This window comes from Mya arenaria, chromosome 10 (genome assembly GCF_026914265.1).
Source record: "Mya arenaria isolate MELC-2E11 chromosome 10, ASM2691426v1".
Taxonomy (NCBI): Eukaryota; Metazoa; Mollusca; class Bivalvia; order Myida; family Myidae; genus Mya; species Mya arenaria.
Genome location: NC_069131.1, coordinates 5870000 through 5942088, shown reverse-complemented (window position 1 = coordinate 5942088; position 72089 = coordinate 5870000). Strand labels below are relative to the sequence as shown.

The 72089-nt window shown below is 34.0% G+C and overlaps 3 protein-coding genes and 1 pseudogene across 9 annotated transcripts in view; 3 read left to right on the top strand and 1 right to left on the bottom strand.

Annotated features, from left to right (window-relative positions):
- Positions 1 to 6945, top strand: part of LOC128206329 (receptor-type tyrosine-protein phosphatase alpha-like) — a 14994-nt gene extending 8049 nt beyond the window's left edge. For 3 of the 4 annotated variants that reach the window (XM_052908712.1, XM_052908714.1, XM_052908711.1), the window contains 10 exons: positions 942 to 1090; positions 1897 to 2032; positions 3400 to 3528; positions 3834 to 3936; positions 4167 to 4243; positions 4512 to 4643; positions 4872 to 5009; positions 5277 to 5425; positions 5601 to 5736; positions 6126 to 6945. In XM_052908712.1, the coding sequence (XP_052764672.1) occupies positions 942 to 1090; positions 1897 to 2032; positions 3400 to 3528; positions 3834 to 3936; positions 4167 to 4243; positions 4512 to 4643; positions 4872 to 5009; positions 5277 to 5425; positions 5601 to 5736; positions 6126 to 6233 (1257 nt within the window). In that variant the 3' untranslated portion in view covers positions 6234 to 6945. The remainder of the gene's footprint in view (positions 1 to 941; positions 1091 to 1896; positions 2033 to 3399; positions 3529 to 3833; positions 3937 to 4166; positions 4244 to 4511; positions 4644 to 4871; positions 5010 to 5276; positions 5426 to 5600; positions 5737 to 6125) is intronic. The other variant, XM_052908713.1, reaches the window with a different exon arrangement.
- Positions 6946 to 10313: 3368 nt separating this feature from the next.
- LOC128206328 (multiple epidermal growth factor-like domains protein 11) lies at positions 10314 to 18761 on the top strand. Its single transcript, XM_052908710.1, has 5 exons — positions 10314 to 10462; positions 13230 to 14567; positions 16213 to 16348; positions 16926 to 17011; positions 17527 to 18761. Exons 1-5 carry the CDS (start codon positions 10396 to 10398, stop codon positions 17652 to 17654), a joined length of 1755 nt encoding a protein of 584 aa, XP_052764670.1. The 5' UTR covers positions 10314 to 10395; the 3' UTR covers positions 17655 to 18761.
- A 3609-nt stretch (positions 18762 to 22370) lies between these two features.
- Positions 22371 to 37198, top strand: LOC128206016 (uncharacterized; annotated as a pseudogene).
- A 12643-nt stretch (positions 37199 to 49841) lies between these two features.
- Positions 49842 to 64659, bottom strand: LOC128206327 (uncharacterized). 4 transcript variants are annotated; one of them, XM_052908708.1, is made up of 12 exons: positions 64631 to 64659; positions 64432 to 64479; positions 63993 to 64050; positions 62118 to 62286; positions 61759 to 61882; positions 58135 to 58590; positions 57684 to 57824; positions 54992 to 55487; positions 54692 to 54748; positions 53970 to 54029; positions 52686 to 53627; positions 49842 to 52567 (listed from the first exon to the last, which is right to left on the bottom strand). In XM_052908708.1, exons 6-12 carry the CDS (start codon positions 58567 to 58569, stop codon positions 51972 to 51974), a joined length of 2727 nt encoding a protein of 908 aa, XP_052764668.1. In that variant the 5' UTR covers positions 58570 to 58590; positions 61759 to 61882; positions 62118 to 62286; positions 63993 to 64050; positions 64432 to 64479; positions 64631 to 64659; the 3' UTR covers positions 49842 to 51971. The 4 variants fall into 4 exon arrangements, with proteins under 4 accessions (XP_052764668.1, XP_052764666.1, XP_052764665.1 ...); XM_052908706.1 differs by lacking the exon at positions 64631 to 64659 and adding an exon at positions 62474 to 62936 and having other exon boundaries at positions 64432 to 64613; XM_052908705.1 differs by lacking the exon at positions 64631 to 64659 and having other exon boundaries at positions 64432 to 64613.
- Positions 64660 to 72089: the final 7430 nt, after the last annotated feature.

The window sequence follows — 72089 nt, the reverse complement described above, 5'->3', positions numbered from 1 at the left end:
TTCATCGATATTGAAGTTATTTTGGCGCGTAAAATATTTAAGCCATCGTGTACTTTATTTCTTTTCTATATTAAACAGTGTGCTTATACGACCAATTTAAAGCTTAACGTACCACATCGCAGTCATCAAATAAATCAATGATTCGGATATGTTTACTAGTTAAACCCTTGAACGTCTCAATCGTTCATTATATAGTTTAACAAGGCTTAAAGAAAATATAGGCAAAATACACGGAAGTTTAAAAAACCACCGGAATAAACACAAATATTTACGGAGCGATAGACACTGTATTGAAGATTGCTTTTAACATCTTACGATAAGTTAAGTGAAGCGTTAAAATGCGTATTTCCATACTATTTACGAATTATATGACATTTCTTAATGATTATGCTTAAAGTGCATTGTTGAATTAGAAGAAATATTAATATCAATATAAACATTACATGGAAAGATAACCATGTTTTACCCGTTATATGCTTCCTTATGAGTTACCTCTTAAAATATTAAACAATTAATTCAAACTTTAATTGTAATTAATTTAAAAAAAAGTGTATTAGTTAAGCATTTGATAAAAAATATAGAACTAAACACCAGCCCACATAAACGTGTTTTTTTGTGCAAGGATCGAGACTGTTAAGAATGAAGTTGAGTTATATGTTTCTACCTGTAGTACACTTAAAGGTAAAGATTGTTAAAATCCACTTCTTTAATGGAGTATATATAAAACAAAAAAAGAGTAAGATAAGTTGGTCGGTCAGGATGTATGTTATGTATAAAATTGTAAGCACATTAAAGTATTATGACACTATTGAGTCCACAAAAAGCAGGTTATTTCACAAATAGGAATATATGACCTGATTCAAAGTACAACATGCAAATATGTTTTATTAATAATTTGAGCATAGGCAATCAGCCAGAAAACATAATAAAAACTATTTCAGGGTGAATCTGAGAGGCAGCTGCACCACCTCCACTTCACGGCCTGGCCTGATAGGGGAATCCCAGAGGACGTAACAGCGCTGATTGAGTTCCGACAAAGAGTGCTCAATTCTACTGTTCATCTCGACGGTCCAACGCTGGTTCATTGCAGGTGTAGATTATTTATTGTCATTTTTAAACGTTTGCACCTGATATAATAGTAATATTTGAGAGCAATATAGAGCATTCCAAGCATATATAAATGTTTTTATTTAGTACCAGTTCGTGCCAACGAGGAATTTGAACCAGGCCAATTTAAGCTAACGGGGTTCGACTGTTTTTGCAATTGCGAGATGTTTTTATTGCATATTAAAGAGCCCTTACCATGTTATGAACGTCAAAGATCAGAGTGTCACGGTGCTGATTAAATTTAAAAAGATGGTTCTCATTATTGATTGTCCATGTACATGTTTATTTCCCAATGCTGCATATAAGCAAAGAAGACCATTATTTTAATAAATATGTCTTGAAAGGAATGTTTTACAACACTGGTAAGGCTTTATTGAACGATTTTAAAGAAAAACAGAAGAACGAACTAGGGGAACTGAAATCGCTCTCAGACAGATATCAACAATACAGTGTACTTGTAGTAAAGTGTTGAAACAGGATCAGCAATAAACACACTTGACGCTATGTTGTATCTCCCTCAAAAAGCTCATGTAAAGGCTAGTGGTAAAGGTGTCATTCTCTCATTTAAGAGGTCCAGTTTTCGATCGCAACCAGAACCTTAACTTGGCCTGTAAAATTATGACACAGTATTGGTTTCCGAACGGACTCGAGAGTGATTTATATCAGCTTTCAGCACTCTTTATAATGGAGTTGAAGATACATTTGTATAAATTAATTAATAGTGCATAGCCTTAAACCATTTGTTGCGATCGATAAATCCCAAATTCCATATATGTGTGTTCCTTTTAGTGCGGGAATCGGTCGAACAGGGACATATATTGCGTTAGATATTCTAACAAAGGAAGGCAATTCGAACAAGGCCGTGGAGATTCCAGGATGCATCATCAATATGAGACAGAACAGACCAAACATGGTCCAGACAGCGGTAGGTTAACGTTTGAATCCTTGAGCCATAAAGAACGTTACGTGAGTTACAAAGTAATAGAGAAGTGCAGAAATATAGGAAGGTACAGAAAATATCGATGAACCTGCATTTTTAGAAAGGCTTTATTTTTGTAACTCAGTTATGCACGTCTTTAAGATATGCTTAATGTAAAAAGGCTGGAAATATACTGTCTCAGCTGGAAATAAACAGTCTCTCTTTGCAGCCTCATAGAGAATACTAGGTTAGTGTCGTGGATGGAGGAAGTTTATCTGGCAAGGCGGAGGAATTTATTGGGTGAGCCAAAGGCGAACCTGATAAATTCCGCAGCCGAGCCAGATAAACTTTCTCCATCCACGGCACTAACCTAGTATTCTATTTATCCTGTAACTTTGTTATTTAAACACTATAAATTGCCTTAAAATTATTAAGTATTTTTAAAAATAAGGGGGACAACTGTTTTTTCACTGGTGACGTCAGCATTATAGGTATCCATGTTCAAATCGCCCCCGAAATAGTTTTTAAAATTGTTCAATTTCATTTAATAAAGTCAGTCATTGCATTTTATGAAAAATTAAATTCTAAACATGAAAAAGCTTTGAAAAGTGCACAAACACGGATCAGTCACCAAACATTATCTGATATTGTAACAATTATTCCGCAAGTCACAGAGTACAGTACACAGGTCACGGTTCAAGATCACAAGTGTTTACAAACAACGCCACATGTTAAATGGATTTAATTCATGTTGATAGTGTTGGATGTTCAGAACTGCACCGGCAAAGAGATCATTCATATCTGTTGTAAGTGAGATTTAGTCATACACCACAGAAATGGAATAAACTATCGACGAGTACCGTTGAATGCTGTTTCACAAATTCCAGCATTTGCGGGTGGGGAAAGATTTTCACATCACATGTAGAGTTTCAGGTTGATTATTTTGCCAGTGTCATTATTATGCAGATTGGTGGGAGTGTATGGGCGAGTGATTGTTGTGTTCGATTGGTGGCGGTCTATTAATAAGATACTGAAACAGTATTTGTGCTTTACCTCTGACATTGCAGAGTACAGAAAAGAAGTTCGTTTTCGCGGTCACATGACCACCTGACTGTAGATAAACATCACGTGATATACTATCCTAATAAACTTATGTTTTCACGGCACCTTGTTATTGGACCGATTTGTATGCAAGTGACAGGATACAATGGCTTACCAGTTGTATAGCTTCTCTTGCAATTTTGTTTGTCTACGTTTGCATGCCATATTTGAACTACACACGGTTTATGCTTGATTTCTGATAGGTCATTCCATAGAACCAATAAACACGGAAATGAATCATGAGTATATCAGTGTTTATTTCCCGATTTCAGGAACAGTACGAGTTTCTACACCTTGCATTGGTTCACACCCTGACATTTAACTGTGAGCAGATACCAGGAAAACAGTTTCAGGACAACATGATCGAAACCAGCAAGGGCGCTCTTATCAGGCAGTTTAAGGTAACGGAATGTTATATTTGCTCAACGTGTGTATGCTTATCAATCTTCAGTTCTGGCAATAAGTACTGTTAAACCGAAAATAACACAGCGAAGTTTACTTGGTATCTTAACTCTATTTATCCTAGTTACAAACAGTCAAACGAAAGTAATTTTCCCACCGATTAGGCTCTAATTGATAGTTATATTCAAAATGTATCAGTACTATGTTTCTTTGAAACAGATGTAAATGCATATATGCCCAGAACGCATATGTATATACTCAGAACGCAAATGAAATGGCAGTGTAAAGTATTTCTCCTTTGTAGAAAATAACGGACATCCCCCACGTTCACAATGACGACGAAATCGTTGCTATAGAACGAAACAAGTCTGAGAAAGGAAGGAACAGAAGTGGAGCAGATATCCCAGGTATAAGTTGGTAAAGAATATCGCGTACACATTACCCACTTTATGAAATACCCAACATATATCTACAAGTCATACGTATCGTTAAGTACGCTTCAGTTCTGTTGACCTAATATCATAGACAAGATAACTGTGCGATGTTGAAATGACGTCCGGCAATAAAATAGTGCGCTATTAAAATGTAACATTATGTTAACCAAAAAGGTATATAATTAAAGGGTTATTACTTTCAGGCGATGAATACCGCCCTCGACTTTATCTGGGAATAAGACATGGAGATTCAGACTATGTCAACGCTGTCTTTGTTCATGTAAGGGTTTATAAATATTATTATTAAACATTTTCAAAGAACATAATTAAGTTCAAAAAGGCTCTGCTTTATTATTTGCTCTATTAAACGGTAGTTTTTCCAAACATATACAGCCAGTTAAAGCTGCTTAATATTTACGTAATTAGAACCTTCGTTTAAAATCCTATTCTGATTGCTTAGATCAATACATTCATACCGATACCTTTAACTGCAGTAATATGTTCGTACATCGTGTTCGCCCTCGCCGTACATTCAATTTGTTTTGCAGGCGTTTCAGGCGAAACGGAAATACATTGTCGCCCAGTCACCGATGCCAAATACTGTACAGGACTTCCTGACTATGGCATACCAAGAAAATTGCTCATGCATTGTCAGCTTTGAGCAAAGTGATGGCAAAAAGGTACAATTAAGATGATCAATATATTCCTGTCATTTTGTCAAAAGTCTGTAATGTGTCGACTCGACGAAATAACATGATATGCAAAGTTCTCTGTTACTGCGGTTTTATTCCAAGACGGAAAAACATGATACATTTTATTTATCTCCTACTTTAGAAGATGTATAAGTCGTAATCAAATTCATATTAATGGAATTTCATTAGAAACGAACTTAACATTATTTCCACAAGGATATAGGTGAATATTATCCAGCGGACAATCAAGAACTCAAGAAAGGTCAACTGTCTATTTCATGTGGGAGGGATAAGGTCAAAAACGAGTACAGTATCCAGAAATGGCTAACTATTGAGTTCAAGGGAAGCACACAGGTTAGTTTAATATCAATCTTATATATGTAACTGAATTTAATTCATTTGAAAGAAGATGAACTTTTTTTAAAAACAAGAATGTAATTTCGACGTAAAAATGTATAGGGATGTCATCAAGAACAAAGCGTAATTTTGAAACTTGCTTTGCTTTCTTTGAACAGTGTATATAATGTATTTTATTGATTTTGAGTTTTAAACCAGGGGATTTATATGACATAAATGGAAATATACGTTTATATATCAGTGTAGTTTAAAATTATGTTACAGAGTAAAGGTGGCAAAAGCACATTGCGACACTTTGAGTTTACAGACTGGAGCCAGACTGGAAATGTTCCACGCAACCCTGCTTATTATGTTGCATTTCTGAGAGATGTCAAAATGGCATCGTCCAATGGGCCTGTGCTTGTCCACTGCAGGTAGTACAAATTCAAACTTTTTTATCCATGCATTGTCATTGGATTTTATTCCCGAACTTATTTTTCATTATCTCGATTGCGGAACTTCGGACCAAATATGGTTTTATTGGGACAACATATGGTTTCATTTGAACTTACAATCGCTTTAATCAATCTAATATGCTATATTTTTCAGGGATGGGGGTAGTAAGAGCGGGCTGTTCTGTGTTATGGCATTACTCGCGGAGAAGATGGAAGTAGAGCACGAGGTCAGCGTGCTTAACGCCGTCAGGAAGGTCAAGGCCAGGAGACCCAACGCCGTGCCCAATCAGGTTCGCTAGCCATTTTAATTGGTTTAGATTTTGAAATCACATTTATCTGTGCTTGAAACAATTGCACATTATACCTGTTTACGAAATATCAAAATAAATAAGTCCAATGTGTGTACACTCCTTAAAAGGATTGGCATACACGCAAAATTTGTATTAAACAGGATAATATAATGTTTGGTCTTGTTAAAACGCCTTTTTCCTGTGGCAAACAGTAAGCGTAATGTTAGCTAATTAATTGCAAGTAATAACGATGATAACCCCCATACCTCCAAGTAATGTACGATATAATATATTCAACTTAATATCCATTAGAAACAATGCAAAGGACGTTGACTCAGAACTTAGTCTATCGCGTGTAACCTGGGTATTTTGATATTCTCTCTTTGTAGGCACAGTTCGACTTCTGCCATGATTGTGTTCTGGAGTTCGTTCGTTCGTTTAAAACATACTACAGTTTCGGAGAAGATATACAGTGTGCCATTGAAAGCAATACTTAACTATCTTGACTTCTTTTCTTGTCGTCACTTATATATGTTTTTGTTTATTCTAAATTGCATACCATTGTTTAAAGTACGGGGCACTTTAAGTTACATATTAGCCCTTGTTACAAAAGCCAACATTCCTGAACTAAAATGATTTTAAACAAAATGGGGACTGCTAAAATGGTATCAACTCGAAATACTTATGTAAAAATATTTGTTTGAATATAAAGTTACATCTATACGTAAACTCGCTACTACTATGATGTACTTATATAAGATCAAACAAATTGCTCCGTTTGTTCTTCATATGAACATTTCGTATTTGGAATTTCTAAAGCTGTAGTTATACTTCTACCAGTACGGCTTGTTCTGTTATTATGTTCAAAAATGTGTTATATTCAAACACACGTTCCTGCATTCATTTGATTCATGCTAATTCTAAACATCTGAGCGTCTTTTCTTTCTGTGTAAACTTGAATGAATGTTAAAGAACATCTGCAACATGTTGGTCAGTTTATTCGTTAATTGGAGTATGAACAAATGTACCTATATTGAAGAGATGAGATACATTTTCTGTCTTGCTCATAACTACCCAGGACGTACACAGTTTCGACTACGCCAAGGATTGATTCCGCTCAAGGGATAGGCTCTAGCATTGTAAAAACCTATGTAAAACCGCCTTTTAACTGCCGCCTTGTTTCGCTATTTTAGATTAAAGACATTTGGCTTTGTCATGCAATTAATTTGAATGAGTGTTATACTAAATAAAAAGCTAAACATGTGTTGTGTAAGATACTTTTTCATACATCAACATGCGTTTAAAGTACCACCCTTTGTACTGTTGCATGAATAACATTGCCATCGTATGTAAACGTCATATACACTTACAAATGAGCCGCGTCCCACGCACGATATGGGTAAATGTCTCAGACGATATACCCGTATTTTGGGGCTAACAGCAATATACATTGGTTTTCCAAAACCTATAGGAATCATTGTTAGAATGGTGTAAAATGCTTATTATTTTGGCGCATATTTAATCTCGGGGGAAAATGCTGAGTATTTGAGATCGAAAAAAATAGAGGTATAATATCGGACCGATATATTTCAAACACAAGATCGATATCGAAAGCGATATAGGATCGATATCCTTATTGGTGGTGAAAATCTTTCTTCTTTAACATATTTATTACCGCACTTGAGTAAAATTAATTTGATTTTATGTTCATTTGTTTTAAACTACCATTTCTAATATCTCGAATATGATCAAATCGATTAATTTATGAAAACAAATACTAAAACTATTTATAAGTTTATTTTTTTTAAATCAATCAGGTAATATAAGTATAATCGGATCCTTGGTCCAGTGGTAGCAACTTGACTGTCACTCCATGGGTCACGGGCTCTATTTTCAACGCACAACGTAATAAAATATACTAATCGTCTTCCTGGAAGGATGTTAAATGGGGGTCCTGTGATAGTGCTATACACTGTGGAATGTTAAAAACAGGGTAGCTTTACTTAGGGCTACATTCTGTCGGTGCACTCACCGAATGGGCCTTACCCGAGTGCGAGTATAAATAAGCTTATATATATAATCAATTGCTTTGAGCTTTAACTTGAATTTGACACACATCTGTGCTTTTGACACAGTGCGTCAAGTCCGCTGTAGTAACAGTTGAGAGAAATGTGAAGTCGCCTTTGACTTCAAACCACGTTTTAAAACCAATAAAACCGACGTCAGAGTCCGACATCACTCTGACGTCGAGGCGACGTCAAATCTTTACTTGGTTTGCCCCATTAGTTTTATTTGCAATATATGTAACACAAATACTTTTTATTGACGCAAGAACAAAATAAAAAAATCCGTTAAATTAGAGAAGACGAGTATGATAAACTAGTGTAATTTATAAAAATTATGATGGAGCAGCAGTTAATATGGTATACTTTTGAAAATAAAATGTTTGACTCAGTTGCACTAAAATATCATTCTGGCCGCTGCTGTTTTTTAAATACAGCAAAATTGTACAGATTTTATTCGAAATATTTTTGAAAATTAATGAAAAAACAGAATTGAACAACACCGTGCAAATAGCAGAATCTGACACCACATTACAGCGTTACAATATTTTGCTCTAAAATTCAACTGGGACCTATTACAAATTCTACTCCCAGCCTTCAATGACAATATTTCACGTTAATTATACCAAACAATATCAAAATACGCTACATATTAGAGACTTTCTACGGACTGAAGCATCCATATCATTTTATGGTTTTGTTTTTATTATTATTTTTAAAGCTGGCGGATCATACTTTTCATATAAATTGTCCTGTTTTTCCCGCAATATTAGGAAAACGGCGACCTTGTAGAAGATACATACATGGAATAAATATAAACAGGAAGTCATCTTGCACATATTCCTGTAAAGAATAAACTCATATTTCCGATTATTTTTATGAATTTTCTTACCTCTGATCATGTTAAGCACCACGATCCAGCGTTTTACCACCACCTACCAATGTTACCTGCACCACATTACCTCCCAGCGATTGAAGACGGTGTATTTGTTGGTTATTTCTTGGGCGCTCCTCATTAATTCTGACAGTCTTTGCATGTATTTTCCCTTTGTTGTGTGTGGCTTTAACGTCACGGTCTCAGTAGGTGTTAGCCCATATATTGAATTATGTATGCGGTAAGCGACATTCTGAATTTTCAATGTTCTGGTTATTACGTTGCTGAGAACGTCAGATGGTTTAAGTGTTAGAGTGGACCCCGGGTATTTCTTCTGAATAACACTAAATATGTTCTACCACGCTATAATGTTGTATGGGGACGGAGCTAGCCGACGGGACGTTGATAACATGCACCTTTTCACAATGACAAACCGGGATAATTTAGATGTTAGGAGTTCAATGTCTGTACATCTGTTTTGTGATTTATTGTTAGTAAGAATAAATAGTTTAGAGAAGTATGTCTTATATGGTTTTTGTTAAGGAAACTGTATGTGACATGCTCAAAGAGGGCTTTATTACTGAAAGTAAATCAATTCCTTTGAAAGGGTCAATTAATTATGTTGGAAAAAAAGATTAATTTTAGATCTTAGAATAGTTCTTTAAGTATTTGCAAAAATGACATTTGAAGATTGGAAAACAGGAATAGAATATTTTGATAGAGATTGTTGTTGTTTTTAAGTTTGATTTGTCTAAAAGATTTTGACAATTTCCCAGAGCATCATGAGTTATTATGATAAAGTTTAAAGGGAAAATACTTTTGGTATTCAGTCGTACCTTTTGGATTGAGCTGTGTCCCTTTTTGTGTAGTGTTTAAACATTACATGAAATTGTCAAATATTGGAGATACAATGCAATTAAGATTGTTATGTTTCTCAACGATGAATGGGGTACTAACAAGACATTTGAAAGTACAATGAAGGATGCCTAATTTGTTAGAAAATTATCTGATGCAGGTCTTGTGGTAAGTGAAGAAAAGTCAGTTTGGTATCGATTACAAAGACTTGAATGGATAGGTTTACTCGGGGCCAGGGCACATTTTCTTATTTGTATTCCTGATAGGAGAATTGCAGATCTAAATGTTCCAACATGTATACATATACGATAGTCAAATTATATTCTTGTACTACTTTGATAATTGCAATGGTACTTTTTCAGTTCATCATTGATATGTCAATAATATGAGTCGATCACCGCATAGTTTAGTTGTAATGTTGATACATTTATATGTAAATCTAACACAAAAAAAATGTAAAGTTAACGTCTAATATAGTATGTTCTTCGGAGTTCATTTTTGTACAAGAGTATACTTATTACAGTTTTTTTAAACGTTTTGATACGAAAGTATCAGTGGTTTTCTTTCCTTTTAAGAAATGGTAACTCCCGTAATAGTACAATTCAAATTATGTTAAAATATAGTATTTATCAGATAAAATCCTTTCTGACGAATAAAACATGGTTTTCTTCTATCGAGCCTGTACTCGCTTAGATTCATTGACGATGTGCAGTTGACTGTAACATAGACACTGCCTTATAATACCGTACTTTATGTTACATTCTTACTTCCTGGTTAACCTCGTTTAAAGTTTTAAAGACCTTCGAGTTACCTTAAGCAAGGAACATATCCGGACTTCATGTTCCATCAATATTATGCGTTTACAAGATGAATCGAATCGCGGTGGTTTTTATTTTTACATTATACCTGAATTTGGATATACGAAAGTCTACTGGTAAGAGTTTACGTTTCTTTTACATAAAAATGCGATATTCATAGGCTATGAAGTGAAATAAAATAATGTATTCTCTGAAGTAGCCAATCCTCGTTTAATAAAATTGTCACTAATTGACTAAAAAAAACAGTAATTTGTTTGCCTCCAAATTCTCAACCATTTCACTACATTGGTGTATTCAATTATACTCAGTAAACCATTCTAATGTAGGAAAATTTTAATAACATTGGCACGTTTTCAATAAATATTTCCGCTCTCCGATTTTGTCAATATATAGAATCTTCAATATTGCCAACTCAAGTTTGATGTTATTAAAAGTATACATATGGTTATTTTTTATATAGATCTGATCGTTAAAGTAAAAAAGCGCTGAAATAGTCCTCTCAAATCGATTGTTTCCAAAAGCATTTGTTTACATTATATAAAAGAAGGCGTATATAACAATAATCTTTTATAAAAGAAAAATAGGGTCCCGCAAACATAAAATAGGTGCCGTATATATAAACCTGTTCGTTTGTCTTGCTGTATGTTTGTCGGTCTGTCCACATCAGTGTGTGTTTTTAAGAACTTGAAAACCGTTTAACATGGCTACCGAAACTTCACACATTTGATCACAATAACAATACCACCTGAATTGAATAATACTTTGAGCATCAATCGATTGCTAAATTGTGTGTTACATAAGAGCCATAACTTTTGGATTAATTGTTACGAAAGACCTTCCCTTGATATAAAAAACAAAATTTTCATGCTCCATACGTATAGTGAAAGAAGCGAATGGAAATTGAAAATATGATCAATATATACAAATTATTAAGTTAAAATTATGCACAGTTTTTGAACCATTACAGGGCGCAATTTCGCCCAAATTGCCTCCCTTGGAATCGAAAATTTTAGCAAATAAATTTACTTTTCAACTAAACTGATGAATTCCTTTATACACATTTTGAGAACCGTAAGGCTAGTTTTAACTGTGACATACTGTTATCTCCCTTTGCGAACAAAAATGTTGAAGATATTTAAGGCATGTATGCAAATTTGAAATTTGCATATTACAGCATATATATTTATATGTTTGTAGTCAATAGTGGAGCTAATAGTTAAAATTTATTCTACAACGCCTTTGTTTAACATGCTTACGCGTAACATCGTGCCATCGAGGGTTATTATTATAATGATGTAATTACTTGTTTTACAATCGTTGTAAAATAAATCAGTTGAAACCGAACATGCTTTTATTCGAGTTTCTTATAATTCTGTGATGACCCTTAATGGTTTCTTAAGAATATGTATTGTTTGGTCATTTATTCTTATGAAATACATCATTACTTTGATTATGATAGCAATGTTATGTTGCTTAACAGAAAAAGCTAATGATGGCAGGTCTGGAGAGTGTTTAATGTTATTGAAAACTGTGTGTTACACGTTTAAGAAAACTGACAAACACATTTAAGGAAGGCAAAAATGCTAGATACCTTTTTTAGTGTCAACCCTTCATTGGTTGTTGAATTTTTCCATTCCTTATAGTGTATCCGGTAAAGACGTATAATCGTAGATAATCGTAGATAAAAGTATTGTCCAGCGATTGTGAAAATATTTGAAAATATTAAGCTAGTAATAAGATTGTTTTAGTCCATGCATGTACACATGAAATATTGTGTACTAAAACACATAAATGAATCAACTCATACCTGCACTTTCCCTTTTATACGGCATTTGACAAGTGTTTAAAAATACTAAATTGTTTTCGAAAAATCCATGTTTTTTATTTCTTTTATCCTCATCGCGTTAATTAATGAATAGCAGGTCATTAGCTCCAAAAATGATGATAACCGCATCCATCTTATATTGAAAAAGATAATAATAATATTAGCTGTAATTCATTAGATGCTGTTTGTTTCAATTGCAAAAAAATGGAATTAATTATGGGGCCAGGATTAAGCCCGAATAGTTTAACAGTGGGTTTCTCCCGTGTATCCCCTAATTTTTGGCTACTATGATTTGGCGGAATTTGAAGCTTGTGAAAATTGGGAAGAATATCGATCATAATGGTTTATTTGAATAATACAGATTGGTGGCAAGCCGATTGGTGTTATTTTCTCGTATTCTCTGACTACGCCATAACCCAGCAGAGTAACATTATGATCAAATATCTCCACATATTCTCTATGTAATTTTCTTCTATCTCCGTTTACTATGTTTAAATGTGACTTTTACCGTCATAACGTGTCTATACACTTCAATTTCAAACATAAAGTTATATCTTATTCATCTCAAGCAGAAGATGAAGACGGATTCATATGTTCTCTTTAGTCCTGTGCTATCATTTCCATGTAACAAAACATAATCATGAAACAACTTCATTAATCGAAACGCACACAGTGAGTTCAAAAGCTTATATATTAATGTATTATTGAACATACCAACGAAACAAGTGGGCAACCGTGCATATTCATACATAAAGGGTATTGGATAAATTTAGGTGTATGATTCAATTTTATTTCACCAAGTGTTCACAGAAATCTGTATATTAAAATAATGGCTGCGTCACTCGGGAAATAAATTGTGATCTTATATAGAAATTATTTATTTTTTTCAGAAAAATAATTAATGATAAACACAATATCACGTGTAAATAAATGTATTATATTCACCATAACTTAAACAATACTCGTATTAAGTTCGCTTATTAGAAAATAATGCAGGTATTGGCTTTGGAAACAAACTAGATTATACTAATTATTGTCAATTTATATTTCACAAAAAGGTGCCCAGTGTCCTAACTATTGCCAATCGTGTACTGAGGTCGACACAGACCCCGTGTGCAACTGTGGGTCGGGAAAATATTACCTCAAAGAAAGCTGTTTGGCATGCAATACTTTTGGGGTTAACTGTATACGATGTAGCAATGAGTCTCAGTGTGACGAATGCATACCTGGCAAATGGGACTCACGGTGTAACAAAGACTGTGAACTGAGTTGTAAAGATGGAAAATGTAATCTTAAGGACGGATCGTGTACTTGCATTCAAGGATTTTACGGAAATAATTGCCAGATTCAATGTTCACCAAACTGCCTGGGTAACAGTTGTATGGACAATGGCCACTGCAATTGTACACCAGGGCATTATTTACCAACGTGTAAAGCAAATTGTTTGTCTGCTTGTCAAGAATGCACTAACGACAGTTCATGCTCCTTATGCCCGTCCGGAAAATTCGGAAAGTTTTGTGAACAAGAATGCAGATGCAACGGAAATGGCTGCAATATGCTTACTGGTGATTGTATAGTAAAGATTTGTCAAGAAACTTGCGCATCATGTGATGACAGTGAACCCTGCAATGAGTGCATTGGTGGATGGTTTGGATCAAAATGTGACTATGCGTGTCCCGGTAACTGTTACGGAGGATGTGTCCAGTCGTCTGGCGTTTGTAATGCATGTCCACTGGGATATTACGGTTCAAAATGTGACCAGGCATGTAATTATTGTAGTGAAAGTGGTTGTTCACTAAATGGGGATTGTTACAGCTGCTACCCTGGATTCTATGGTACATTTTGTAATTTAACATGTCCTTCGTCGTGCATACTAACTTGCAATCCAGCAGACGGATCATGTAATTGTCCTTTAAATTGTTTAACCTGTTCAGGTAGTAATTCATGCACTCAATGCAAAGACCGTTACTACGGATATGTATGTGGTTCATTGTGTAGCCCTACATGTAAACAGGGACTATGTGACATGCAGACAGGGTATTGTGTGGAATGCAACTCGTCATCGTACTACGGCGACTTTTGCAACACTCTCTGTACATTCACATGTTCAACAAACGGATGCGAAAGGCAAACTGGTAGCTGTTTCGGGTGCGAGGATGAGAACGTGTATGGAACATTTTGTAATATAACATGCAACAGAAAATGCAAGGATCAAATGTGTTCACAAGAAAACGGTCACTGTACAAATGGATGTATACCTAATTATTATGGGTCAACGTGTGAAAATGTATGCTCTGAGAATTGTATCAGTTCCACAACAGAATCAATATGTGACTCAAAAGGAAAGTGCACCAGCGGATGTATGGATGGGTTCATTGGCGATACGTGTACAACGGGTATGTACCGAATTTACATTTGTGTTTCTTTGTGACATTTGTTTATGTCAGATTTTCATTGTATTCGCTATAAATTACTAAATCTTTATTTTCATAGCAAATTAGCAGAAGACGTATTCACAAACTATAGATTATTACTTAAGTAATCATTAATGTTATATTTAAGAAACTTTTCTACCAACGAAATCAAATGTGTTGATAAAATTGAAATATTTGGTATTAGTTCTGGCTAGTTTCATTGATACCATTGATTTATGGGCTGTACTCTTATAACTTGTTATCAACTTTGAAGGATGATAAGATATGGGTAAACAGTTGGTTCCTTATTCAAAAAAGCATTATTGCAAATGAACATGAATATAGTATTTTCATAAATAGCATTTAGGCAACGTATTGAATATTAACATGTTCATAAATAAAAGAATTAGAAAAACGAATTAGAAGCAAGATCCATTTTGCTTTTCAAAAGTCGCAAAATTTAAATTTAAGATTTACTAAGGTTGATCATGTATAACAGCTATTTGATTGTTTTGTCAAGTAGAGTCAAAAACAATAAAAACTAAAAAGGAGTCAGGAACTTGTTCCTTATTCATTTTTCAAAATATCGTATCGAAAGTGAACATGAATTCTATTTCATTTGGAACACATAGTTAGATCATTAGTCTAATGGAATGAAAATAGCAAACGTTCAAAAAAGATTAAGGTGTTTCATCCATTTAATTCAATTTCTTATTTTTAACGAAATACCTTTGCGAAATTGGTGTAAACAAATGGTTTGCATAATCGCATTGTCATATCAAGGGGTACTTAAACGACTGAAAGTACCAATTAATCGCACAAAATTCCGAAAACGGAATAAGAAACTTTTATCGCGAATAGCGTAAAGAAACGGTCAAATATCCTTTGTTCCTAGGGTAAAGCATTTTCACAAAATAACACTGCAGCATTGATCCACACAGAAGGTTTGCACAAATGCATTATCTCTCAATGCGGTGTTTAAAGTGCTTTAAACACGCACTTAGCTCTGAATACAGAACAGAACAAGTGTAATATCAATATTTTTATTTATTCATGTTTAGAAGAAATAAATGCGCATCATTGATCTACAATAACTGTTTGCACAATTGCATTGTATTTGTAAGCTGTTTTTAATTCTTAACGTACTTTGAAAACGCATCAAACTCCGGTGATTAATTTCATTTCTTAACAATTTGACGGAATAACTACTGTGACATTGGTCTACACATGAGGTTAGCACAATTTATTGTCTATAGCAATGCTCAATTCTCATGCAACAGACTGATGTTTATGTTACTAAAATGCGGTTTCTTGTACATTGGATTAAGTCGATAATTATTAAGGAATAAGGAACGTATTCAAAATATGAAAACGGAAACAAATTATTACCCATATAATATCAAGATAACAGAACAGCAGAGGACGTTGTATTACCAAGATGAACCACACTCGATTAAGCATCTTTGTAAGATCCAGTCACGGATATTTAATAATTTAATCTTCTAGACTGGTAAATAGTGAATAACTGTAAGTTCCCTTGAAGCAGCCGTCGACCACATTGTGCCAGGAAACGTTAATACAACGTGTCATAATTCTAGATATATAATTATTCCATCATGGCTTTTAGACGACCGTAACCAAGAAAGTGAAGAAACTAACTCTGGTTCTATGATCGGTGGATCGGTTGGTGGTGTGCTTGGCGTGTGTGCTGTCGTAGCGCTAGTGGTGGTTGTCCTGGTACTGAAGAAAAAAGGGATCACTTGGTAAATATTTCCTCATAAAAAGTTAACGTAGAAGCGATAAAAAAGTACAATATGTTATTTTTCTTGTAATACTGTACTTCAGCGCTGTGTTTTTATCATTTTTAATTTAGGATTGTTATTATAACTTTCTTGTTTCTCATAATTTTAAAAATATGTTTAGGTTCGAAGGCTAAGAATCAATACTTGTTTATAATATAAGGATATGGATGTGCAAAAGTCAAATAGAAAGAAGGCAAATCGTTGAACTCGTTACCTCAGGTTCATGAGTCAATTACTGTATCGACTACACTTCTTGGGCATTATACGGAGTGGATTTATCAAACACATGCCTTAATGGCGGCGGAATTTGTCAAGTTGCATTGTGTTGTATAGGCAAATTGAGTATTCAGTACTTTAGAACAACGTTATCATGTTACCGACGGTTTGCGTTAAAAGCTGTTTGGTAATTTGAAGTGTTAAACAGGTCCAGCTTACCTTTTTTTGTATTTCATCGTTGTTGAATATCAAATGAGAGCGAATATGCCGGAATACTTATCCAATTGATGGTTTAACGTCTTCGTGTTCATTTTCCATATAGGAAGGAGAGCAAGAAGACGTATGAGGATATATCTCCAAGAAGAATGCAAGATGAACCCTACTCAGCATTGGCAGTTTCGAGCACGAGTATACACATTTTGTTCCTTGTAATTTTGTTATACTGTCAGAGTTCGATTAATACATCATAGTTAGAAATTCAGTGACAACATGTTATTCCTTATTATATGAGCTTTTATCAAAAGCAATGCTAACTGTGACTACAGTTAGGTTTCCTAGTACATTTCTAAGCATTGCCTTCGAATACCACAGGTAACAGTATATCATTTTTAAATACCTTTATCAATTACATCGATGATTTGATGGTGCTCATTTCGCGTCTGCATTTTTCCGTTTAAAATGGTACAGAAAGTATTCAAAAATGACTATGACAACAAAGCAATGATTTTATGCAAAAATAATAGTTCCTTTATAAAAAAATCTTATCAAAATACCAGGAAGTACAAACTAATAAAACTACATATTAAACCATTTCAGAGAACTATACAAAAATGTATGAGATCGCAAGTATTGCTGATACTTGCATCCTTCCACACTAAATTTAGAAGTTGTTAAGTTAATAATCATAATTATTCCCGTTACAGCGGGGAACGAAATACTCGAGTCGGAGCCAAGGTCTGAGCTGACCATCGAAGGTGAAGACAACAGGGTGTATTACAATGATGAAAGGGTCTACTACAAGAATGTCGGGGGAAATGTTCATAAAACATGAGAATGTACACAGACAGATTGAGCATATGAAGTGTTAGTAGGATGTTTCCAGGAGTGAATATTTATACAAACGCTTACCTGTTATATCAGCGCTATCTTTGTTTAAGTTTTAAGTACATCAAAATAATCTTGTAAATTGCATACTTCATGCTAAGTTATTCTGATGCAAAAATAGTCTCATTCCTCTGTATGGTGCAGAGTTATGGGGACTGAAGTATATGCAAAGAATAGAAGCTGTACATATGCATGTTTGTAAGAGATATCTGGTGGTTCCTCCAAGTGGTTGCAATGATGCAGTGTTATACTAAAACAATCCCTGCAGACATTAAACAAACGTACAGAAACTGCAAATTCAAACTTCTTCCATTAAACAAACCAAATATACACTTAAACAAATCAAGCACACACTGAACAAAACGGACACGGAATACACTAGATGCAATACAGAGAATAAACAAAGCAAACAGATGCTAAAAATCAAAAGGACAATGAACCATACATACAGAAAATGTTCAAACTGACATTGAACACACTTAACACTGAACAAATTAAACATGCACCTAACACACCAATAGGACACTTAACCATAAAGTAACTCAACAAACATACACTGAACAAACAAATATTAACTTAACATACAAAGCTGATACTGAACAAATAAACAGGCACTAAACAAACAATACAGACACTCATGAAACAAAGTATTTGCTCAACACACCGGACAGATACTTAAAATATCATACAACTATTGAACACGATAAATTCATGTTAACATACAAAACATATACTTAACAAACCATATGGCCACTGAACGCAGCAATCAAAAACTTAACGAAACAAACCAACTGTAAACAAAACAACACAAACAGTATTTACCAAGCAGACATTGAATACGTAGGAATTCAACAAACATTAAAGCAGTGTTAAATGCTGCTAAGCTAAACAGGCTTACAAATGCCCCAATTTCTTTGTTTCTTTACTGTATTTATAACCAAAGCCAATTATTATCTTTCTGTTGGAAAACATAGTTCAATGTGTTATGTGATCATCGAATTCAATTACTTTGTTTATATTTGGACCTTATATTACCATATTAATAAAGTTTTCACCTGGAAGTACGTTTATATATATATATATCCACTGTTAATATCCAGTACTATTAATCAATTACGTAGTTGACGGCAGTGTTTTAACAGTTGAAAACATCGTATGCACAAAGTCGCCCAAAGTCGGCCAATATCGACCAATTGGCTACTGCACTCGCCAAATATGGGGTAGAGGAATGGACCATTTTTAACCCGCCCTAATATTTGGTGTCGAAAAGGATACATGTTAAAATAAAATTGTTGTTTTTACCAGTTGTTAGGTCATAAACAGTAACGTTTTACCGTTGGTATGTTCATATATTCAACATAATACTAGTATTAATTTTCTTAATTGTTAATCTGTCCTCTTAACTCTATGTAGTGTAAATTTATAAATATACATTTTCATATAAACTTAACGTATTAAACCATGCTTAACAACTATGCAGACTGCTAACTGTGAGATACCTCACAGGTCCAAAATGACCATATCATAAAGATAATGGAAATTCCCAAGATATGGGAAATTACAATATTAGAATTTTTATTACATTTTTAAATAAGAATAGGAAACGTCTAACAGAAGACTTACAAACATAAGTATCACATATTGTTCCTGAATTATTTCGACATCCTTGAGTACATTCCTGAACATTCCTGAACAAATTTTGTTCCAAATAACAATCTCTACACCCGTTAAAACAAACGCCACTCCCTCGTTTACATTCGTTACCAAAACAGTACGAATAACATGTTCGATTACATTACATTCGATTCGATTACATAACATTCCAAACACTGAGTAATTTTTAAGCTACTACAGGCACATGTGTAGCTATCACAAGTAGACAAATAACAATCATGATGTTAAATTGCCCTTATCGTCCGTGATACCCACACTAACATGAATAGCATTCATGTGAAGAATCGTCAGAGGTACCATTACAGTTTATTGAACAAGCTTCGTTCAAACACTTGTCATGAGGTTAATCGCATTCGAATCTACCATTTTATTGAAATACACATTGAAAACCATTATACCCTGACACACATGACTGACACAAACATCAACGCAAGTAGGGCGCGTTTTCTCACAGCGACTTTCATATTTACATGTCACACATAACGTGCACACGTTATTATTGCAAGACATACATTCTGTTCCACAAGCGCGGCACACTCATGTTACAGTATCACTTTCTACATTGCCATCGCGTTGACAATCAAATCCGCACGAACTACAGAACTTTCCAGTTTTATTCAGTTTTATACAATGGGTATGACGTTTTTTAGTACAATCGGAAAAATGATCGCCACATTTGAAGCCCAAAAGGAACCTTGTTAGCGTACACATTTACCGATAACACCAAAGCACGTAGGAGAATCACAAGCGCACTTTACATCAACACACCCATCTGCTCCTCTTGTACTACACAAATCACCCTAAAACCCAACCGGGAAGGCATGTGTGACAATGTTACGGATAATACCATGTCTGGCACTTTCTGTACATGGTGTACAATACAATCTGCTAGAATAGAAGCCGTCATCGCACTGAATCACTCATGATCCGCGCTGGTGTCAAGGTCAAATCAGTTGTATTCACATTGGATACCTTGATATATTATAAAATATCAGTATGATATACAATAATCAAAACAAATTTTCACAACAATACTACCCTTTAACTCTTCCAATGATGTCAAATCCGTGTACTAAAGTGAAAATAAATAACTATCAGTTTATTTGGACTAAGGTTAGACACCAAACGATAACATTGCCAAACACTTACATAAAATTAAAGTCGTTTTACATTTGTGCTACGCCACACCGTTCTGTCGTGGTGGTGGTAGGCTATATTAGATCGTTGCCGATACGTTTATAATATTCGTCCGCATCTTATACTATACCGCGGGAAATTATGAGCTGCGCAAAAGTTGACTGTCATTTGAATGTTTTATTGGCGGGATATTGACTTACAGCGACGGGACGGGTAGTCAGTACCAGTTGACAAGAGCGATAATAATGACGATTACAAGGGTAACAGTACTAAAGTACTAACAACAGCGACGGGAAATTAACCAAAACCGGCGAAGTGAACAAATGACGCCGACTGGGGATGTGGACGTCGACGGCAGTTGATAAAAAATTATGTAGGGAGCAGATATTTCGGCCACCAATTAGTACACAATTGTTTGCATATATCTGGAAAATTTACATGAAATGACAACAGTGTATTTAGAAATATTTTTTTTATTTAATAACAACATTCGAAAATACAGTACATAAATACAACTTTCGCTCTTATATGAAAACCTTGTATCGTTATGACAAAAAATGTTATTAAAATGTCATGGTAAGATAAATTATTGAACAGATCGATGCCGTTTGAGGCTATTGTCATAATTGATTCCTTATGCAAGTAAGTGGATATAATTGTTATTTTTTCACTCAGTGCAGTTGTGAAACACTAATTCAACCATGCATTGCAAGTTTCTAGGGAGATAATGATACAAGTAAAATATCATCTACAAATGAGTTAATTCCCATGGTCAAAAAGACCGAGCAACATAGGTTGCTATGGTCCAGTTAATAGACGGATATATATACAGTTAACAATATTCCCCATTGTATGACGGATTAAAGATTGCTATTGCTTCTAAGAAATCAATGGTGCATAGTCTCATACAGGTCCAATGCAGCAGTGACACACATTTTAATTTTATCTGAAAGTCCTGGTATTGGTTTAAATCAAATAATGCTGATAAAAGGTTATATAGATCCTTTCCATTATTTAACCAAAGTATGACTCCAAAGAGACAGGTCTATCGATACGCGTTGGGTTTAAAATTTCCTCTTGCTTGTTAAGCGGGATTATTAAACTGGCTTTCCAATAAACATTATATTTCCACTGTGCCAAAATGAACTTAGGTAGAGCAAATAACATACCCTCGCCGCCATGTATTATATTTTAATTTGAAATATGTTCTATTCTATGGTATTTTAACCACTTTAACGAATTGAACGAGCACTGTATCTGCTCGACGTAGTAGTCCAGTCATAGATATTCTTTATTTTAATCACAGCTTTTTAAATATCTGTCTAGCTTTCCTCTGTAATTGAAATATTAATCGGCAAAAACTCTTCAACAAAATAACGTTTACAAACTTTGATATGATTTTTATCGAATATGATATTATTTCAACTATCATTTCATTGCAAATGCCTGGCGTTTCCTCAGCTTCTTAGCAGCCTCTAGAACAAATTTTAATCAAGCTCAGCCGCAGAATCTAAGCCATCACAGACTTTTGTTTTATAATATATTCGCATTTTTCCCTTCGTCTTCAACTGTCACGCTTTGCGGATTTGAAGGATGTATGCTGCTTAGTTCATGGGCGCCCTTCATCAATCCACAGTCTTTGCCTGAATCGAGCCTTGCTGGTGGTGTCGCTTACGTCACGGGGGCAGTAGGGTTGCGCCTAAATATTGAAATAGTAGCTGCAAAAACCTTTACTCAATATTTAGTCAATATTTATTGTAAATGTCATTGAAGCGTATCGTTAACATACCAGTATTTACGATCAATGCATTTCCACTTGCTTCATAAATGATATAATACGCTGTAGCGAACATCCTGGTTTGAATATAACATTGTGGACATATGAAATATACAATATGGGTTAAGTTTAAAGCTGAATAATGGAGATAAAGGCTCAAAATGTTCTTTTGAAAATAGTAGTATTCGTTTTTTTCGGATTTTTTCTGTGCGATGGTAAGCTGAATATTATTTTGTACAGCATTTAAAGATTGATTCAAGTTTTACAACAGTTTTGTGCTAAAGAGATATGTAAAAACTATTTAAGTAAGTTGAAATTCAAGTTATTTTTAAATCAAGCTATAAAGTTCAGAAAGTCGTCTCTTCGATTTAATTTGATAAAGTGTAAACGTGTACAAGTAGAACAATAAAGTATTCTTTTAAACGATCTGCAGCCAATATATGGTTGCACAATATGTATTTTTTTGTGTATTGACATACTGTTGCATAAGCTCATGCGGCAGTGTCTTCATAATTGTTACGTATATTCCCTCATAAGAAATAGTTTGACGATATATTCGCATATTCTGATGAGTCCTTAGCGATTTGTTTTGTTTAAACAATTTCAACGTTAAAAATGAAACAAATGAGTTATTATTCTTTCAATTCTTTCGAGAAAAATCACATTCAATAAAAACCTCGATTTTATTTCTTCCTCGTTACTATCCATATCTTCTGTTCTTGCGCTAATACATCGGAAATACTACAGAACTTCACAGGAAAGATGGGGTATAATGTAGTCCTTCATTACTACTGATTTGTTTCAGTGTATATATTAAGTTAAAGTAAGGTGTCTTATATAATAATCTTAATATAAAACATACCAATTTTAATTAAAACAACACAGTTATCAAATTGATGTATTGTGAAACCAAATTTTGATACGTCTAACTATACATAGAGCTCATCAACTAAAATATCCGTTATTGGTTTTTTTTATGGGTCAATATCAATTAAAAATATACATTTCGTCAGCTTCGTAGGAAATTAAAGAGTGTTTCATTATATAACTAATATACAGAGAATTGGAAATAACACCGAAGAAATATACCATTCAATTTTCCTTTATCAGAATTTTTGCCATTCTTAATAATAAATTGTTCAGGTTAACATATATGATTTTGAATTTTCAAAGATGCTGTTTATAGTTCAACTACTTTTGTTTTCTGCAGTATTGTAGGACTAAGACACATCCATACAATACATACTCATACAACCAAGAAAACATTCAATTTGTTTTTAAACACAAAAAAAGGATATAACGTACTTTTCATGATGGGTTTTCTCAAAAAGTATGGGTTACTAGTGAATAAGTGTATACCATTGGACAAAAACATATTGCTGCACGTGATCAATCGATTCGAAAGCACTTTGACTTTAACTCAGGCTGTATCACTTCTTGGGTACTAGGTGATTTTTGCTTTCTCATTTACAGGCATACTGTAACACACATACTGAAGTTCATCTCCTTCCGGTAACTAATTGGCCGATTAATGATCAATAAGAAGCAATTAATGAAATAAAAAGTTATTTAACCTTATTTGATTGTTAATTATTTTCACCTGAGTATATAGGGTTGATATCGTTGAAACAATTAAATTCTGTAAGTCATACTAATATTTTATATTATCTTAAGGTACCAAATGTGATTTCAAATGCACTGACTGTGACACCAGTGCGTCCTCTGGATCATGCCGGAAGTGCCAAGACGGCTTCTATCCAAACGAGTTCAAACACGTGCTCGTCTACTTGCTATGACGTGTGTGACAATAAAGGAAATTGTCAGTCGTGTGTGTCAGGGTATTATGGTAATCAATGTGAATTTCAATGCAAGTGCACATTCGGGTGCGATCAACCTCAAGGCAAGTGTATGAATGGAGATTGCCCAAGAAACTGTTATGGTTCCTGTGATGATTCTTCACATAGATGTTATTCATGTAATCGTGGTTATCACGGGCCATATTGCAACTTAACGTGTCCTGGTAAATGTGCTGATTCACGTTGTTATACAAATGGTAGCTGTTTGTCATGTGAATCGGGATATTACGGAAACAGTTGCAACATGGAATGCAAACAGAGCTGTGAGAGTAATATATGTCGTCAGAAAGATGGATTATGTGAGGTCTGCCTTGCAAACTGTTTATCATGTGAGTCCAAATCCACTTGTACCGTTTGCCAAGAATCAAAATATAGACAAATCTGCCATTTATCTTGTAACGAGGAGTGTACAGATAAAATGTGCAATATTAAAGGTGTCTGCTTTAATTGTTCTTCGCTATCAGCTTTTGGTAGTTATTGCAATTTAACATGCAATTATAATTGTTATTTGTCTTCATGTGATAGATACACAGGTGCTTGTAATATCTGTAAAAATAACTCAGTGTTTGGAATGTTTTGTAATGAAACATGTAGTCCATATTGTCTTGGTAACGAATGTACACGAGAGAGTGGGGTGTGCTTAAACGGATGCAGTGATGGTTTCTTTGGACCTAAATGTGATCAGGAATGTTCTCAAGGATGCCGAAATAATTCAGGAACAATATGTGATCTAGAAGGTGCATGTCTTGGAGGATGCACTGAACGATACGTTGGCAAACCATGCATATCAGGTACAAAGCTCCTTATATATTTTTGCAATAATTGGCCTGTAAAATACCGAAGATGTTTAACATTTATAATTAAATTAAAGAAGTTTTATTGACATGCTAGACATATACCCTTGTAATTAAAGAAATAAAACACATAAACACTGAACTATTAAATACAGACACCAAAACGGATGAATTATCAAATACTACAACTATTGCTGCAATTGGTGGAGGCATAGGAGGTGTTGTTGTTATTGCTGCCATTGTAGTGACGATCCTTTTCTTACTCAGAAAAAGGTAGTTACCGTATTTGATCAAACACTTTATCATTTTAGATATATTTTTGCAAATATTGTGCTTTTAGATTTACTAGTTTATCTATATAACATGAATTGATATTATGTTTGATGTCAAGTTATAATTGCAATCTTTCTCTAAAACACTTATATAGCTTTTGCTGAATGGATATTTCTGTTCAATTTTAGGAGAACACGAAAACCGTATGAGGAATACACAGACGGTGTTGGTAACGAATATCACACAATCGGACCTGTTTCTGAAGGTATCAAAATTGATTTAACAACTTACATTGACAGAATGCTTTCACGATACCGTGACAAGATTATTGAGGAAAACTATTAATATCAAGAAAATCAACAAAGCTTTTAATGCTTTCTTTTTATCAAATCATGTTAGCAAGACACTACTTTTTCCAACAATGGACAATGTGTTTCGTGTATTGTAGCAAATGCTATGCATTTAGCATGTTGGAATTGTGCACTAAAAAATAAGGTTATTAAAATATGAATACTTATGTGAAAAACTTCAGAAACAAGCTCAGCAGCAAAAAAGTTTAAACATAAACCCGGTTTAATGGCACTGGGTAAACGTCAAAGACATAGAACACAAAAACAAACAATCACAAACAAGAAACATGGAAGAACAGCACCAAACTCCACAAACAGCATAGTGCATACATAATATATTTAAAAAACTAGGTATGTTTATCAAGGATTGCTCACTCTTATCCCAACAATCCTAAATTGTTTGGTCCTTTCCAGTGACTGTTCATGGCACGAGCACTTTGAATACATTAGAAGTAAGGCCCTCAAACGCATATGCATCATGCGAAAGCTAAAATTCCGTTTGGACAGAAAATGTCTAGAAATTATCTATTTTTCATACATTCGCCCAATTCTTGAATATGCTGATACAGTGTGGGATAATTGTACAGACAATGAAAAAAATGAACTTCAAAAGATTCAAAATGAGGCCGGTAGAATTGTCTGTGGGGCTACAAAGCTAGTATCTATTTCCGTTCTTCACAAGGAACTGAGCTGGCCTACTCTTTCAGAAAGACGACTCAATCACAAACTATGTCTCTTCTATAAAATGGACAACGGCCTTGTACCTGAGTATTTATCATCCCTTACACCCCAAACTGTTGGTTCTCATAATTATCCACTACGCAATGCATCTAACACAAGAACGGTTTTGTCACGTACTAGTTCTTACTTTTCCTCTTTCCTTCCTTCTTCTGTACGTGCATGGAATGAACTTTCTCGGGATGTGCGGGACAGCCCTTTTATTGCTTCTTTCAAGAGATCTATTTCAAATCAATCTTCAGTCTGCCCTCCATACTATTACAACGGTAGCTGTCGCTTGCAGGTACTCCACGCTCGACTGCGTACTAGTTGTAGTGCCCTTAACTATCACCTCTTTTGCAAAAACATAATAATTTTTGCTCTATGCGAATGTGGTGAAGTTGAAAGTAGCACTCACTTCTTCCTGCATTGTCCCTTGTATACGGATATTCGACAAACCTTAATTCGTGATATGTCTAGAATCACACGTGTTGAAATTGATATCATTCTCAACGGTGATCCCACCCTTAACAACGAGAGCAACTCAAAAATCTTCAGTTTTGCTCATAACTTCTTACAAAACTCGAAACGCTTCTGATTATGCTATATTCCCAGACTTGACCCTTTCTACCAAACGGTACAGGTACCCAACTATCATCAATCTAACTATCATCAAACTTACATATATTCTCGCTCTGTCTACTTTCGTTTTCATCTATGCTCTCTTTCCTTCTTTTTGTTACCGAAATCATCATTTTTATACACTATTTCAAACGCTTTCTTTCGTTCTCTTAAGATAATATTCTGCATGTTTTCATTAACAACATATATACATGTAATTAAAATTATCTAACCTTCTCATTACTCTGCATAAGGTGTAACCTAATTCTCACGGAGAGAAACTTTATAAGCTAAGCTTTCGTTTCAATCCGATTCAATATATTAATGCAAATACTTAAATTATATTTAACGTGGCTTATATGTATATATAGATATATAGATATGTTGAATAAAATATGTTTAAACCAACAATCCTAAATAAAGAAAAAACGTAAAAAGTAAATCTTATCAAAGTATGTATTAACTTGATGAAACTTAATAATAATAAAACAAATAATAATAAACTAATAGGTAAACCCATAGTACTTCAATGATAAGAGATCCCAACTCTATTTACAGACGCAGGAAAACAATTCAGAGCACCTTATGCAAAAAAATCAAAGATAAGATGCAGTCATTGTTTGAAGCTATGAGCATCACACACAGTCTGCCTTATAAAATAAAAGGTTTAACTGTGTGATCATAGAGTTTCAATATAAAAAGGATCATTGTGCTTAAGCTGGGAACAAATAAAGAAAACATTATTAAAAATAAACTCGACATATATTAGCTTATCTTTTCTTCCAAATGATTACCTATGAAAAATATTTGAAGAAAATGACGTCACATGCCAAAACACCCCGACTCGAACGATCGAAAAAATTTCGTTGGATGAATGTTTTCAGGATGTCTTACATTTGTTTGCTTACGCAGTATATTTTACAGACAGTCTTATGTCTAATTATTTGAACAAAGCATATTATACCAAGCGAAAGGGAATTGCGACTGTTTTTGTGCCACTGTTAATAATTTTATCATCTTGTTGTATTTCTCATGAGCTAATAAAGCGAAAACATCACCACAGACATCAGGATATAGTCCTGCTAGGTATGACATAGCTGCAAATATTGTAAGGATCGGTGAATCTTTGGAAGCCCACGAAGAGGATGAACTTGAAATAGGTACAAAGGATAAACATATTTTGCTTAGCCTAATTTTTAAATGTTTTCAAGTTGATAATTGCTCCGATTAAGTTTAAAAAGAAATTGAAATTATAAATAAATGTTAAATTATAGCGCTGATTTGACCAAGTTTCTATAAACTGATATGCTCCTTCTTTAACAGACTTGGACGAAGAGAGGAGAACACAGAAAAGGAAACTGACCAATAAGGTTGAGGAGAACGTTTATTACATCGGTATACAGGATATCGAGAAGCGGAAAGTGAAAGTGGACGAACTGGCGACTTTTGTGGCTGGAAAGACTCTGGCTTATTATGAGGAGGAATGTGATGTAAATTTTAAAGCATCACAAACACATTACGGTTTTTACGGTAAGTATTCCTCAAAAGCTTCACTAGAAAATAAAAAAAAAACTGTTATACAATGAAATCAAGTATATCATTGTCACAACAATGCAATACGTTTACCACATGTTTTGCATCTTTTCTCCCCCAGAAATTCTCTGACGGCCTCACGAGAAGCTGTGACGTTGCCAAATTACCTCGAAACAGAGAAAAAAAACAGATACAAGGGATTATATGCCTGTATTTCTACCTTTTAAGTTTGATTATCATTACACTGTCCCATGTACATTAAATACCAATTAATAGTTATTACACAGTAGTTTGCGTTTTGAAGCTTGTGTTTGTAACGGAAAAGCAAGTCTAAAAGTTCCTTATATAACTTTATATGGAACTCACAATGATAATAATAATAATAATAATAATAACAATAATAATAATAATAATGATAATTATTATTATTATTATTATTATTATTATTATTATTATTATTATTATGTTGTTGTTGTTGTTGTTGTTGTTGTTGTTGTTATTTAAAAAAATTATTATCATTTATATTATTATAATTTGTTTTAACATTTTTAGTTTTATTATTATTATTATTATTATTATTATTATTATTATTATTATTATTATTTATTCTAGATAATGATACAAGGGTGAAAGTGACTGGTTTTGACACTGATTACATCAATGCTAACTTCATCGATGTATGTAAAACATAAATTCAAATAAGGATCAAATATCCGTTGACTATAATATTTGGATTTTGAAGTGGAAGTTAAATAAATCAAAGACGTTTTAAGTACACTTATAACAATTACTATATTTATTGTGATACTCTATTTGCAGGGCTTCAAGGAGAGAAATGCGTATATTGCTTCGCTTGGTAAGAATATAGATTATACATAAGTTTACATATCTATTGTGTCCTTCTACCTTTGATCCTCGAGTTATTTGGTTTAACAGAACCATTGCATATCAGATACCTGTGTAATATTTCTAACAGTGAGACAAACTACATAATTACACTTATTCGTCAAATGAGACAGAACCACGAAAAACAATAATTAGATACATGAATGAATAAAGGGGCACAACATGTAAGATGATTGCTATTCTATATAATCTAATCTTAGGTCCAATGTCGAAAGAGATGGGTGACTTTGGCATGTTCTGGAATATGATTTGGCAACAAAAGGTGGAAAAGATCGTCATGGTTACCAACCTGATGGAGGAAGTGGTCTGAATACATTTTTATTGCTAAAGCGAATATTTATTGATTGATCAAACTTAACCCCGCGTACACGTACTTGAAACAGATATTCTTATATAAAACATTTAAGTACACCAACATTTGAAAAAAGTATCAATCTATTTAAATGGTTTCAGTCACTGGCAGCTTGCTTATTCATTTATTTATTGGTCATTGCAAGGTATCAGATATTTTCAATGTTGACATCGGAAATTGACATACAAGAATGTTATTTCTAGCACACCGGATAGGCATTTCCGGTGAATTCAGCCGTGCTGGAAAACTCCATCTGGCATCCCCCCATGCCAGATGAGTCACGCGCTGTGACGTAATACTTTCAATTTATTTTATAATACACTTTATGTAATCATAATTATGAGATTTAAATGGATGAGTTCCATTAACATTAACTTTACAAAAATGAACTTTAAAAAACAAAACAAAATAACCCTATAAAGACGTAATTTCGAAGGAACTTATTGACGTCTGCAGTGAATAAAAATTACTGCGCGTCATGACGTCAGTAAAGATCATTGAACGCGCTTTTTGGTGATGTGTACAAAAATGCGCTTTTTATGTACTTTCTTCACAAAAAATGTTGTTTAATGTATGGTAGTAAATATATCAATCATGTGTGTCCGTTCCGGATAGTAAAATCCGACCCTCGGGCACGCTGCGTCGGCGGTAACTCGGCAAGCCTCGTTACCTGGCAACGCAGGTGCCCTCTGGTCGGATTTTTCTATCCGGAACGGGAACACATGACAGATATTATTAATCAGTCAAGTTTAATTACTGCATTTTCTATGGCATTTGTAAACAATAGCCCACGGCAACACAACAATATTGAGTAGATAAGTAGATTCTATCTTAGGTAATTAAATCCCTTTTATCCCTTTTCCTATCATTCAGAAAGAGAAATGTGAGCAGTACTGGCCTTGTGTCGGAATCACTAACAACTACAGCGGGGTGAAGGTCACTTGTCAGAGCGAGGATGAGTATGCGGAGTTTACGAGAAGGTTGCTCTTCCTTAATAATGTAAGCGTACAATATTGTTTTCACGTATTGTGAACACGAAACCTTAGCTCATTTTGATATTAATTTGCATCCGTACCTAAATATAACAATGTTTTAAACACGTGAATGAATCGAAATATAATAACATACTTTATTTATGTTGTATTATAAGTTGTTTTCAACGTTTATGTTTCTTATTTTCTCAATGAAAAATTGTTTAATATAAAACGAATTTTAATCTCAACAGATTTAAAAATCACAAACATTTAACATAATTTGCGAAAATTAGGCAAAATACACGGAAGATAAAATAATACTTTAAACTACATGTAAAGAGTTCATAAATGCTGACTTCACTTCACGCTAAACGAACACGACAAAAACAAATGTATGGAAGAATATTCATTACCTTCTCTGTGCAAATACTATATCATTAAATGTGTTCGTTTAAAGGCCTTTTCTTAATTACATAAAACACTTGATTATGATATGAATATAAACATTGCAAGGAAATATAACACAAGTTTACTTGTTTTGAGCTTTCTTATGAGATTTGCTCATTGGCCAAATTAAACAAATAATGCAAACTGACAAATGTTCTCGCTCTTTTTGATTCCGTTTCTGTTTTCTTCCACCACAAAACTTACATTTTAGAGACTGACCATAGTAATACACTTAAGCACAGTCCATACATTTTTTAAGGTGAGTGTCCATAAGCAATAACCTCAATTTATTCTGAACGTTTCTTAAAACAACGTTATTAATGAAACAAAACACACATTAACAAAAATTAAAACACTATTACAGCAGGGCTCAATGTCACCTGTCAGAGCGAGAAAGTATGACTTAAAAGTGCCGTTGACGCGGCTGCATCCAAATGCAGTACTTGAATTAGAATGTTATATTAGTGTATGCAAGTATTTGTGAACCAATGAAAATGGACTTTCGAGCTTCGCCTTCTGCGAGATTCCTTTCTCTGTACCGCGTTAAAGATTTAAGCCATTGTGTATTTTATGTCTTTTCTGTATTAACCAGTGTGCATTTAAATTTTCACAAACATAACCGTAGGCATCAATTCAACCAATGATTCGGATATGTCTACTCCGTTAAACCTTGAACGTCTAAACTATTCATTATGTAGTTTGACAAGGCTTAAAGAAAATATAGGCAAAATACACGGAAGTTTAAATAGTAAGCAAAACTAAACTTAAAGCACCCGTAAATGCTAATAATTATTTTGACTTCATGCAACCAGAATACACACAAAAGATTTACGGAGCGATACACACTTTATTGAAGAATACCTTTAACCTCCTGCGTTCAGTTGAGAGGGAAGCGATAAAATGTGTATTTCCTTTCTATTTACGTATTATATTACATTTGTAAATCGATGCATCCAATGTTTCTGCTTATTGATATTAATATCAGTAAAACATTACAAGGAAAGATAACCAGGTTTTACTCGTTATATGCTTCCTTATGAGTTGCTGTTTGAAACTTACACAATTGATACGAACTTATTCAATAATAATCATGTTGTTGAAAGGTAGAAAGAATTCAAGTTAAAGCATTAAATAAATAATACAAATTACACAACACCATCCCACTTAAAGTATTTCTTTGTAGAAGAATCAAGGCTGTTAAAAACGAAGTTCAATTATATGTTTCTACCTGGAGTACACTTAAATGTTAAGCTTGTTAAAATCCACTTTAATGGAGTTTTTTATAAAAAAGAGTCAGGTAATTTGGTCGGTCGGGGTGTATGTGATGTATAAGATTGTAAACACATTTAAGAACTATATCAATTGAAACTTGGTAGCAATATGCCTTCCCCTTGACTACGGCAAAATAACTGTATGGCAGCAACTAAAGAACACTAACAACGATCAATTGTTTGAGGTATATACAATTCATAACAATATACCAATCTTGACAATCTCATTAAAAACAAATTCATGGCGTTACAACGAAATGCTATGGAAATCAGCGTAAAGCGAACGCCACGAAATTATTAAACCGGAAAACAGAGAGAGAGAAAGAGAGGGCGCGAGGGAGGAGGGGAGGGAAGGGGGCTCCGTAAAGTACTAGGACAATATGGAGTCCATAAAAAGCAGGTTATTTCACAAATAGGAATATTTGACCTGTTTTAAAATACAACATGCAAGTATGTTTTATTTATAATCGGGACAAAGACCATGAACTAGAAAACATCATAAAAACTATTTCAGGGAGAATCTGAGAGGCAGCTGCACCACCTCCACTTCACGGCCTGGCCGGATAGGGGAATACCAGAGGACGTTACAGCGCTGATAGAGTTCCGACATAGAGTGCTCAATTATCCTGCTCATCTCGGAGGTCCAACACTGGTCCATTGCAGGTTTAGATTATTTATTGTTCATTTTTTAAACCTTTGCACCTGTTATAAAAGTACTTTGAGAACGTCAAAGAGCATTCCAAGCTCATAGATATGTTCTAATTTTGTACCAGTTTGTGCCAACGAGGAATGCGAGCCAAGCTTGCTCGAGCTAACGGGGTTCGACTGTTATTGCAAGTGTGAGATTTTTTTATTGCATATGCAAGAGTCATGGTCATGTTATGAACGTCAAAGATCAGAGCGTCACGGATTCAGTTAAGAAAGATGGTACTCATTGATTGCCCCTGTACATGTCTCACCAACTTTGGTCGCATATAAGCAAATAATGAATTATAAGTTCTTATAATGAATTTGACCTGAACGGAATGTTTTACAACACTGGTAAGGCTATAATGGACCATTACAAAGAAAAACACAGAACTAGGGGAACTGAAAATGCTTTCAAGTGTACGAGCATTAGGTCAGACAATGAGCAAGATATAACAAAAACTGTGTAGTACTTGTAGTACTGTTTGTTTTGTACGTGTTGAAACAGAACCAGCAATAAACACATCTGAAGCTCTATTGTATGTCCCTCAAATAGGAGCTCATGTAAAAGCTAGTGGTAAAGGTGTCCTTCTCTAACTCAAGATGTCGTGGTTTCGATTGCCACCAGTTAAACCTTTACTTGGCCTATACATTTTTACACAGTATTGGTTTCCGAACGGACTCGAGAGTGATTTATATCAGCGTTCAGCACTCTTTATAATGGAACTGAAAACACATACAAATTAATCAATAGCGCAAAGCCTTTTACCATTTGTTACGATCGATAAATGTCTTATATGGCTGTTCCTTTTAGTGCGGGAATCGGTCGAACAGGGACATATATTGCGTTAGATATTCTAACAAAGGAAGGCAATTCGAACAAGGCCGTTGAGATTCCAGGATGCATCATCAATATGAGACAGAACAGGCCAAACATGGTCCAGACAGCGGTAGGTTGATATTTAAATCATTGAACAACAAAGAACGTAACGTGAGTGACAAAGTAATAGAGAAGAGCAGAAATATAGGAAGGTTCAGAAAATATCGATATAAACTGCATTCTTACTTTTTGTCGTGCCTTACAAGTTTTGAGATATATTGTAGTAACTCAGCTATGCACGTCTTAAAGATATGCTTCTTGTACAATAGCTGGATATCTACTGTCCTTTTTGCATCTCTTCACTTATCAGTTGTATATTATTTTTTATTCTACGTTTTCATGTCATATTTGAATTACACAGTGTTTATACTTGACTTCTGAAATGTGTTTTCATTAAACCAATGAACACGGAAATGAACCATGTGTTTTTTCCTGTTTTCAGGAACAGTACGAATTTCTACACCTTGCCCTGGTTCACACTCTGACTTTTAACTGTGAGCAGATACCAGGAAAACAGTTTCAGGACTACATGATCGAGACCAGTAAGGGCGATCTTATCAGGCAGTTTAAGGTAACGGAAGGTGATAGTTGCTCATACTGTGTATGCTTATCAATCTTTAGTTCTGTCAACAAATAGTGTTATACTGCAAATTACATAGCGATGTTCACTTGGTATTTAAAGTGTATTCATCCAGATACAAACAGTCAAACGAGAGTAATTTTCCCACCTATCAGGCTAAAATTGACAGTAATATTCAAAATGTATTTGTAATATGTTTCTTTGAAAGAGATGTAAATGCATATATGCCCAGTACGCATATGTATATGCTCAGAACGCAAATGAAATGGCAGTGTAAAATATTTCTCCTTTGTAGAAAATAACGGACACTCCCCACGTTCACACTGACGATGAAATCGTTGCTAAAGAACGAAACAAGTCTGAGAAAGGAAAGAACAGAAGTGATGCAGATATTCCAGGTACATGTTTGTAAAGAATATCGCGTACCCATCACCCACTTTATGAAATACCCAACATATATCTACAAGCCATACGTATCGCAAAGTACGCTTCAGTTCTGCTGACCTAATATCATAGCCAGTATAACTGCGCCATGTTGAAATGATGTTCGGTAATGAAATAGTGCACTATTAAAACGAAAAATAATGTTAACCAAAAAGGTATATAATAAAAGGTTTATTACTTTGAGGCGATGAATACCGCCCTCGAATTTATCTGGGAATAAGACATGGAGATTCAGACTATGTCAACGCTGTCTTTGTTCATGTAAGGGTATATAACTATTATTATTCAACATTTTCAAAGAACATAATTAAGTTCAAAAAGGCTCTGATTTAACATTTGCTATTCTAAACAGTACAGTATCCAAACATAAACAGCCAGTTAAAGCTGTTAAATATTTACGTTATGACAATCTTCGTTTGAAAATTTAATTCTGATTGCTTAAATATTCATACCGTTACCTTTAACTGCAGTAATATGATCGCATATCGTGTTCGTCCATCGCCATACATTGAATTTATTTTGCAGGCGTTTCAGGCGGACCTGAAATACATTGTCGCCCAGTCTCCAATGCCAAATACTGTACAGGATTTCCTTACTTTGGCATACCATGAAAATTGCTCCTGCATTGTCAGCTTTGAGCAAAGTGACGGCAAAAAGGTACGATTAAGAAAATATATATTCCAGTCATTTTGTCAAAAGTCTGTTATGAGTCGACTCGATGAAGTAATATGATACGCACAGTCTCTTGCTGCTGTTTTATTCCAAGACGGAAGAACATGATCAATTTCAATTATCTCCTACTGTAGAAGATGTTCTTTGTATAAGTCTTAATCGAATCCTTATTTATGGAATTTTATTAAAAATGAACTTAACATTATTTCCACCAGGATATAGGTGAATATTATCCAGCGGACAATCAAGTGCTCAAGAAAGGCAAACTGTCTGTTTCATGTGATAGGGATAAGGTTACGAACGAGTACAGTGTCCAGAAATGGCTAACTATTGAGGTCAAGGGAAACACACAGGTAAGTTTAATATCGGTCGTATACATGTAACTCAATTTACATCAACTGAAAGTAGATAAAAAAATAAAAATTAGAAAGTAATATCGACGTAAACATGTAAGCGATGCCATCGAGAACGAAGAGTAATTTTGAAACTTGCTATGCTTTCATTGAACAGTCGTTTATTGATTTCTTTTTAAACCAGGGGATTTCTATATAATTAATGAAAGTATACGTTCATATATGATTGTAGCTTTGGTTTTCGTTACAGAGTGAAAGTGGTAAGAGCACATTGCGACACTTTGAGTTTACAGACTGGAACCTGACTGGAAATGTTCCATACAACCCTGCTAACTATGTTGCATTTCTGAGTGATGTCAAAATGAAATCGTCCAACGGGCCTATTCTTGTCCACTGCAGGTAGTACAAATTTAAGCTTTGTAATCCATGCATTATCGTTGGAGTGTATTCTCGAACTTATTTTAGATAACTGGGTTGCAAAAATAAAGGATTTTATTACCGAAAACACTGCATCAATCATACTCTTATTTTTGAATTTAAATACTTCGTCATGTTTCATCTGTTATGAAGGGATTTGGGCCCAAATATGTCTTTGTTAACTTACATTCATTTTAATCAATCTCATATACTAAATCTTCTAGGGATGGTGGACGTAAGAGCGGCTGTTCTGTGTTATGGCATTCCTCGTGGAGAAGATGGAAGTAGAGCACGAGGTCAGTGTGGTTAACACCGTCAGGAAGGTCAAGGCCAGGAGACCTAACGCCGTGGCAAATCAGGTTAGCTACCTATTTAATTGGTTTAAATTTCTAAATAACAAATATCTGCGCTTAATACAAGTGCGTATTATCCCCATAAACATAAAAGTCAAAATAAAACAATCAAATATATATGTACAATAATGTTTGATCTTCTTTTAAACCCTCTTTCTTTGGCAAAAAGTAAGCGTACTATAAGCTACGTATTCGCAGGGAATAACCATGAGAACCCCGATAACATTAAGTAGTGTAATATACTCAACTTAATGTCCTTTACAAACAATGCAAAGAACGGTGAGTCATAACTTTTTCTACTGCATGTAACCAATGTGTTTTAATATTTTCTATTTGTAGGCACAGTTCGACTTCTGCCATGATTCTGTTTTGGAGTTCGTCCGTTCGTTCAAACCATACTCCAATTTCACAGGAGATATATAATGTGGATTGGAAAACAATACTATAATGTTATTAATTAGGTGATTTCATATTGGCCTAGTTATTTTTCCGAGGTTAGCAGTATTTGCCTGAGCCCGAAAATAACTTGGCCAATATGAAATCACCTAATTAATAAGTATTTTATTAATTAACTATTACCATTTTGGTTAAAAACATTCTTATAATTTACCTTTAGTTCACATTGAAACCGTATTTATCCCTTATTCATTCATGGTGTCTGCTTTTCTAGATTTAACTTTGCTGATTTTGACATGCATCCTTTAAGTGACATTGCACATACTTATGAATATAGCACTGTACATTGTAAGGAAGCATGTCTTTTCGTCTTAGTTTCGTAAATCGTTTGCCAAAACGTCAAATCTTTCACTTTCGTCGTCCATTTTGTCGGTGTACAAAATCATAATAGTCGTAATATCCACCAACGGGTTAAATACAACTGTAATATCAAACCGTACAAAGTGGTTCAATCATTCAATAGGTTCAAGTATTCCAAATAGGTTTATACGAAGCACAGAATTTTCAAAACAGTCGGAAAACGGAAAACAAAATGGCTACCTTTAAAAACAATTTCCAGCATATTTCTCATATAAGGCGAGTTTCGACAGCCAATGAAAATGGCCCATTTCTCAAATCCTATATAAGGCGAGTTTTGTAGCCAATCAAAACGGAGGAAACTCATATTAGCCGAGTTTGGTTGATATTGAGCGAGTTCTGGCATATATTGTCTTCAATTGTCTGGTATTGATACCGCAATTGTCTCTGTATCTCGTCAAATACGTAATAGTTGATTAATAATTATTACCTCGATTTGTTATATTGTCGTAAAATTTTCATATGTTTTGTTTGTTTTAAATTGCATACCATGTGTAAAGTTTGGGGCACTTCAAGTTTAGCGGTTCCCACAATATAATTATTCCAAGTTCAAACAGCCAACACAATTATCTGGGCTATATTTAGAATATATAATTCCAACAGTTATTTGAGGTCACCGCTCCCAGCCAGCCCCGATTTATTTTTGAACTAAAATTATATTTATTAGCGCGGTACCAACAGAGACAGCTAAAATAGTATCTGCTCAAAATACATATGTGAACATATTTTTGCAGATCTAATTATATCTACACGTATATTAGCTACTACTACTACGTACTTATGTAAAATCAAACAAATTGTTTCGTTAGTACATCATATGAACGTTTCGTATTTGGATTTTGTTAAGCTGTAGTTATGACCGTACCTGTACGGCTTTATCTATTCACAGATGTTTTATAGTTATACACACGTTTCTGCATTCATCTGCTTTATTTTAATTCTATAAATCCGAGCGTGTTTTCTTTTTGTGTAAACTTAATAGAATGTTTAAGACCTTCTGCAACATGTGAATAGGTTCCTTCGTTAATTGGAATATGGACAAATTGAAGAGATGAGATACTTTTCTGTGTTGCTCATAACTACCAAGGACGTTCACAATGTCGAATACGCTAAGGACTGGTTCCGCACAAAGGCAAGGCTTTGGCATTGTAATAAGTAATGTAAAACCGCTTGTTAACTGCTGCTTTGTTTCGCTATTTTATATTAATGGCACATGGCTTTGTGATGTTAATGCTTTGAATGATTGGTGTAATAAATAAAAATCTAATTATTTGTTGTGTGAGATACAATGTATAACATCAACATGCGGACTCTTGTGATTTGAACTGCATAAAATCCAAAAGACTTAGTTCATCCGACCAACGTAATGTTCTTTTTATATCGTAAATATACAACAGATGAAATAAATAGGTAACCTCTCGGTCGTGGAGTCCAAACGTAAAGACATTAAACAACTTAAGCAAATGAATAATAAAATGATAAAAGCATCCATGTTTTTTAACAAATGTAGTCAAAAAAGGGACACCATTGAGCACAATACATTTTATTCCTTGTTAAAACAGTGTTTGTGGTAAATAATGTTTAAAATAACACAATATGTAGTGTTAAATGAGTAACAATTCCAGTGTATTTAAACTTCATATAAACTTACAAATAAACAGCGTTCAATGCACATTATGGGGCTTAAAGACATACATTTACTTTTCTTGTTTTATATACCATTTTTAAAACGTACTATTTCGGAAACACCTCCGAATAATTAACGATGATACCTAAAACTTTTTACAAGATATTTAAACATCCAAAGAAGATTATATTGATATTGCAATGACATGCATATTTAATTTCTAACTATAACAACTGGCTAAGTAGTTTTGTCATTATCCGAACAAGGTGACCTTATCAAACATAATATTGTAACACGTCCTTATTGTCTATTCTTCGTAATAGGAATATATAAGGCGTTAAGTTGCGGGTTCGTTTTATTCTTTTTATTAAACAGCTTTAGCAATCATGAAAACTTGTACTCTGAAAGAACAAGTTCAAATATATTTAAAATAGCAATATAAATCAATAGTCAATCGCAATAATTCCAAAAGGTACAATACAAAGCGATTGTCCGTTAATAATATATAATCAATCACATATAACATAAAACAATACAAACATGATACAACGAAATATATTACATGACAATTATACATAAATGTCTTACCAGTATGTGGTACTGAGCACATTAAATTCTCTCTCACAGGTGCGTAGTGGTTACATGTTATTTTACTAAATTTAAAAAGTTTGTAACATCTTCTCCGTTCAGCTCCAAAATGTAATTGAATTAAAATTTGTCACAAATGCACGATTCAATAAAAGCGGCAATATTTATCGGCCAATGGAAAACGAATATCTAAGACCATACCAAGCGCTGAAGTTCAATGTTGTACATGTAAATATATTGGAAAACGAAAGTAAAGAAAGTAGTCCCCCATTACGCGATCTCCTGAACCGTGAAATGTTAGTTTTAAGGTGTCATCACCATACTAATAATAATAATAATGATAATAATAATAAATGACCCCGCCACTTCGAAAAATTACGTCTCGTCATCGTCTGTCAACATGTATATATATGTATATATTAATAAATACATATTCTGTACACTATATAAATTTATGTACCTATCTACGTTTACTATGAACACAAAGTAACCTTAAACAGCATACCAGCTAATCATAAACACTACATAAATGCAATCCTTACCCATAACTACTTTCTCCAAATATGACTTCATAACTACTGCTCCCTTACTTTGAAAATATTGTGACCTCACAAATAACCACAACAATTGAAAAGTAAAAAAAATATAGTATTTTTAAAAGAATAAACTAGCAATCCGACGTTTTCCCAAATCTGTACCAAAAACAATGCATGTGAAATACAATTATAAGAGATAAAAAAACATAACTATATCGATCATATTAGTTCATTATAGTTTTAATGATTTTGTGTACCACATCACTATCTAGCTCATTGAATATTCCAGAGGATATCAAAGTATTCAATGTATCTAATTTCGTGTCACTAGGTCTCGTAACCATCTGATACATGTGATAATCCCCATATTTATCTGGCGGCTTCTTCTCTCTTGAAGATCTCATGGTTTGGGACTGGTTTCGGCTCTATTTTTCTCTCTTCCCTACCTAAATCTGATTGTTCCGTGTTACTTACATCTGTTGCCCTCGTCCTATCCACTGCCTCTCCATGTTCATCTTTTTGTTGAGTCTCAATTTCGACGACTTCTTCTCTGACTTCTTCTCATCATTTACTCCCCAATCTTCAACCTTACCATTAACCGGGTTCTCACTTGGAGTACCTTCCTCTATTACAACTTCTTCTACTCTCTCTCTAGCAATATTCTCCGTAATATCGTTCCTATGATGCGCATCAATTGTTTCTTTTTCTACTTCCGTAATCTTGTCAGAAATCCTACGGGCGTCCCCGAGTCAATGTGTACATGCTACACAATCCTCATCTGACTCTTCTTCACCTTCAATGAAGTTATCTCTCCTTTCTTCCACTGTCTCTACTTCCTTGTTGTCTTCAACAACTTCATCTTTTGCTTTCATTTCTTCTCTCTTTCGAATTCTTGGCTTCGGAATAGGTCTGTCAAACCTTTGTTCTGTCTCTTCTTCCTTTGACTCTATAGGCAACAGATAATTTATATGGATAGTCTTTTCCAGTCCTGTTTCTGATCTAACCCTTAACACTGGTATTTCTGGTCGCTTCTGTTCAATTACAGTGAAAACATCTGATTCATACTTATCAGCCAACTTATGTTTACCTTCCCCATGCGATAGTATTTTTACCAGCACAGTATCCCCTATTGACACCTTTGAAGCTTTATCTTTCTTGTCATATACTCTTTTCTGTCTTTCTCTAGCCTTTCCAGTATAAATCTGCGCTATTTCTTGTGCCTCTTTCATTCTCTGTTTAAGATCATTAATGTATTCTGAATGATTTGTCGTTTCTGCTTCTACTCTTGTAGCTTCGAATACTGAGTCTATAGGCAACTTAGGAGTTCTGCCAAACATCAACTCAAATGGTGACAGATTAGTACTTTCATGTTTGGTACAATTATAAGCATAAACTAGAGTGTGAATAAAATCTTTCCAGTTTGGCTTCTGTTCTGGTTGCAATGTCCCATGCATGCTCAGTAAAGTCCTATTCCATAGTTCAGTGCAACCATTCCCCATTGGGTGATATGGTGTAGTCCTACTTTTCTTCATTCCCATAATTTCACATAGCTCCTTTATCAAATCAGATTCAAAATTTGTCCCCTGATCTGTGTGAATCTTGTCCGGGATTCCATAGTGGGTGATGAAGTTGTTATAAAATGCTGCAGCTGTTGTCTTTGCTGTCTGATTTTTAGTTGGTATGGCGAAAGCTTACTTGGTGAAATGGTCTGTTATAACTAAAATGTTTCCATATCCCCTTGATGATTCCAAACACAAATAATCCATTGATACTACGTTGTTACAATATTCACTAGCTCTGTTCTCGTTGTTGTCGCGGACTTTCTCTGAATACATCTTCTACATTTCTGAACCCATCTTTCAGCTTCGTTACTAATCCCTGGCCAAAAATACCTTTCCCTAAGTCGTATCCTCCTTTTTATCACATTGTTCTCTTGTAGGTAATACATTATCTATTACAGTCCTCCTCCATCTCTCTATCAATGGGTCTTCTCTTTGCTTTCTCCTAATTTCCCTGTACTCTATAGGTGCCAATTGTGTGCCTGGTATTTCAGTTACCTCAACAAATTTAATACTTGCGAATGGTATTACTTCAATGTATGGATAAACTTCAATACTTTTGCAAATGGTCTTTACAGTGTTATCCTCAATCTTAATGAGCTCATTCTGTTCATCTTTAACCTTCTCAAATGGATATCTGCTCATAGCATCCGCATCAATGTTTTTATGTCCCTGTCTGTAATAGATGTCAAAATTAAACTCCCCTAAAGCTGAAGCCCATCTATGCCCTGTAGCATCAAGTTTTGCTGTTGATAAAATATATGTCAAAGGATTGTTATCCGTGTAAACAACGAAGTGATTGTGTGCTAAATAGTCCTTAAACTTCTCTGTTACCGCCCATTTCAAAGCCAAAAATTCCCATTTAAATGCTGAATATTTTTTCGCTGACTTAGATAAAGATCTGCTTGCAAAAGCTACTGGTTTCTTGTATTGATACAATACAGCCCCTAACCCCTTTCCAGACGCATCTGTATGTAATTCAAATTGTCGTGTAAAATCGGAGTAGCTCAATACTGGGGGTCGTGTCAGTATCTTCTTAAGATTTTCAAATACCCCTTGCTCTGTTTCCGTCCATACCCATCTTTCTGTTCCGTCTGCTTTCTTTTCTTCTTTTTACTTTGTCCAGGGAGTAAATCTTGCAGTGGTTTGGTAATTTTAGAAAAATCCTTTACAAAACGGCGGTAATACCCTGCAAAGGAAATAAATGATCTCAAATTGTCAGCATTTTGTGGAGTTGGCCATTTCTCAATTTTCTCAAGTTTACTAGGGTCTGTTTCTATTCCCTCTTCACTTACAACATGTCCTAGAAAGCTCAATTTCTCTTCAATAAAAACACATTTCTCAGATGATAATTTTAAATTATTTTCTTTCAACCTAGTCAAAGCTTTGTTCAATATATTCAAGTGTTCCTCAAATGTATCTGCAAAAATGATCAAGTCATCTAAGTAGGCTACACATATGGTCATATTGTAATCTCCTAAGCGATCTTCGACTAGACGCTGATAGGTTGCAGGACAATTTGACAAACCAAAAGGCATACGGACATACTCATAAAATCCAAGATTTCCTACAGTTAAAGCAGTCCTTTCTTTATGTGTTTCCTCTACTTCAACCTGGTGATACCCAGCCTTCATATCTATTGTTGAAAAATATTTGCTACCAGCCAAGCAATCAAACATTTCTTCTATCCTAGGTAATGCTTAGGCGTTTTTAGTAATACGTTGATTTAGCATCCTATAATCTACACACATACGCAATTTTCCATTTTTCTTCCTAACCAGTACAACGTTACTTGCCCATGGCGATTTAGATTTTGTTATTATACCTGCCTCTAAAAGCTGTTTCAAATGTTGCCTAACTTCTTCAATCATTCCAGGTGGAATACGCCTATGTGGTTGTTTAAATGGTACCTGCCCATCTGGTAATAAATCTATCCTATGTTTAATTCTTGTACAATGCCCAATATCTATATCTGAAACTGAGAAAATGTCATCGTGGGTTTGCAACAAATCATCAATTTGTTTTTTCTGTTCAGGGTTCAACTTATTGCTTCTATCTACATGTATAAGTTTCATAGTTTCTTGTGTTTGTTCTTTGTTGATAATATACTCTATGTTTCCTTCAATGACTACTGGCTGCAGTTCACAGAGTATTGCCTTTGGTGCTATTACAACAGTATTCGTTGTCAAATTTGAAACATTGACCATAACCTGTAAATTCTTTCCCGGTTTAAAGGTCAATATTGTAGGTGTTAATTCTATGTAGGCTGGTAAATTAGAATCTTCAGTCTCATGAATAATAGCATATGTTTGAATACCGTTAAGCTCTTTGTCTGAATGACCACAATGTTCCAAGTTTCATTATGACCTAAAACTATCTTGTCAGCTTCTGCACACCTAACTAGAGCAATCCTATTCTTGTTACTCTTTAATTCCTTTTCCCTAATGTGTAACTTTTGAAAGATAAATACCATGGATTGTGCAATCCTGCTCTTTGCAAGTATTGTTCCCCAAAATTATCTTTACACTCAGAAAGAAGCTCATTAATAATATTTGTTCCTCAAATAATAGGCATACTTTCAGAGAACTTTGTATCAGGAGTGATTAAAAATAGGCATGCATGGACTGATGATTTTGGAAGACCTTTTGTGATTTCAAGCTCTGCCTCAATATAGCCTAAATATGGAAGTGCTTGTCCATCTGAACACTCAATTTTAATGATATCACTAAGAGGTTGAATTGTCTTAGAGTTCAAGTTATTCTTGTAATAGGACTCTGATCTTACACTCAGACAACTACCTGTGTCCAGCAATGCTGATTTTTCCTGCTTATCAATACTAACCTTCACTTCAGTTGTCTCACCATCCAATTTAGGGTCTGGTCTCTTATGCTCTGTGCTCTCCTTCGAACCTTCAACAGAGTCACTTACACTTTTGGGCAGTTTATTTGTATGTGTCCTTCCTCCCCACAAATGTAACATGTTAGCCGAAAATTGTTCATCCTCCTTGGCCCTCTTGTCCTATACCTACCTCTGCCTTCATACTCACCCCTCCCTCTAGCATGACCACCGAATTCACCTCTTCCCTAAAATTTCCGATGAAGTCACCTCTACCCCTACCTCTATTACCAAAACCTCTTGAAAACCCAGCACGACCTCTATACCCACCATAAGTTGTAAAACCAAATCCAACATTATTTGATTCATTCTTCTCACTCTCTAACCTACTGATACGTTCACTCAACTGCTGAAACATAACCTTAACTTCTCCAAGTTCAGATTTTGGCTTTTCAAAATTTGCAGCACCACAATGTTTGCTATTATTTGACTCTGATGGTTTAATATCTGCTTCCATCTTCCTAAGTTCAACCTTGAAACTGTCATAATCCTGAATGGTGTCAAATTTGTAGCCAGCCATTTGTTTTAACTCTCTGTTCAGACCCTTGTAAAGAACTCTCTTTAACATATCTTTGTTACCTCTAGGAATGACCTCTAACTTAACAGCAAGCTCATACAAATCTTCTACCCTGGCTGAATATGCAGATACATCTTCTTTAACTTTCTGTTTAACAGAGTAAAACTTCTGCATGACAATCTCAGGTGTCTCTATACTCCCAAATTCACTTTACAGTTTCCGTATAGTTGCATCAAGTGTTAACCCAGTTCCAGCTCTCCTTAAATGATCACTTGCTTTTCCCCTTAGTGCTCTCCTAACTCCATAGAGTATCTGATCCTCCGTGAAGTTATTATCAATGATCAGACTATCTATTTCATATTTGAATGCTGGCCAACTAACATCCCCTTTACTAGCTTCGCCAAAGAATGCTGGTAACTTTGGAAAATGATAATTATGTTTAGCCGTATCTGATTCAGGCACCTGCCTTTGCTGCTGTGTTTCAGCTTCTTCTTTCATACTAAATTTACCAAACATCTCCATAAATTTAATCAAATCTTGTGGATGTTCAACCTTTGGCTGAACTGGTAAAGCATGAAATGCTTTCAATAACTTCTCATCTTCCTCTGATCTATGACTACTATTCAATATACCATCACCACCGCCCATATTTTCAATGTCCATTTCATCTTCCAGTAACTCTAATGACTTTGCCATGTTGACAATCTTCAATTATACCCCTATAGTCCAAAGGTATCTATATCACACTTTTCAAATTCAAATTAAAAATAAATAAGTAAAATGTCAATTAGCTGTATAATTTACAACTGCCATACATGTATACACTTTCCAATAAGCTATGTTCATGTAATTTCATACAATATCAAGTCAAATTGCTCCATTTAATTTAAAACAACTCAATGTTGCACCCATTTGCCTAATAATGAATCCACCAGTTACAAATCACCTTTTAAAAATTACACAAATATGTCTTTTACTAAATGAATATCAAAGTCCAATGCCCACCAACTATCATCATCAAATGGTAATGTATCCAATATCCATCAACAACTCCTCATGTACCCACAGTACCAATCTATCAACTTCACATAAGTTCAATCAATGTCTATCATAAACCCTCAACTTTCTAACACTCACTGTCAAACCATTTGCTATCAATTAACCAATCAGAGTATTGTTTGATCAAAGTAATTCAATTATTGATCAATTAATATATCTCTTCAAGTCTTAGTCTTATAACTAACTATACTTTTCTCCAAACTCAACATAAAAATTAAAGAACCTTCAATAAATCTTTCACTACAAAATCACAACAATAAACTTTTTGCAATACCAAAATAGTTCAAGTCTAATCTAAAAAATTCAAAAAAATCAAGTATTATCAATAAGACCAAAACTTAAATAATTTAAACTAATGTTCCACTCAATATACCTTCAAATAATATCAGCTACAACAAAAATTATTGAAATATTCAATTTATAAATACTTTCTAAATACCAAAAATAATTTTCACCAAAATTAATAAATCAAAATAATCACCAATCACAATTAATTTTAGCATCAACACGGACCACTTCAAACATAACAGATTGAGTGAAAAATGATTTCGATTTGTAACGTTCCAAATATCTTTCAAATAGTATTTTTTTTTACATTTTGGAAATAGAACGTTAGTCTCAATAAGGTAAAAGAGATAGTAAGAATGAGAAATCTGTTAAAACTGTAGAGAATTACTAGTTGAATTATGAAAGATACCCTTAACCAGAAGGTGAAATCATGCAAGTGAAATTTTCTCGCTTTTACAATAAATCTCACAATGAAGTATGAAGAAACAAAATTGCAGCAAACAGTATAATGAGAAGAAGGTCACTTTTAGTAAAGATAATATGTCTTTGAAATATCTGCTGCAAACTCTGTTAAGTCAATACAATATAGATATGTACTCAAACACTGGTTGGCTTGCAATGGTACATCGGTCACTAGCACTATAAAAGTGTCTTAGTCACAATGATATTTATTTAACACAATGATATTTAAAAGTCTTAAAATTCCGTGGTGATACACAATGGGATAAATAATGTCCTAATCTTCACTGGAACACACAATGTGATTAAAAGTCTTAATCTTCGATGTTGACGAAAATAACTGATAGTCCTTCCCGACGGAACTGTCGTCCAACCACAAGCGTCTACACCTCCCGATGGGAACGTCCTTCCTTGACCAAGCGTCCACGCCTCCAGATGCGGAACAATCGTGCTTGTCCGAACGTCCACGCCTCCTGGTGCCGATATCGTCCTTCAACGAGCGTATCCCGTGACGACCCCTGACCGGATGTCGAAATGTTAAGCATGCGGCATACCTCTAACGAAAAACGAACTAGTCCACCGATATTGAAACATCGGTACCGTCTCCGAATAAACTCCACATGTGCTATAATATATATAGCATCTGTTTATTTCAAATTTGTACAGAATGTCACTGTTTTAAATAGTGTCTCTCGTTGGGCGCCAAATTTAACACGTCCTTATTGTCTATTCTTCGTAATGGGAATAATATATAAGTCGTTAAGTTGCGGGTTCGTTTTATTCTTTTTATTAAACAGCTATTAGCTATTATGAACAGTCGTGCACTAAATGAACAAGTTCAAATATATTTAACATAGCAATATAAATCAATAGTCAATCGCAATAATTCCAACAGGTACAATTCAAAGCGATTGTCCGTTAATAATACATAATCAATCACATATAACATAAAACAATACAAACATGATACAACGAAATATATTACATGACAAACAGTAAACATAACATGACAATTATACATAAATGTCTTACCAGTATGTGGTACTGAGCACATTAAATTCTCTCTCACAGATGCGTAGTGGTTACATGTTATTTTACTAAATTTGAAATGTTAGTAACACCTTCTCCGTTCAGCTCCAAAATGTAATTGAATTAAAACTTGTCACAAAAGCACGTTTCAATAAAAGCGGCAATAATTATCGGCCAATGGAAAACGAATATCTTTGATGTTCAAACGATCAGACCGTGTCAAATGTATATTTATTATCTTTCATGGTTGTCTGATAAACGTACACCGATAAGATACACCCTTGAATGAATATGTGCATTTCAGCATTCATGTGCATTAATGTGCACCATGTGTTAAACGTATAATTCAGTTTCAAAAGTTTGATATTTTACCAAACCATCCCCGCCCAAAGCGGCAGCACGTACTGAACTTATCATTAAGAAGGTATGTGAACACCAAAACCTATAAAAAAACGCAAAATAGGTTGAGCAAACGATTGATTTCGGATCACCGGAGCATCATCGTGGATCAACGAAACGACGCCAGCACAGGAAAATGATGCCAAGAACATAAGATAAGATAGGGAAACTCAGCCTGGTTGATAAGAAGACGCGGAACAACTCATTACTTGTTCAACTTTGAATTTTGTCGATTAGGTCAAATCCACTACACCTTTATTTCTATAGTGTAAGTAACTCCAGAGACAAGCCAATATCAATAAATCTGGTTATAAACTTGTTAAGTTACACGAGTTTGTCATTTAACCTAGCCCTCCCCACCGAAAGCGGCAGCAGTTAGACACGGCCTTCCTACTTATGAAACCCTACACAATATTAAGGTATACTCGGTACTAAAGCGATTGCATGCTGACCCGGAACAGACTAGAAAGAAACTTGCGTTATTGGCAAACATGTTACTGTAATGAATTAGAAGACGAGTATCACTTTATGCTTATGTTTAAGTGTTCATCACATATATTGTTAAGGCAAATTCATCAACCGTTATGATGGACATAGACCTAGCTTTTTCATGTTGTTCAATACATAAAATAAATCTGAAGCATATATGTTAGGAAGATATAAATAACGGAAGTATTGAAAGCTGCGTTCAAACAGATTGACAGTTTTGACGTTTTTTTTTGTCTGTGTTATAAACGATTTGATTGAAATGTCAGCCATATAATTGCTTCAGAATGATTATTTAGCTAAGTATGAACCGATCTGTGCGAAAATATCTGAAAACCAGTGATATATATTAAACTGATGAAAAATACTAACTTGATGAATTGCAATAGTACTTATTCATAATATAAATCGCTCACTGCAAAGTTTAGTTGTTATGTTATGTTGATACAATTATAAGTAAATGTAACACAAAAAAACTGTAATGTTTACGTGTAAAAAATTTGTTCTGTTCTGTCAATGATAAACTCTTTGTTCCAGTAATGAGTGTAATCATCGATCGGGAAGCGATTTTTACATCTTTACAGGAAGTTTTCATCTGTTGTCAGTGAATGACACACGGCTGTGAACACCGTTGAAAAAGTTTATTTATTTTATTTTTCTGATTAAAGAAGATAATTGTTAGTCATTCCAGCGAATTGTCTGATTAGAATGTACTATCGGACAAAATGTGTCTGGGTTTGATCGACCCTAGCCGCTTTCAAATATTAAACAGAATGTCAACAGACATATTACATGTTGTTGTTTTATTAGAACAAATCATATCATGTTATTTTACAAACACCTGACAAAAAAGTCCAAATGGCAGAACATATATTTTAATTAGGATAAAATAATAATTGACATGGCTTTAAATTGATAATAGTCCGGATAAAAAGGAATCACCTTCGGGCATTTATTTAGCTCGCTTTGGGCAATTATCAACAAAACATCCATGAGCAGCAATATACTATTCTACAAGTCATAATTTACAGACAGACAGACATGCAATTTTCGACTAGTAAATTAAACAATGTCTAGAACACATACAATATATAATATGAAAAATGTCACCTTTTAAATACAAAGTGACGAACGAATATTTACATACAAAAGAGCGAAACACAAAAAAAAACACAATTCAGTAGTTTACGATACAGCGTATGTTAAACAATATACGTCAATTATGAGTTGAACCTGTTATGTTAAATCCCTTCCCGATATTAACAATATTCGATATTTCTGTATGAGACTCTTTAACAAATAATCATAGTTTTATCAGTTTTATTCTATGTTTGGATCGTTACAATTGTACGTTTTTTCCATATATTTTATTTTTGATATCGTTAAAAGAAGGACAAACACAAAAATGTGAACGTCTTCTTCCATATCAATATAATTTCAACACAGACAATATCTTTCGTTTCAAGCTTTGTTATTTCTTGCATATCTACCAACTTGAATACGATATTGATGTATAGATACTCATAATTTACAAAACAAAACTCTTAAACTCCTAAGAATTAAATATATGAAAAACTACAGAAACAAGCTCAGTAGCGAAAAGTTTAAACATAAACCACGTTTAATGGCACAGGGCAAACGCCAAAGACATAGAACACAAGAACAATTTCACAAACAAGAAACATGGAACAACAGCACAAACCAATAAACCAGCATATATACTATATTAAAAACTAGGTGTGTTTATCAAGGAGTGTAGGGTACCGCCTTGAAACAGTGAGTAATATGTAAATTTACGCGGGATTTTAACCAGTTTGCGTGCACAACCTCACACAACCTTTAGATACCTAAATAAGTTCCATATTCTAAACTGGTCTTGAAAGTTCTATAAACATCTAACACTGTGCAATCCTCTTACGCACCATACCATTCTTGTCCAAACAAATCACTAATTCTACATTTGATTACTTAGATGAATTCAGAACATGATCGATAACATAATGAAAACAAATATATCTAATATACTTTCAACAGTATACACCAAGCAACGACAGCCTTTAAAATAAACATACAGAGCTAGCAGATATATTGTTTTATTTTAAATAATATTAAATAAACAACCGTGACCCAATGTTGTACAAAACGCACTTATCTGTGTACGTTTGTGGCCTTATTCCTCATAAACACTTGAATTTCAGACATAAGTTTTCACTCTAAATAATATTTTACAAAAATAAATGCATTCGTTCTAACTCTTAGTGAACCCAAAATACTTTGCTGCATTATTGCAGGTAACAAACACATAATTTACAGTTTTTAGTCATAGTCTTGGCTTTTAGACTATTTGTATCTTTAAAAGTTGTAAAAAAATGTTACTAATACGGCCTTAAATAATACGAAAGCTTCATTCTGAAACAAAATCTAACAATTTGACCCTTGACTACTATTTTATCTGTCGATTAAAGACCTGTCAGGGCTACAATCAAAATTATAATTAAGATTGTCAATTAAACAATTTCATCTATAGTTTAATACTTAGTTCTTTTTTAATTCTAAATCTATTGTTTAAATCAATGCATGCAATTACATAGCCAATACAATTATAATAAAACAGATCATTTTCTTCAATGTCAATAACATAAGCAGTATTGTTTATAGGCGAATCATCACCCCAAAAGTCCACATACATAAATATCTTATGCTCTTTAAAATAATGTATTATGAAATTTCAGCCATATAATTGTATCAGAATGATTTATAATTGGTTCAACTCCATCCCTGAACTGTTTTGTTATAATAAAAAAACATTGTCGCTTAGCATGTCTATAAATAAATTTACGATATAATTTTTTCGATTTATAACTCCTTAAAAATAACCGTTTATCAGATTTCATTTCGAAATGAGTGTGATTCTGTCCTTTGCTTGGGGAGCAATACCTTATCATTCAACTACCATCCCAGAGTCATCGTTGTCCGTCTGTTCTGAAGTTCTATTTTCTGAGGCTGCATTCTGATGAGGATTACGCTGTAAAAGTGCATTGATACCTAAATGTATCTGATTTACTTTTTCGTTCAATGTTTTAACTTCAGTACATAATGTTTCAATCAGTCGCTCATTTTTCACTTTTTTAAAAATTTTCATTTTAGAAATTCCTAACTGTTTTAAAAAAGGAGCGATCGGGGAAACGACAGTTGTATGTTGGGATGTGCACGCAACTATCATCCCTATACAAACTAATTCTCTGGAGTCTCGCCAACAAAAAACTAAGGCTCCTGAATCCCCAAAAGTTGCAAACGTTTCGTCTTCTGAAAATGCTTTAACTTCGTACTGTTTGCGCAAAACAATTGGTGGCAATTTGTCAAAGGTCATTTCTTGGATGGATAAACAACCCACACCATCACTAGCACTGATAAGTTCACCTATTGTAAACCCAGACGACATGCCATATTTGCAACATTTATAATCCGGATAAAAATGTCTGTTCTCCAATATCTGTCCAGATTCAAAAGAGTACTCTACTGTATGTTGACTATCTCCTTAAAAACATAAACATATGATTTTTCAATTTCAAGGCAAAGATTACATTTTAACATATAATGCACCCAATGCATATTGTCTGTAATTTATGCTAATAGTCATTTGAAAATATCTTACCCTCAAGATTTCGTCCTTGAAATGAGGTACCAACTCCTTCAAACGGAAAAGGACGCTCAATGTGAAAAATGGCGACCTCAAACCCAGTTTCACGATCATTTCCTTCCTCATACATGGCAGAAATAAGTCGACCAATATCTTCATTGCCCGAGGAATGTATTCGAAACTCTTGTTGAGAGCCTGTTGCAGTAAAACGCCTTTCCTGTTTACATTGCATGAACTCCTGATCATTTAGAAGAACATGAGCGGAGGTAATTCCACAAAGACCAACAGAGGGTAGTTCAAAGAAACCTCCAATGCTTCCGACCTTATCAACTCCGTCTCGTTGAATAAATTCGCCAATGTTGATTGGATTGCTTAACCTCCAACACCCACCCTCCCTCACGTCAACAGGAATGTCATCGTAATTGTTCCGAAAGGGTGTTTCGTCAATGGGAACATACCCTTTCGCGTGAACGTACAAAACTAGACATACGGTTGGTTCGATAAGGTGTTTGTCTTTGTAACCTTTTGACCTAACTGCACTTCCGCTGACCATGTTTAAGTATCTATGTCTCTGCATAAGCAGAGTTTCGTTTCTTTCTATTGACGCTTTAAGCCTTTGTTCGTCTTTAGCTTTCACTCGATATTGCTTGTTGCATTCAGAGTATAAAACATCCCTTCCCTCATTGCTATAACAATGTACTGTGCGCTTTACGATGTTGTATTGCGACAAATGTTTTAAATTTACATTATTATTCTTCACAGTAACAATGAACGCAACAGAGGGCGGTTCGCACTTTGGATATTTATATGCAGCATAAACATCAAGAATATTTGGACCCAGTGACTTTATTCTCTGACATATTTCTTGCGTTTCTTTTCTCATTGAACAAAGATCCTCTTCATACAATGAAGCATTAAGTCTTTGTTTGTTTGAAATCTTACAAATGTCTACGGTTTCTACAATTAAAGAATTAATCATGACTAAAGTCGTTGAACTTGTATTATAAACACTAACAACCACATGTACAACAATGACAAAGGAACAACTTTGCTGATCAAAATATGTTGTACAAAAAAGAGATATTAATAGTTGCTTAGTATAATAACACGATCCAAAACATTCAGCTATGTAACTACATTAATACTTAAGAGGCGGTTTAACTGAAATAAATATAGAAATATATATCAAAATATACTCCAATTTCCGTTGCTAAAAGCTTTTTGCTTAACAATACATCGCTAAGTTCCGTTTTTGCTATTCATACTTTAACTTTTGCTATTGTATTGTGGATACATTACCTTTTTGAAGCAGTCTTTGCAAATTTGAAAGATTTGATTCCGAGCATGTTCGTCTGATATCTGAAAAGCACGTATAATATATATATATATATATCTATAATACTAAGTTGCAAATCGTTAATGTTTTACTTTAATAGTTTTATCACATCTAGTTCATATTTCAAATTTTACGAGGTCTAACATATTAAATACAAAAAAAACTTCTTTGAATATCAATCAAGAATTTTGAGCTTAAGGCGAAGCAGGTTTGGACGATTTAATTAAATTGCAATAGATATATTAAGTGTACTTATATAACCCGGTGGTTTCAATAATATATGGCGTATCAAGTGGCAAAAGTTGTAATTTTGACAATAGCAAAAACAAAAAAAAACATTTAATAGCTGCGTTTGTAAACGTTTAACTTTAGTTAAGCTGATGTTGTAATTAAATTGATGTAGTAATTTTTCAGTTGTATCTTTAGATAAACAGCAATCATAAATTACAACTGCGACTTTAGTTATAGCTTTAGCCATCAAATACAACAGTGTGTTATTAATAAATATCTGTATTTGTAGCTATGGTTATAAGGTCAGTGTATTCATATTTGTTTTCAGTACATTGTGTATACAGTGTTGTCATCGCAGATGTCATTGACTGTTCTTATCAGAGTAATAATATCGATATGACTGGTGATTTAATTTGTTTGGCGTTTTCAAATTTGACTGATTCTTAAAAAATACCTGGCGGTTTCAATTCTCGTCGTGATATGCCTGCTACACATATTTTTCTTGTCCAGTCTGAAAAGAAGGACAGTTGCTTTCTCATATCAGATTAAAAGATTAATTTTTTTAACATGTTTTCAATATTTTACAGATACTTATTATAAAAATGATCTAATGAATTCGAATTCACATTAAATATGTTTCATTACATCCTCATTAGCCAATTTAAACTGAGATAGAGATAGCAATTTCAAAAATCAGCGATAATCTATATAAAGACACGGGCAACTTTGATTTAAATAGCGACTAATCTCTTACCTGCTACAGCAGGGTGTGAAGGCAAGATATGGCTGTCTAAGACAAATTTCCGTCTCTTGTCTGTCACCTTTGCTAATGATAAGTCGGAAAATTTACTTTCACACATTTCCAATCGTTCTCTTAAACAGCCCTGTTCCGCTGAGAGTGATTGATAATCAATTGTGAGTCTGTGGTGTGCTGCTTTGCGTTCCCCTTCAGCTTTTTGCAATGTTTGGTACAAAGTTTGTGAAATTTCGTTCCCTTTTAGCTCAATTTGTTTTAGCGATGACTTTTCTGAAGTTTTCAGTTTTAAGTGTATCTTTTCTAGAGCGTCGGCGGTGGTTTCTTTTACAAAGGGTTCGCCCGAAGAAACACTTCTTCGAAACTGTCTGGAAGGTACTTCAGTAAAATAGGTGGAAAAACCTTCCTTTAGATCTGAAATGATCTGTATTGCTTCAATTATAGTGAAATGAGTAGTCCGTTCGAAAAATGTTGGGTGTTCCTTGACCACTAATATCTGTAAGAAGACAAGAATAATTTTTGAAAAACGTGAAGCGATACAACTTCAGTTGAGGGATCTACTACATTCGGCATCAGCCAAAAATCATGCAATAAAGATGTCTGATGGATTTCTTGTTAAGTCGCAAAATAAATGATTGTTTAGTGTGTCTAGTTCATTGTAAGTTAAATATTTGAGGTTTCGAAACAGATTTCAATGTCTAATTCTAATACGTCAAGTTTGGGTAGCCTTTAGAATTCTACTTATAATCTAAATACTTTATATTATCAGACAGTTCAAAACGCATCCTTGCTGGCGAGCTTTCTTAATACGCATTTTCTTGTGGTGATGCTTTGTAAAGCGAGGAACTAAATGGTGTTATCATAGGATACGGTACTGGTAATATAAATTATAATGTTTCACTCCAGTTGGACACTTCATTTAGCTCGGAATAAAAATGCTTTCCGTTTATGGCAAAAGCAGTGGGGTGTATATTGCTCTTTCCCCCGATGAATCGACTATGACGACTCTTTTTGACGCATCCAATATAATACGATTCATGTTGAAATATGGGTTTAATGATTTTTATCTAGGGCTTCATTATATAATCATAAAAAATCATGTCGCTATATACATTTTTGAAATTTTGATTTGTAGAATATGCATCGAGTGTTACACCTAACATCCGTGTAATAAAACTGTTTAATTTAGGAAAAGCATAAAATCGTAATATAAAATGATTTTGTATAACGGCCCATTGACCCTTAAATGCATGAACTCATTTATTTGATATGTCCCTTGTTAAACAAAGATATAAAACACAGAGGATTGACTTAATCATAATAAAGCGTAAAATTGATTAATTCAATATGGCTTCGGTTGATATTTGTTTTCATTAACAGACCTCAATTTACAGTAAAATATTTTTAAATGACGTACTGAGACATATGAACCAAGGCCTGACTCGTTGACAAATTAACTTACGACATTGTAAGATTTATACTACATTAAGTTAACGTTAGGAGTAGACACCATTAAAGGTGTTATTTACGAATAATGTAGAATTTTATAATTTACAACTAAACGTATGAATAAAAAGAATATGACAACCAAATATAATGAAACCTTTCCCTCAATCTTTATCCCGAAACACTTTAAGACTTTACAATCATGCACTTAGTCTAGTCGGATATAAATCCTTGTTGTGCTGACACAATCTGCAAATATGTTTTTATATATGTATTGATGAGAAATGCAGCAAACAAGAAAACGTTCAGCAATCGTCCAGGCAGTGTACTCGTAAATATTTTGTTCAGACAGTGTACTTCCTATGAAATATGTTCATAAATCCTGTTAAAGAAAAAAACAAAACGTTCGAAACTTATAACAAATGATGCATTTACCAGCGTAATCATTGCTTTGTATGTGTTTTTGTAATATATTTTGAGTTCAGACAAAATACGAAAATAATTTAATCCATAACGAGTGTCCGGCGTTAACGAAAAAACCTCAGATAAATACGTATAAAGTAAATAGTGTTATACTGTGGGTACTATACTTTTATTATATAGTATCAGCAACAGTGAGTATAACCCTTCTTTTGCCGCCGAAGTGACGATTTTTGTGATCATCTTATTTGTTCAATTTAATTTGGGACCACGTGTTACTCCAGTGGTCATGTACAAAAAATGTATAAATGCATTTTTAAATAATACATATATTTTTTATTACTTTAGTTAATAAGCGGTCATGAGCAAAAATGAGTCCTGTTGAGGTAAACAATGCTAATCGTGATAAAAAACAAGACTAACCTGTGGATAAAAAGAACTTATAAAGAAGCAGAGTATTTTATTACTACGACTATGATTACCACGAATAACAAATATACTGACGGTAATGCTTTACTATTAACGTATCATTTTGGTCTTGCCTGTGGCTCACGTCATTAAAGGATCTTAATAATAATTAGTGATCTGTATTGTCGTCACTTTTGATATTGGCAATATTTTTAAACGAGATACCCTTTACGTCTATGATCTAGAATGAAACGGGCGCCTGTGTCGTTAGTTTCGCATTTTGTTCTTTATCTAGTTATCATAGTCACCTTGCTGGCAGGTTTCATTAGTTTGTTATGCATTGTATTTTTCTAAAGCAATATTCACAAAGATCTTGAATATAAAAGTGAAAACACATAAAATGATAACAATGTCCTACCTGATTAGCTATAATGTCGTGTTTTTCCACCGGTGTTATCGTTTCCAAAAACGATTGCAAACAGTCAATGTACTCGTCTATCTCATATTTACTCATAGAAAACAGCTTTGGATCTTCCTCTTCTGATATGGACGAAAGCAGCTAAAACGAACAAATAAAAAGTATACCTAATGCAATAAACTCAGGGGAATGTTTAGACAACGTGCGAAGGCATCACTGGTGGCGTGCAATGTACGATATTCTTTAAGACAAGTTTGGTTCTTCTTTTTGAAGTTCGTTATAGTGCATTAACGTAAAACTCTGTTGACCATTCTCTTTATAAAATGAGGAACATTAACAGGTTTCAGAATGTTCATGGCTAAGATATACTAATAAAAGATCCTAACTGAGAATTCCGTACTAATGCTTGTTTTAATATTGTATGATATAAAAAACTATATAAAACTATTACCTGCCAAATGTCGTTTAACTCTTTTTGATTAATGTTAAACTGTGTGCAGTTATATATAATGTGCAGTAGTCCGAATAGGCTAGTCTCTTCTGCTGATTTAACATTAGCGAAGTGTATGTTCTCCGGTAGAAAACATTTCACGACCTGCCAGTAATATGTGCACCACCATTCTGCGTTGGTATTGTTCCATGCTGGAGATCTGGTTCTATGATGTTTTTGTATAGCATCTCGTATTTCATGGCAAACATTATTTGGACAAGTTGAATGAAGAATCTCCTCAGTTGTGCACTGATTGCATTCCCTTCCAAGTTTTGATATAAAGTGAGCATGAAAATCATTCATTGTTTCTTTAACAAACGTTGTTGTATACGTCTGAACCAACTTTTCAATATTATCGGCATTGAGTAATGTGCTTGCACATTCATCGTCAGCCATATTAATAAACAGACATGATATCTGAAAATAAACAATTATTCTTAGGCCATAAATGTTAAGTTATTATCGGTCCCAGGTTTCAAACACAACACACTTGCCTAACTTAAATTACAACCTTGCAAATCAGGTGAAACGCAGATGACCTTTCTGCTAAATAGCCGATCGAGGCAGCGATACGAATGCTTATGGAAAATAAGTAAATGCTTTTGTAACTGACAATTTACAGAGCCAAAAGTATATCGTTTCATTAAATCAATGTACGGGATTACAGATAGAGCATGTCTACTTACTCCTTATTTGTTGGTACCATTTGAAAGGGTTGTTTGTGCCGAAAATGAAAATATAACTAAATAAAATATTAAACTAAATTATCGCCTTCAAAGTTTAGAGAAATTGATCATTTTATCGAAACTTTTTTTGTTTGTGGAGTTTTGAGCTGTTCTACTACGTCTTTGGCGTTTACCCAGTGCCACTAAACCGGGTTTTATGTTTAAACGTTTTGCTACTGAGCTTGTTTCTGTAGCCTTTTGCAAACATATTCAGACGAAATGAAAAGCAAATATGCGTAATGTTACGATTTATTCATAAATATTTAATGTTATACATATTGATAATCAGCCTTTAAATACCTTTCAAAAGATGCCAACAAGAAAGTGCTTTGTTTGCATTGTTTTTTATAAAACCTAAATTAATTATATGTATTGCATATAAGCCCTTAACTCGGCTCATAAAACATGCTGTAACAGACAGACAGACATACCTTGTACAATGTGCATCGTCTACATATAAATATATTTTTTCATTAAAACAACACACTATTTGTAACAAAAATTGTAGGCTGAACTAAACATTTATCTTACAACCTTCCAATGGTACGATTACACGGGCTGCAGTTAGATATTGTTATAACATGTAGTAGTGAACAACAATCACCTTAAATACATGCTTTTTAGGCCGGAATTTCACAAAGTTCATCAATACTATTACCTTCGTTTAGGATATACGCGATATGCTGTATCCCATGTAACCAGTGTAACTCATTTTATCCTTTTATTATCTAAAGCTTTCATTTTTACGGGTTAAATGCGTGCTAGCTCTCTATTGATGTATATGCTTATATTTTGTAAAGAGCAAGACCAACTTGATGGGCCATGGCTGATCGCCTACTTCCGACAACCACTGGTCGCCTGTTGTTTTTCAGAGTTAATAAACATGGCAATCCATCGGAGATAAATAAATGCTTGGCCTCCGAAAATTAACCAAAAGTTCGTAAAACATCAACAACTGAAACAACCATTCTGATAGCGGTAGTAATCGCTCGACAACAATTCGCTTCGTCAACTGAATGGCTAATTTTAACATGTTGCGGCAAAATATCGCAACAAGGTCCTCATAGAAGTCGGATGTTTTGTGTTCGAATTCGCTAACTGATTCGAGCGAGTTTGCAGCTAAACTCACTATTTAAGGTGGAAGGCGACTATGAATTTTTTTTCGAGTTACTGTCTGAAAATTGGTATACAAATAGAAGAGCATATGCCCGGTTAGGGACTGTTTTTACTTTTTAAATATTCGGAACAGTTTTGAATCTACGAGTTTTCAAAATATGCCACTGACGTCAATTTTGAGACGTCTGTCATATTTTTGCGTTCCAGCTACAATAACCGATATTTTCATCAATTCTTCGTTTACAGCTATAAATTTTCAACGTCAAGTACGTCTTGCAAAAACGTTTACGCTCATATATTTTTCTTTCTCTTGTTGAACGTTATTGTTTCTAAATTCGTCTATAACGTCATTTTTCGCGGGGAAAACTGCGTCGTGTTTCGCTGAAAAAAGGGCGCCTTTCTTTAATTCTTGAAAAAACTGCTCTTTTAATTTTGGATTTTTTTAAATACATGTATTCAATGTTTTATTACAAATCGCCTGATATCAAGAAAAGGGTTAAAGACGAATTTTAAATAAATAACGTAAAACAAGAGAACGAAAAATATATGTGCGTGAACGTTTTCACAAGACGCACTTGAGGTTTAAATTTCTTAGCGGTCAACGAAGAATTGGTGAAACTATCGGTAATTGTAGCTGGAACGACGTCTCAAAATTGACGTCAGTGGTATATTTTGAGGAGTCATAGTTTCAAAACTCTTCCGAATATTGAAAATGTAAAAACAGTCCCTAATTAGGCATATGCTCTGCTTTTCGTATACCAATTTTCAGACAGTAACTCGAAAACAAATCATAGTCGCGTTCCACCTTAAAGCCGCGGCCGGCGTTGAAATGATTGTAAAATGAGAATGAAAAAAAAACATGTGTTTGAAAGAGAAGAGAGCATGACGTATTGTCCCCAAACAGAAGCTTTCTTGAGATCTATGGACATCAAGTATTAATAATGTGGTATCCTTCTTTATTTGAAGTACAGCAGAGAAACAGAAATGACATCATCAACATTCGTCTGCAGTTGTTAAATGGGATGATGGTGATAAAATAGAATTTTCATAGATTGTTGAATACTGCGATAATCTTTCATACATTTCACTATTCATGCATGCAGGATTTTGATAACTTGAAAGGTTGCAGAGTTCCGTACGAATTCCGACAACTAGTCTGCAACATGTACTTTCGGTAATGTGCGTCTAACTAGCTACTGACACTCACAGGAACAGTCAGCCATCACTCTTGAACATGTTGTTCTAATCGGATATTAATTAAGCAACACTTGTTGTAAACCAGCGAGAAATATTTTCTTCAGCTAAACTTACTACTCATTTTTGAACTCTAGTAAGCAGTGGTTGTCGTTAGACGTAGCATTTCTGGTAGCCATAAGTAGGTGTCCGGTCGATTCATACATGTAACTAAACCTTTAATCAAAGGTGTTAGCTGAGCTTTCTCGACAACTTAACAGTTTAAATTTGTCTGCATTGCCATACGTTTGGTAGTAAGGACAGGATTTATATCTATATTGGTAGAATGACGATGGGTAGGAAAAGGCATATAGTCGGCTTGAATTGCCACAGATTGAGCTCGTATTGTCAGCTGATGTAAGGGAGCCGTTTTAATAACAGTCGATGTGAAAATTGAGACACCGTTTTTATTTAGAGTCACCTTACACGGCGTCATACATTTACGTAAGTCCACAATAAAAGAATAACGTGCATTATAGGTATTACGCTAATGGGAGTATTATCTGCTTACCTAATAATTTCCAAGAACAAATGTCATCTACACATCTATTTTGACATGGCTATGTGCCCCCTCGTTGGTGGCTCAATGTCAAGTGTTCCTGTCACGGGCGTTGATCACAAAGTGCCGGACGTCACTAGACGAAATATAAATATAATTATGTTCTTAAATATATGCTTTCCGTCGGGTTTGAGAGATTTATCATTAAGCAAAGCAGCGCTTATGTGAATACCAGATTTCGATACACAGAGTTTGATACTACCCTGATATTTAATATAATCAAATTATGTTATCAAAAACCTAGAGTGGTATTGCTACGGGTGAAATATTTTCTATTAGAGTTTACAAGTTGAAATTTATTGCGATCTTACACAGAACTAAACTTGTGTCTCTTTTTATTATATTCCTTGAAAAGATTTATAGGAAATTTGCGAACGTAATGTCATTTTCAAAAATGACGTCGTTGATATTGTGTTCCAGAAATGTGCGCAAAAGTCGAGCCCGTTTAAAGATCCTTTCACACTGGCACAATGTTCTTTCCTGCAATTGAAACACAAAGAAACATGGTGTCAAACCTCCGCAGCACGGTGAACCTCAATGGAAAGTGTGTTTTTAATCCTTAAATGCATGGTAAAGATAAAGCCCGCATTAAGCTCAATTCAGACCATTCCTTTCAACTGTACTCAATTTTACATTTAAATGTGACCTTGTTTTTTGAGGTACAGACCTGGGTCTTTTCTATGACAGGCCGCCTCCTCATAATGATCATTCATGGCAGGTTGTTTTTTCATGCTATAATGCATTGTCAGGATACAGTCCGGACAAGGATCATTTCACCTTTGACCTCTGACCTTAACCATGACCTTTAAGGTGTCTTGTGCGCGACACGCCGTCTCATCATGATGGACTTGCTTGGCAAATTTTATGAAAATCCTATAGCGCATAGTGACAATACAGCCTATACAAGGACAATTTTAACCTTTGACCTCCAGCCTTGACCTTGACCTTTGCTGTAGAGATCTGGGTCTTGTGCGCGACAATCCGCCTCATTATGGTTAATCTTCATGGCAAGTTTTTTGAAAATCCTATGATGCATGGTCCAGAGACAGCCCGGACAAATTCAGTCCGGATGGATGGACGCTCGCACATACACGGAAACGCCATTGTGACAATTATGTCTCGTTAAACCGCTAGCGAGATAGATAAAAATAACACTTAGGATACCTATAAAAATGACACAAAAACTATTTATCAGCTGACGTGCATGAAAAAGTCAAACTTTTATCGCCTGATGGCGTATGCCATTTTGTGATTATCGGAACAATTTAAATAAACATAAAAAAGTAGTTTGATTTCACGGATTTGAATTTTAACTTGAGTTAAAACCATTTCAAAAACATTTAGTATTTAACGCAAAATTCACAAGCACCTCTAAACCGTAGCATGCTAGGAAGATCTCTCATACGTTCATGCTGAATTTGTCTTTAAAGTGAACCTTATTCCGGATTTAGGAAATGAAACAAATGACCGTGCAAGAGAAACATCAATTGTCATTACGAATTTAGTAAATTTGTCAACACTTATCATGATGTCAAATCTCAAACATAATATCACATACTTGATCAAACTTATGCATATCATCTGAAAACTTACATATATGAGTTCAATGTTTCGCATGATTATCTAGCCGCCTTGTCGTCACAGCGTGTAAGTAAGGCTTTTTATTGCTTCTATATAGAAACCGACAGCAATTTTCTCAATACAACAGGGGCTGCAAAACTCTATTTCTAAGGGTGCGTTTACGTGTGGACACTTTTTGTGATCTTCGTAATCCATGTATGTGTACCTTGTACATGATAAAAATGGCATGCACGATAGCACGAGCTATTTGTGTGATTATCAGCCAGACTGAGTACACACTTTAGCCATAACTTCATCCTTTTACACAAACAAGTACACAGTTCACGTCGTGTTTCGCAACCTATCTTTTGAATACATGTTATACACAGGGGAAGTGTATATCGCTTCCGGCTGTAGTCAAGGTGGAGCTAGTAACGGCATTTTTGATGCTTCATTAATGTATATTGTAATATATGGTAATATCAGGGATGGCAAAATGCTTGACAATTTGAGAATAAAATTAGAAACTATCAATGAATAAAGGCTTTTTAAGCATCAAACATACCTACTTAATAAGACAGTTTGTTATGCTATGACAAATGTTTAAGAACTCTTAACATACTTACATGAATGAAATATATCCATACGTATATTCCTTCTTTTGCCTCGCATCTCAATTGAGGACTATAATCAATGTATATTTCGTTTAGTAAAACAATTCAAAATGCCATAATTTATAATGTAAAAATAATGTTATGCAACCACGTATTAAATTATGCTCTCAAACTATCAATATTGCAAAACATAATTGTATCTAGGTTTGATGGCATCTTGCCAGGTAAAATGTCGGTTTCATACACTACGATCAAGTTTCATATATTCTGAATGTAGGATAGGCTGCAATGTTTCCGTTCTAGTGGTAGCATCTAGCTTATCGTTCATATCATTTGGGGAAAGTCTAACAATATATACTGGTTTGTAAATTGATGCAATGAAAATATCCTGCAGACTGGACGCTTTCACCTGCTCATAAATAATATGACAAATATATCTTAAAATGTTTACCTTTATAAATCAATCCAGTACGCAAAGAAACGATCGTTAATTTCGAGTCTGTTTTATGAAATAAAGAGACAATTGACAAGAGAACTAACACAAATGAATAAACCAATCCTTTTCTTACATTACAAAATTATATCACCACTGTAACATAACAAGCACTAAGGAAATTAATATTTGAAAGCCTTTGCTATAATAATATCACCTTTATCAAATAGAAAATCGTTGTGTGCGTTATTTGTCATTTTAAACCTTCAGTGAGCAAATAATGATTTAAGGTTTATCGATCGAGGAAAAGGTAGTACGTGCCTTTTCAATGAATTGAACAAATGCCAACAAATTGAATACAATATCACACCTAAAGACGTTTTTGAATCATAGACATATTTGTTCATGTTCTGACTATGATACATGCTGATTATGGCTGAGGCCACGGCATTTTGGACTTTAGTTAAGCGTCCGACAGTGACAGGGTTTCGATCTCCGTGTGGAAAAATAAACAATCAAATTTGGTAAGCCAGAATATACTGCTTATACAGTCTTGTTCCCTTTAACGAATGTAGCTCTATAAAAATCTTGAAAAACAATGTCAGATACACAAATGTTTAACTTCTCGGAACATCTCAAAAAGCCAGTAAAAGCAACCTAAAGCGCACAAATTCGCTGACTTTTAATGTTTTCTTCTGTCGTAAAAGCAATTTAGAACATCTATTGGTTCTTTTTTTTAATTTTAGCCTTAGACAATATGCCTTTTGCTTACTACACTACTAATTAAGAATTTGTAGGATATTCTAAACTAATTTTGTAATAACATAATTTAAACTAAACAATACAGCATGCACCTCTATCTATATCCATTGTAACATTTTTGTGAAAAGCAATTCTGCTATGTCACTCTTGCGATACCGCAGTGACAAGTGTAATTATTTCGGCAATACCGCCTCTCAGCAGTACCGTAAATATCAAAAACGTCTAACTTAAGGGAGACTATCAACTGAGCAAGACATATTAACAAACTCTTTTAAAAAACACTGTTTTTTTTCAAATGAACCTCTTACGCTAGCATTCTGCATTTCAAATCAGTATTTCCAACAATCCCCTTTCCATTTTACATAATAATGTTTCTCGGTCGGTAAATCAAACCAATCGATAACTTCATCGATACACACACCATTATTACACGACACCATGACGATTTCCAACACAGACACACTAAAATATATATATATATTGCTATATCGTTAGCAAATTTTATAACAACTCTTTGAATAACTGCAATTGGCACCACACTCCAGTTTTCATACCTGAATAATTTGGATTCCAAAACCTTGAGTAAGAATTCGATAATTTTGCATAATAAAATGATGCACACCAATTGTAATTGATCGAATCTCTCAGGAATCATTTGCAAAATACCATTGGATATTCCCTAGTCTTTAAATCGGATAACATTAACAGATAATCAGCCTTTTTATTTTCAGACCTAGTTATCCACTCTTTTTCTAGTGAAATAGAGTTTGCCATTCAAACATGGAAAATACTTTACTCAACATCGTGTAATTTCTTTTTTAATGGAACCTTTAACAGCAATTGATCGGACACCCTGATTATCAATGAACCATTTCATCTTCTAGTGCCTAATTATATTTTCCAACGACAACAACACTCTTTACATTGCAACTCACTCCCGCCATGTAGACGATTTTATAAACTCTTCATTTGACCAGAGTCCTTGCAAATCCTTTTTACAGTACTACCTACAGAAACAAGCTCAATAGCCCAAATTTTAAACATAAACATAAACCCCCATTACATCCTTTATACCAAATGTCACAAGCATTCTACTTCTATAAATGTGTGTTTACCTCTCTTAAATATAATATCAAACGGCTTTGTTTTTGCCAGCAAACTGAAACTGTCAACGTATTAACCTCGTATTGAGGTTTACTGCATTTTTCTATTTAAACATCTTTCTAGTAAATATTGTATTTCCTAAGTAACAAATTTTGGCTCTAAAATAGCAAACTTTTTATTTCACGGAAAGTCTCTTCTGGCTCCGAGTATAAAGGAAACTTATAACCATTTTTTGAATATCCAAAATAAAATCATTAGTGTCAATGCTTTGCCAAAAATATAAATGATCTTTGAGCCTACCCTCAACACTTAATGTATCTGTCCCTGTTCATACTCGTAAATATCATGACTAAAACTTCTGTAATCATATTCATCTTTCATAGTCATATCGTCAGAAATCTCTTGAATTTTTGTTTCATATTCACTTTTGCTCGTTACTTGGTTGGACTCGTACTTACGTACTGTTTCCGCCCTCGGAACAGCGATCCTTATCAATTTATTTCTCTTAAGCAATTTATCCGAAATCACACTAAATCGCTCAGTACAATAGTCCATCTTACAATGTTGTAAAGTGCATAAAGCTTGTTGTACAATAAATAAAAGTTCATTGTTAAATTGAAACTGAACTTTGTTTTCTTCGCCACTTTATATCCTGCTCGGATTTTAGCTTATTACTTCTGAAGATACAAAACAACTATTACAATGTACTTCCTGCTTCAAGCTGCTCAATTCTGACAGTACTTAGTTGCAACTGTATTCAAAACGGAGTCCGTAGCCATAACCTATCCCGTGGATGCGCACGAAGAAGTAAAACCAGTTTTTAAAAACAAACAAAAACACAAGTATTGCCAGCTTGACTGTCCGAAGCTGAATGACCAATTCACTGACCATACCATATTTCCTCTTGCTGACTTACAGGGCAAACTAGTGTTCATTACAAATAACCAATTTTCATCTAATTCGTAAACTCAAAATTTCAATCTTTTCTAAGCGTGTTGACTAAGTAACAAGCTGTTCCCATTGCAAATCGATCGTCAAAGCAGAGGACACAGCCATCACACCAAGAGATAAAGTGATTGTAATTTATAAGTTAAACATGAGTATTGTTATGACTTTTATTTAAGACTTGAACATTATTTTTATGTGTTTCATTGATGCATGTTGTGTAACTTTACCGACACTTCATACATCAATGAAACGCAGAAAAATAATAGTTAATACTTATAATCTCAACTACAAAAACATAAAAGATCATTTCTTTTAATTTGGTATTGTTCAAGAACCGCAATTCATCACTCGATAATTCCAAGTAGTATGTAGCCTTCCCACGCGCATGAATACAGCATCGTCTTGGAGTCACGTGGAGCTAAAATTAGGAACGATGACACCAGTAATGGCTGCCGACTCCTCATTTTTTTCCAATTTCGAAACGGATGAACATCACTTTTCAGGTAAGATATTCACGTAAAGGCGACTTGTTTAAACTCGGAAATGAATATTCCATCATTCCTGGCCAAAGGCAATATTTTTACATGTATTTAATTGTTACAATAAGGGTTTTAAAATGTGAATCCAGACACACGTGTTCAGTCTAAGAATTTTATAACAATTTTGCTAGCGAGTAATGTAACATTTTGAGAAACCAAGGAGTTGAAGATTTTTTTTTAATTCTCACACAAAATATAGTCAATGACCAAAATTGTGTCAAGATGCAAATAATAATCGTATGAAAACCAAGTTTTTGAAGGAAAGCAGCAAGTATGGAAATGAAAAAGGTCAAATTTTAGACATCTTATTTACATTCAATAATTTTGCATACTTATTATTATTAACTGTGTATTACTTTTTATCAATGAATTTTAAATAATGACAGTCAAAATCCTTTTTCATTTGTATTGATGGTATTCTTGAGCCACATCTTCATTTTCATATTTCCTGTTTTCAGTCTTCTTAAGCTTCACTTGAGCGTAAACTCTTCGAAGACGTTCATTAAGATCTTCCTTTGAATTTCGCTGAAATCAACCTTTTGTCTCGTTCGCTCCAAACACCAATGTATAAAAAAGCAGAAAGATTCTACTACACTGGGCCATGATGCTGATGCTGTTATGTTGTTTCTAATTTTAATAAGATGTGATTTTATTGACATGCTACTTTAAGGACGAATTGTTTTATTTTCATTGATTGTAGAAGTGTTAGATGTAATCATGTTTAAGAAAAATATCCACCCACAGCCCCATTTCTTGTTTAATAACTTGTTGAGAATCTAAACACAGTAACTTGAAACTTTTTTGTTTTACTGAAACTGGTAGCTGTATGATAAATAACGTTTTTTTTATTTCTTTTATTATTTATTATAAATTACCTCACCCTGGAATAAATTAACTCCCCATTTGGTATTCATAATGGGTTTGTTTGAGTACTTGTTTTCTCTGGTAGACTGTTGTTTGAATTCATGAATGTTTTGCATGTCATTACTTTCATTCAGCTGTTGACCTAGATACCTAGATATAAACTTTCATTTCCACTTTCATTTCAGGCAAATCATCAAAAGAAATGTTCAATAGTTTTTCAATTTCTGGAAAAATCTCAACAACAGCAGCAGTTTCCTCACTCAATTCCGGCTCAAACAACTCAGAGCTATCAAAAAGATCTTTAAACAAGTCGAAATCTGACAGATCATCCGCCATGTTTACTCTGTGCTTCAGACGAACTGCTTCCATTTCTCCGCAATCAATTTATTGTCATTAATAATACAAAATAAAACAAGATCAATATTTAAAAGGTGTATTGTGTGGCTTTATTGTTAACCCCCAGATATGTTTTAAGAAGGAAAATACACATATTTATAAGGTAACTAATGTAAACAACTTCCTACTATTACGTGACGTCATAGGTTGTTAAAAGGTAGTCCGGCTATGAATATCAATAAGCTGATTTGCGTACACGAATGCTTCATGAAGAAATGAATGAATGTCACATGGGTAGTTTTATCCAAAAGGATTTAAGCACTTACTCGCACCTGCTCAAAATTTTAATTATGATCTTTTAACCACTATGAAACTTAAAAGTTCGACAATGAAGATTATATGTTATGTTTATGTTATAAACCCTATGACCCTGTTTTAAGTATTTAAGAAGTTTCGAGAAATTGAAGCCCGGTGATTAAAAATAAAATGTGGAAACGAAAAAGTCGTTTTTTAGGACAGGAAACTAGGCTTGCACTACTTTGAAAAGGTGTCGAAGGTTTACATCATACTGGCATACTTCCATCACATGTTGGAACTAACTATGATGCATGTTTAAACTTTTGAAAAATGTAAAAAATATTAGGAAAAAATAATAATTTAAGTATAACCTCTCTTCATAAAACATTATAATCAAAAACGGTTACTTCGAGTCTGCTTAGCAACGCAACTATTAACATTAACAAAAAATGACGAATAGTTCAAGTTGACATGGTACCTACAAAATTAATTACATGAAACATTTACTGTCAAACGTTTTAAACAGAAAACTGATCAACTTGAACAATTAAATGATGGCCGCTGCACACCTCCTGTCACATCATTCAATATGGCCGACGTGCACATCCTGTCAAGTCTATGTATTACTGTCGATCTCCTTTTGTGTTTAGGCCACATTCCCTCATAAGATGTTGTGACCCTCACGTTAGTGATATAGAGGATATTTGTTTATGTCAATTTAAGATCGTATTTTATTTCACGAGTGTCATAAAAAACATTTTTACGATCTTACACTGAAATAAACAAATTTTCTGTTTCTTTTATGCTTAATTTCGGAGTTTAATAAGTTGGGCATGAATATATAACCAAAATTACTACGCCGCTATTAAATGAATGACAATTTGGAAGGTCAAATGTGTAAGCAAACAAATGCGTATACTCATTGGATTTAAAACATTCTTCTTAGTTTAAGACAGCATGTGTTTCATAGTAAATTAATATTTAGTCATCTTACTGTCAGATACAAGTCTGTTTCACTTGAAAACAGGTTTGTTTTCCAGATAAAGAGTGAATACCACGACAAACATTGAGGTGTGGGTGGGGTAGAAAATATCGGATAATCTGTAAATTGTTGTGTGAATTATCCAAGCTCATATTACGTACAACAACGGCGAACAGTTCAAATTTGAACGATGATATAAAATAATATTTATGTTCGAACAGTTGTTTTTGTCTGTAATTTGTTTGGTATGAAAGCAAATGTTCGATCATTCAGCTTCAAAGATCAGGAAAAAAATTGAAAAATGGGATAACCGGTAATAAACGGTAAGTTGTTAATTACCAAATATAAATTTATTTCAATTATTATTATTTTTTTTTATTTTTTTAACATTTTTTGACAACATTTACTGGTTCAAAGTCTAGTGTTCTGTTTTGATCAAGGCAAGTTACTACACAGGAATTATAAGTAGTTTTGAAAGTTGATATTTTCACTCCTTATTTTGCAGTGAAAATATCAAATTGATAGTTTCACTGTTGTTATTTCACTGTTTAAACCCCATATTTCATCGTAAAGCATGAAAGAAAAGTTTCATCTTCAACGAATCAGTAGTATGTAACCATAACACTGTGGTAGTGTCTCTGTTTCTTGCTGAGTCACATTGTTTTTAGAGAAGGTCGACGAGAGAGTTGACTGGGGAAAATGAAAACTTAAGTTTTCATTATTATAGTTTGGATGAGATATTCATGATAGTTAGTGTAGCACATGTAAGTATAGATTTTATATAACTATATAAGAAGAAGTAGGGTTGTAACATTTGGTTAAATTGGCATTGTCGATGGATTTACATTTGGTTTTCGTCAGGAGGTTTTCTCGATAACATTACTCTTTCTAAATTATATCATGGTTATCAGTGAAATATTCTATTTGCATGTATTCACATGTTGTAAGATGCACTTTATTTCACAGTATATTCCAGCACTGGATGTTTGTGTGAGAAATGAGCGAGCCCAGAGGATCGAGACAGATAAGACAGATACCATGGATAGCAACCATTTTTGTGAGTACAGGGGAAAAGTTTGGTATCAATTTGAATGAATGACTGTGTATTTTAATCATTTAGTTATTTTTACCAAAGTATTTGTCTTAGTTTGTGACTGAACAGCCAGATGTTCATATGCCAGGAAAAGGAATTATTTCTTTGATATCATTAGAGGGACAAAACGTTTAATTATTTTTATGGCAAAGGTATTTGTGATTATTGATATTATTTAAACGTTTATTTGTACTTAATATGTTTCTGTTGATTTGCTATATTTCTGGGTTTTCTTATACCTTCAGTTAGGAGCTATATATATATATATATATATATATATATATATATATATATATATATATATATATATATATATATATATATATATATATATATATATATATATATATATATATATATATTTATACCAATCCAACCTTTGGGTAACTTTGATGCAACCTTTGGGAGACTCGTGTCGCCCATAGGATATATGTTGTGTCGCCCAAAAGTAATTGTGTTTTTTTCTATCAATTTATTTTTTAAAATAATAAAACAATTTTGCAAACGATTTTGAACGCTTTAAAAAAGGTTCAGTCATTAAGCACTAATCAGCAGGAATACCATTTAAGGAAAAATCATGAATTTTTAAAAAGTGTGTATATTTTGAAAACAACCTTTGGGATACATTTAAATTTTTAACAATAATTTTCTTGTCATAGGTATATGTTTGAGATAAGAATTCATAAATGTAAAGAACATAATATTTTTTAACAGAAAAGTAAATTGTGTTCAATTTTAAAGATTCCGAAAT

Coding starts and splice junctions, on each gene's coding strand:
- LOC128206328 (XM_052908710.1), top strand. CDS start 10,396: ATGAATCGAATCGCGGTGGTTTTTATTTTTACATTATACCTGAATTTG. Junction 10,463..13,229: donor GGATATACGAAAGTCTACTG/GTAAGAGTTTAC, acceptor TTTCACAAAAAG/GTGCCCAGTGTCCTAACTAT. Junction 16,349..16,925: donor AAGAAAAAAGGGATCACTTG/GTAAATATTTCC, acceptor TTTTCCATATAG/GAAGGAGAGCAAGAAGACGT.
- LOC128206327 (XM_052908708.1), bottom strand. CDS start 58,569: ATGGCTGACGATGAATGTGCAAGCACATTACTCAATGCCGATAATATT. Junction 57,825..58,134: donor AGTTAAACGACATTTGGCAG/GTAATAGTTTTA, acceptor TGTTCGTTTTAG/CTGCTTTCGTCCATATCAGA. Junction 54,030..54,691: donor ACGAGAATTGAAACCGCCAG/GTATTTTTTAAG, acceptor CGTGCTTTTCAG/ATATCAGACGAACATGCTCG.